This window comes from Populus alba, chromosome 15 (assembly GCF_005239225.2).
Source record: "Populus alba chromosome 15, ASM523922v2, whole genome shotgun sequence".
Lineage (NCBI taxonomy): Eukaryota > Viridiplantae > Streptophyta > Magnoliopsida > Malpighiales > Salicaceae > Populus > Populus alba.
Window position 1 is genome coordinate 3,847,038 of NC_133298.1, and position 64,435 is coordinate 3,911,472.

A 64,435-nucleotide genomic window follows, 5' to 3' on the forward strand; every position below is an offset into this window, starting at 1 on the left:
TTTTTTTTTTTTTTTAATTTGTGGAATCTTGAAATTTGAAACTTATCACCAAAAATTTAAGATATAGCTATTGAATTCCTACTCCAAAATCTGACAACCAATGGCATCTAAGAACTATTTAACTCTATAAGTAAAAAAATCCCCATAAATATCCTAATTCTAGTATGAATTAACATACTTTTGATTGGATTAGAAGAGTAGTTGCTCCATCAGAATGCTGCCTGCAAAACCAAAAATAATATAAAAGGAAAAACAGGGACTAAATTAACATCAAGATTAACAAAACAATATTGGAGAAAGAGCAAATATAGCCCCCAAACTAATTAACTCCTTATTCAAATTGAGTCCTTATTCAATCATATGTTACCTAATTAACTCCTTCCATCCGATTAATTGGGATCCTAAATTTAGTTTGGATTTCGGTAATTGGATAGCATCTAATTAACATAATTTGGATTTCGTGGAGCATGTTTGGTTTTGCTAGCTTTTTCTTCATTTTTTTAAAATATTTTTATATTTTTTTGATGTTAAAAATAAAATTTTAAAATTAAAAAATATTATTTTAATATATTTTCCAAACAAAAAAACTCTTTAAAAACAATAATGTTTACTCATCACAACCTTCGTCCCGTAACAATAGCTGCAGACACCTTCATGGATACTCTTTGATGCTTAATAATGTTAATTTTCCATAATTTAGAGCTCTTGAATGGCTGGCTATGAGCATGACCACCTGGCCAGCTACATTGCAGGAGGTCCAATTTTTGCTCCCTGAAAGCAAAACAAAGATGTAGATCCAAATCAAGCTGCTTCCTTCCCAAAACATAGATGACAAATTAATCAATCCCCATTTCTATTTTTTTTTCTTTTTTTTTTGTCTTTTGGTCTCTCTTGCATTGCAGTAAGATGTCCCCTTCTGTCCGATTCTCCATGGGAGATGCTGCAATTGTGTGCAGCTATGGTCTGGTCAACATGAACGTAGTCTTTGAATATTTTCCAAGCTATTATTCATCGATCTCTTGCCTCCATAAAATCAACAAGTGGAAAAAAAGAAGAAGAAGAATTAATTAGAGAACGTGGGGGTCAGAATTTGTTCAGAAATGGGGAGGATCGTAAATTATAATATATATATAAACAAGTAGTGGGTTGAAAGATTCTGATTAATTGGTAATAATGCATCCTTGTAGGGCTACATGGATGCATGGGTCGACGTTCATTGATTAATTTTTATTATATGTATGTTATTTTGTTTCGTTGCATTAACTTGCATTGCCTCTTCTTCTTTTTCCTTTTCAATTACATTGCTATTTATAATTTACAAAAAAATAAAAAAAAATACTGATACCTATATATTTTTGAGTTTATGTGTATGAACTCATTCACTTGCATGTGTGTATATGTATATATGTTAAGATATATGACGCATATGATTATGTTCTTTATTTTCTTGATTATATTATATTTTATTATTATTATTATTTTTATCATTGCTATTATTACTATATAGTTTGAATAAAGAGGAGCATGATTTTGGAATAATAACAGATTAAAAGTCTTGAAGTTGCTGGTTTCCTAAGCTTTTTTGGAGCATGTATCCATTTAGATACGTTGGCTAGAAGCTTTAGCACATGTTGGTGTCCTTTTGTACCCATTCTGTACTTCATTCAGCACATGCATGGTGGAGCAAGTATCTTCTTGTAATTCAAATTTAGGATTAGATCCTAAGTTTGATTATTATCTGTGGTTTTGATTAAGAATTTTCACGTTTAGGTGAATCTTTCATGAACAAAAGGATGCAATCGATTCTTAAACCAAATTGCATGTACTTTAATCAGTACATGAGTACGGGGCACAACATAATAATTTTAAAGTGTTTTTTTATTTTAAAATATATTTAAAATATATTTTTATTATTAATATATTAAAACAATCTAAAATATAATAAACTTAATTAATTATACCGCTCAACTAAACACCCTAGTAATTGTCAAACTCAATTTAAAAATTGAGCAAAAAAAAGGACTAGATTATTGAATTATAAGGTTAACACGAGGGTTATTACATATTACAATAATTCTCCAAGAATAAAATGGTGTTTCAAGATATAACATATTTCATTTGATTTTACTTAGAAGAAAGTTTGAAGTGTTGCTTTCTATGATTGAGACAAATTCCCCTTGTGTTCAGCCTCAGCGAACCCTTGAAATAGTAACCAAATATATCTTTTTCTAATTCTTTTCAATGTACTTATTCCATAACAATTTTAAGATTTAAAATGATTTAATGTAGAACTTGTGCATTAAGTGAAATAAATATTAAGACAATAATATATTGAATTGATTTAAATTAATCTAGATTAATTTGTCAAATCAACGACTCGGGTCATAAGATCATGATAACTCCATATAAAAATAAATTATAAATATCAATTCTAAATTAACATAATATTAAATGATGAAATTAAAAAGAATTTAATTAGAAAATATCTAAAAAATAACCCGAGCAAACCTACTAAACTCACGACTCAAGTCATGAGACCAAAATAACCTCATGAAAAGTAAATTAAAAAAAAATATGAAGCTTAGTTTCCAATCATTTGAATGTTGAATGATGAGATTGAAAAAAATCCAATTAAAAAATAACTTAAAAAAGAGCTCGAGTTAACTTAGGTTAACTTGTCAAAACCATGGTTAGGTTATGAGACCGAGATAACCTAATAGAAAATAAACAAAAAAATAACCCTAATCAACTCAGGTTAACTTATCAAACCTATTATCTGAATTATTAGACTAAAATGACTTTATAAAAAATAAATCAAAATAAATTATGAAACTCGATTTCTAATTAATCTAATATTAAAGGATAAAACTGGAAAAAAAATTTCAATCTAGAAGAAGAACATAATAAAATAACTTAAGTCTACTAGAGTTAATCCGCAATCCATGTTATGAGACTAAAATAATCTCATAGCAAGTAAACTGAAACAAATCATGAAGTGTAACTCTTAATCAACTCAATGTTGAGAAATTAAATTAAAAAAAACTAACAACTAAAAAAAACTGGAGTCAAATTATTTAACCTATCAAGCTCATAAAACAGATCATGAGACTAAGATAATCATATAAAAAAGATCAAAACAATGTCATATATTATAAATTATATTTAGTTTTTGTTAAAAAAACAAAACTATTGCAAGTGAGGTGGTGCTAAAGAATTTGTTAAATTTCTTTATTTGAATCTGAATAAATTATATTTAGTTCACAAACTTTTAGTATTTTATTTTTCAAATTTCATTGGTTGTGTTTATTATTGGAATGTGACGAATGGAGAGTGTGTTACAAATTAAAAGGGTAGTTAGAAACGATAGGCTATGATTATAGATAGACTCTGATTAAGAGATTGATATGTTTAGGAAAGTTTTACAATGCTCAAATTGTAATTACTAGACAAACTCTCTCTCTCTCTCCCTCTTGTTTTTTTTATTCTCTTTCTATCCCTTTTTCTCTAGTTTTTCTCCCCTTTCTGTGTCTTTTTTTCATGTTCCTCTCTCCTTTTTGTGTTGCTGTAAATATCTAATAATTATAGCATGAGCATCATAAGATTTCTTGTTTGTGAAGATAATGGAAGGACATGTTTTAGTTTGATAAACACGATGATGGTGAAGACAAGTGAAAAGTGTATATGGTGAAATAGAATGTCCGAAGCTTTTCTATACGCAAATTGTGATGGTAAAAAAGGTTTTCAAAGGATAGTTTTCTTTTCCATTAGCAAAAAGGGCAATTCGAGCATAAAAAATTCATAATACATGTTCAATGACAAAATTAAAATATAGGATTTCGTCCTATTTACATAAATCGTATTTTCTACCATGTTGCATTCAAATTCAAAGAAAATGTGCTTTGGAAGATGCCTGGTGAATGGGTTCACTACTGATCAATTTGAGCACTGGATGCCTCCATCAACCCATTGCGAATCTGGTCGCCGATGTCTCTTACATGACCAGGGCCATGAGGGATGAAAACAGTGGTGTTCTTCGATGAGTTGCCGAGGTCTTTGATGGTGTCAAAGTACTGTGTGATCATGATGAGATCCATCACCTCCTTAGCTGATGTGCCTGACACCTTGTGTGAGAACTCCAGTATGTTCTCTCTCAAACCATCTGTGATTGCCTGCCTCTGCCTGGCCACACCAACCCCGCCAAGGTACTTGGCTTCAGCTTCAGCTTCTGCCCTTTTGACTTGGAGCACCTTTTCAGCTTCACCTTTGTATACACTAGCAAGCTGAAGTCGTTGAGCTGAGATACAGAATTCATATGCAAAAGTTATTTGCAAATGAAGTTGAGGATCACAATTAAATGCCATCAATAGCAAGCAAGCAACTGATCACTATATGGGATACATAGAACTGGAAGCTTGTCTAAAATCAAGCATCAACAGATAATTTAGACTTCAAGGAAATTACCAAGAAAGAAAGTTTACAATTGTTGATGTTTAGTAAAATCATTACTTTGTATAATGACAAATTTCATGCATAGAGATAATGAGATCCCTAAAATGAAACAATAATCTGGATGCTGTTAGAAAGGTAGCAAGAATACACACCATCTAGTTAGGAAAAAAAAAAATCAATTCACAGTGAATAATGGCAGTGGAAAATTCTGTTAAAGTTGGTCTATTACATCTTGCAAACTATCAGAGCTAAAAGTAAAACTAAAATTGAGCGGGCAACTTATTTTAGTTCCCATGTCCTTCCAGATATCAGCGATGTCTTTCATATGATATCCAAAAAAATAAAACGAGAAGGTCTTTATGTGGTAAACCAAGTGAGAATGTGTAGAAGGTGATTAATACCTGCATTGATCTCGTTCATTGCCCTGCGTACAGTATCATCAGGTATAATGTCAACCATCAGAATGTGCTCTATGCAGTAGCCATAGGCTCCCATCACCTGATTCATTAAGTCAACATAAGATAAGAACAATAGCACTGACATGACTTTGGCAATACTAAGAAAATTCTTATCTAACACGCACACACAAAAAAAAGAATCATATATCAAGAAGAGTGCATTTGAATAATCCAAAGAACCACTGCTACAAATTTATAAAACCATGGGATTCAACAAAAGAAGCAGGTTCCAATTACCTTCTCCAATTCCTCCAAGACAGCTATGGCAACCTCACCCTTCTGCTCGAAAAGCTCATCCAATGCCATTCTTGGAACAATAGCTCGAACCACTTAAGAAACATGAGATACGTCACAATGAAATGAGGTGAAAACTCTCAAAATTAAAAAAAGGAAGAATAATATAGACACATTATTGGATAATAAAATTCCATATCCCATGCTACAGCTATGGATTACCATCAAATACATAAGCCTGAATCTGCTCCCTGGGATTTGCCAACTCATAGAATGCATCATCAGCATTTTCCTTGACTATTCGGTACTGAATCGAGCAAACCAATTGCACGAAGACATTATCCTGCATTGACATAAAACTATGTAAAGTCCTTAATTTTCTATAAGAGAGAAACAAGAATCTTAGCCCAAAACTAACCATTACAGGACAGCACAAAATCAGACGACAGAAAATACAGTGCAAATTTTATTTCATCACCTAACAATCACATCCATGATAGAAACAGCACAAAACCCTGAAAACTCAATTTCTAATCTCTTTTACTTCTACTGGCTTTTCTCAGCAACCAAACATGATCACAACAGAAACAGTGTCACATAATTAGCAATCTGATCACATGAAACATATCGGGGAACCGATCAGAGCCATTATAAACAAGGGATCGGTTACTTCAAAAGTCTCAAACCTTGAAAACCCATTAACAAATACTAAATACTAAAGCCTTTAGAACCCCTAAACTCTCCATCAAACGCAACAAAACACAAGATCCACATCCAGAAATCCAAGAAACACAAATCCAAACAAAACCCACAAATTCTACACTCCTTAATCACCAAAAAAGCCAATAAACACTAAGCCCAAAAACCCCCAAAAATCCTACAGAAAACACAACAAAACACACAACCCACACCCAAAAATCCAAGAAACACAAAACATGACAGAACCCACAAACCTTACATTCCTTAATCACCAAGAAACCAAACAAAATGAAACTTAATCGAGAATTAATAAGGAAAAAACCTTGGTTTTGGTTTCAATGCGGACATCAAGAGAGTGAATTCTGGTAGACAAAACACCGGCCAAACATTGACCAGCAAGGCAGTTAAAGAAGTGGAAACCTGGCGGAGCCAATCGCTCAAAACGACCCCACCTTTCAACAACACCAACGCTAGCTTGGTCTACGCATCCACATAAAAAACAGCATGTATTACCCATGATTTTGCTCCTCTTCGTATCTGATAGGAAAGATTAGATAGAGAGAGAGATGAAAGTCCGGGTTCTGTGTCATTTAGGAAACGGTGGGATGCCTTGACTTTCTCTTTGGTTTCGGTGGATTTTTTTTCTTCTAATTATGATTATTTTTTTTCACTAATTATTTTTAGTTATTTTGAAGTTTAATTTATCTGACAACTTAGTAAAATGTTTTTATAATTAAGTGTGTTTATAATGCAATCAGAATTTAATCGGATAATATTAATATAAAATTTAAATGATTGAATCTGAATAAAATAATAATAGGATTTATCAAATGCAAATTAAGAGTTTGAATTTTAAAATTATGAATTATCTAATTTGGGCATAGATAATCATCCTAAAAGTTAAACCAAATAAAAAAAATCTAAATTTAGTTTTCTTGCTACTTAGTAATTAGTCAATTCACTCTTTTATTAAATGGAATTTTGTAGGGTCTAGCACAAATGCGATGCATGACCTAACATTCATGGAAGACTTGGGATTTTTCTTTGTTAAGTTTTCAATGCAGTATATTAAGACATCGATTAGGACATGTTTAGTAATGTGGTGGATTAAAACATTATTTATTTATTTTATTCTTTTTTATGTTTTTGCTGGTAAAACAAGTGCAATGGCAGTATATCGCTTTGTCAAACTAGCAATAAATATTTTAGTTGGAGAGGAAAAAAAATGATGAGTTACTTTCAAATTATGTTTGGTCGATAAAAGTTACTTGACTTTGAACTTTGCAAATTTCAGATCATCTTCTTCCTCTTGGTCCCGTGCCATTGTTTAGTTTAACCTATTCAGTGTAACCCTACGATTCCCAGTCAACAGAGATTGTAATTACGTGGTTGATGATAAAACATGTCAAGAGCTTCATGTAAATTCTTTGAATCTTAGTGTTAGTTTACCCTTTTACGTCGGAAAATCTTACAATACTCTAAGCATTGTATCATGCAATCTCCTAGACTTGGTTTGTTGAAGCTTTTACTTGGTGACAATGCCCCGGCAAACTTTGAAGGGCTAGCTGCTTATTTGGTTTAGAGGGGCACATGTTGCAGAGAAGGAAGAAGACTGCTAGATTGCTTGTTTAGGAGCACTGAGGATGCTACTATGCAACACAGGGAAAGCTTATTGAGGTGGCAATTCTGCTAATGGTGGATCGAGAGAAGGTTGTCTTCGTCCCTCTTTCAAAAAGTGTACCTATCCTTCTTCCAAAGACGGCCGACTCTTCTATTTTTTCAACGAAGTCATTCGTGTTGAGATTAGATAATTTTCAGAAGCTAAACGATGAAACTTCATTCTTATTACTAGTCCCACCAGCGAGAGGCTTACTGTATTGCCTCTCACGGCAACTTCTTGACCAGATGAAAGGAATGGAGAGCGCGCCTGTGTGACCAACCAATGTCTCCACCAACTGAACCTCCAAGATCCCGACCTCATTCAGAAAGGTCAAACAATGAAAACCCCAGAAATCAAAATCACAAGTTCTCCTCTTTTTGAGTTTTCTCATACAGAACAAACCTACACTAAATAAAGATGGATATCCCTGCAGACCATGGTTCGCAGACTCCCATGAGTTGATAACATGATGATGCATGATTATTGCCTCTTGTGTAGGGATTAAGTGTGGCTTTTGAGTGTGAAACGTGCAGTGATTTATTTCATCTAAACAAATCTTTATATGAGGACAGGAGTCGATATATAAGTTGATTTTCATGGGAGATACCTAGAAGAGCCATATTGTTTCAGGCTCTATCTATCAAATATTAAATAGTACTATTGATGAGGCAGGTATGTTCCACAGCTGTGATGATACCTACTAACGCCAGCAACACCCTGCATGCAACAAAGATACTAGGTATTAACTTTTAGAAGCTGAAGATTATGCATGAGTACGCATGCATAGGTTTCAAAAGACATGCATTCATGGGCAATGCCGGGAGGTTTTTGCTTTCAATTCTGGCAAGGAAATTGAATGCTGATCAAAGAGAGTTGGATTCAATAAAAGCTATAATATCTTCCTACTCCAGAGTCACAACTTTATACAACCAATGTCAAATTAGAGATAAGCTAACTGGGAAAAGAGTTTTGAAACCACTCCCTGGGTTATCATGTCATGAAAACACTTCTTTGGGAAAATTTAGCTCAGAATTTTTTTTAAAAAAAAATCCTATGGAATGGCCATAGTTGATAAAACAGATAATGTGCGCTAATTTGTATAAATAACAGCCAAGTTGGTGGATGGAGATGTAACTTGGGCAAGAAAGGATACCTGATATACAGCGATGTTTGTGTAATATTGAGCATAGGAAGATGGAACACCTGATTCTGCAATAAGAACAAAACTATCATATTATTATATGGAAACGGTAGGGCAAATTCATCCTAGGGAGACCCTAATATGAGACCATTAAAAGTAAATAAAGTTCAGCTAGCCTAAAAGAGATCTATCAAGAGATATCAGAAATTTAGAACCACTAAGGAGAATCTAGAATAGTATCCATGAGGGTAATATGGTAAAACACTAAACCATGTATTGAGAGTTGAGACTAGATGGCAATATTCCAGATACAGAAAAACAGTTACTCATATTTGATTTGTAAGATTACACATGCAAAACACTACACTGCCACTATAAGCAAATAGTGTGGGTGCATGCTTGGGGAGAAGGGAAAATGGGTGAAAGAGCATATAGACAAAATTGCACCTGAAGTTCCACAACTTCAGAAGTGATATTTGCGTTATTGTTGTGCAGTCAAGTAAAACAATAATGTGAGAGAATCCAAGCAATTAAGTAAACAATTAGAACCTCTACTCACAGCAATAACGCTACTCACATTCAATTGGACAGATTACAGATTCAAAACATCAGAGGTAATAATACTTCCACAAGAGCAAATAGCGGATGTGAGCCTTGAGGAGAGAGGGGCAGGGGCTGAATTCTGGAAAATGAGAGGTGCACCAGAAGTTGTACAACTTCAGAGGTGAATATGTTGAACATGCACTCATCCATCTAGCTAAACCATGAAATTTAGTAGCAATATGCGAACTCTTACATAATCAGCCAAGAATTGCAATGGCTGGTTACATACATTACAATGATGCATTTATATTACATATAGAAGAATCTCGGTTCATAGAATTCCTACTTTTTTGGTCTTTTAGAAATGATATGAAGACTAATCCAAGCTCAACACCACTCCCAAGAAATAAATGTATAAACAAAAGTCCAAATGAATATTCAAACACAAAATCATATTCTCCCATTGGACTGAAAAAGCTTCAGCATTTAAATTTAATAAAGCAGGTTTGGGATGCACTAAAGATGCAAAAAGAAAATTCAGAGGACTTCAAAAGCTACCTCTCACATAAGCAGATCCCTGGTTGCCTTGACCACTGTACCCGCCAGCTCTGTGGACAAATAACAACCTTATAAGCATTTGAATCAAAGTAGAAGCTCGAAACACAAGGAAAGACTATCAGCATTAGAAAGAACCTTCTCAAACTATAATCATTAGCAACAAAGCCTTGCTTTTCTACAGCAGGCTCGATATATCCTGCATGAGGTAAGGCTTGTCTTCCAAGGCCAGGTTCGATGTATCTAACAGAAGGTTGGCTTTGATTCTGAAAGCTGTGTTGAAGGTAACTTAAATGAGATTGCCCTTGATGCCAATGAGCAGCCTCAGCATACCCTGCATAATGTTGAGCTGGTTTCCTTGTAGCGGGTTCTATATATCCAGCATGTGGTTCCTGGAAGAATCATTTCATATGATCAAACCCACAGCCCTAGATCAATGGGCAGGAAAATATAAGTTACCATATCCGATCGGTGCCTCTTGGATCCAGAAATTGAGCTGCTCCCTTCCTCGCGGTGAGTTTTTCTCACTGAATTTCTATTGATTTGCCTACCTTGAGCATTACCTGCAAAGTTTCGCCACGTAAGACTGTCTTGCAATAACAGCTGCAAGAAAACACAAAGATGTCAAACAGCAAAAAACTACCTCTAGATTTCTTTGATTGTATACTATTAAGATCATGGCCGATCTTTCTCTTCCCACGATCATTCCTTTTTTGAGGCAAATTCTTTATCTTATGAGCTGTTTTTACTGAGTTGGCATCCTGACCTTCACTGAAACTGGTTCGATGGTTGTTTGGTTTTCCTTCTTTAGTACTATTCAACAATGAAGGAGCTTGAATCTCTTCTTTAGCAATGCTCCTTCCTCCTTTTCTAGTTCCCTTGGACTTGTTACCATGAGCTTGTGCTTTTATTTCAGTCTCAACCTCTTCGTACTTTGCATGATGTTTACCCCATCTCCTTTTCTTCTGCGCTGCACCTCTAAATCTTGTCTTGGCAAGGTCAGCTTTAACCTGAGACATAAAGTGATATAAAAGATGTTGCTTTAAGGGATCCACACACACATACACATGTCACGGCATCCAGGTAATCACCTTAGTTTCTCCTCCAAGCTGGGTCTTATTGATCCCTTCCACACAAGCAAGTGCACTTTTATGAGAACTACAAGCAATAAATCCAAAATCCTTGTGTTTGGCACCAAAATTTCGAGGTAACCAAACATTTATGATCTCTCCATACTGTTTGCAGAGCTCTTTCAGCTTCTTTACATTCCAGGATTTCACTAGCCCTTTAACATGAACAGTTGTCACCTACAAGAAGAAAAGCCACAGTCTCTGTCATTTACAGGACCAACACCAGTAAAATGGAAAAGTGATTTAACAGTGATCTGAAAGCATCCACCAAAGCCTACGTATTTCCTGCTGTATATTAGATTTCTGTTAACTCTGTAAAAAACTGATGAACATATTCGCAACTTCAGAAGCCAATTAAATCAATGGACTGACAATTATTTAGGCATAATCTAATCAAATGCCTGATGACACGATTTTTCATTTTCAACAACTAATTCACCAATTACCTAACTGGGATAGCTACATTTACCAATAGGACAAGGTTCACTCTATTAGTCACGTCTCCATGAATGCAAACTATACGGGCATGTTTGTGTTTATTACCAATCTTTTCCCTACAGATGCATCTGTGTTTTAACTCAAAGAAAAAAAAAGGAAAAATGAAAAGAAAACGAGGGATAGGGAGAAAGCGAAAGAAGGGCAGCAAGGGTGACCAACATGGATTTCTAGTTGCCTTTGTTTCCCTGAGCTGGTTAGAGAAGGATCTTCAACCTCTTCGGTATCATCACTGTCCTCATTATCTTCCACATCATCTGCAATGTCCCCTTCTTCATCACAACCTTCTTGGACATCAGTACAGTCATCCAAATGTCCAAGTGATTCCATGAGTTTGTTGTCTTCACCATCTCCATCATCTTCCATATCATCTGCACTCCTCAGTTCTTCATCGCCGTCATCTTGATCTCCAATACATTCACCCGCAGGCCCTGGTGATTTCATGCTATTGTTAACTTCATTATCTTTTGCACAAGCTATGCTCTCCCTTTCACATGCGCTCTTTCCATCCTCATTACTTCCTTCTTGAACTCTAGAAAAGTCATCCAAATACCCAAGTGATTCCATGACTTTGTTATCTTCACCATCTCCATTATCTTCCATATCATCTGCACTCTTCATTTCCTCATCACCATCATCTTGGACTCCAATAAATTCATCTGCATGCCCTGGTGATTTCATGAAATTGTTAACTTTGTAGCCTTCGTTATCTTTAACACCATCTATGCTCTCCCTTTCACACGCGGACTTTCCTTCCTCAGCACCGCCTTCTTGAACTCCAGAGATATCATCCATATGTGCAGGTGATTTAATGACATAGTTATCTTCATCATCTTCCACATCATCCACTCTTTTCCCTTCCTCATCACCACCCTCTTGGACTCTAAGAAAGTCATCCAGATGCCCTGGTGATTTCATAACATTCTTACCTTTGCTGTGCTCTGCATTTTTTACATTATCTTTTCCCTCCCTTTCAGCTGCACTCTTTCCTTCCCCATCACCACCTTCTTGGACTCCGTAAAAGTCCTTCATGTGTCCAGGTGATTGGACGGCATTGTTATCTTCATTGTAGTCGTCATTTTTCACACCATTTGCACCCTTCCCTTCCTTATCACCACTTTCCTGAACTCTAGAACAATTATCCATGTGCACAGGTGATTTCAAGACATTGTCACTGTTTCCCTCATTATCACCACCTTCTTGCACTCTTGAAATGCCATCCATATGCTCGAGTGATTTTACAACTTCATCAGAAGCAGGAGTCTCTTTTTCAACAGAATTATGGTTTGCACCTACAACAAGTATGTAGTTAGAATCGGTAACCCCTCCATCGCCAATCAGCAGGGGCCAATTAGTTGAATTTGGTTTAAAAAAATGAAAAAAAGCATAATCACCATCAGATAAAAACAAGAAACAAGGAGAATGGCACGCAGAAAACTTAAGCACAAGCAGTTACATGCATAGGTTTAGCAAAGCATTACAAGGTGAAAGTCCAATTTCCAAATTTGAGTTTGTGCATGATGCAAATATAGAAAGATAAGAGCACTAGTAACTGGAACAGCCATTCTATATGGACCACACTATTAATATGTCTCTACATCAGAAAATATCAACAGAAGCTTCCACATTCATTTAGCATGGTTTCTTCATTCCGTAAGATGCTACAAGCAATAGCTCTCGCTTTAGTTTTGGGTTGTGATCTGTTCGAAAATAAGCATGTCATCCATCAACACCACTCTTTCTGATAGATGAAAAGTAAAAGCTAATATTAAAAGAATAACCTTCAAAAGCATTCAGTCCCAAACTTCAATATAATAGGAAATGCAAACATGAAACCCAAATAATCACTTCATGCAACAAACTATCAGCAATCAAACCAAGATATACACTTATTTCCAAACTGCCCTTCATCTGGGCATCAAAAAGTTTGCATTTTTATCACTTCCTAACTTCCATAAAACACGCAGCTACATGACTTTCCCCTAATCCCATCACATTAAATTTTCAATTTCCACAATGCCCTTCATCTCGGCAGCACAAGGTATCCATTTGAATTTATTTTTTCACTCTCTAACTTGCAAAAAACCACACAACCACACAGCTTTCCCCTAGTCGTACCACATAAAATTTCTGATTCCCGCAATTCCCTCATCTGGGCACTAAAAAATCTGCATCTTTATCAAACTTTTCTATCTCTTACTTGCACAAAACCAAAACTAGACTAAAAACCTCAAATTTTATACAAAAACTTACTACATTAATCAAACATCAAGAGATAACATACACTCAATTATATAATTCTCCAAAACCAAACCAAAAACACTAACACAACAAAATAATACAAACATAATAGCATCATTACCATTGAAGTTCAAATTCTCTTCTAAAACACCATCCATTTCCGGCTTCGTAAACGCAACAACCAATGATTTGTTGTCCAAAATATCATCGTTAACTCCTTTCAATTGGTCTGGGCTCCGCTCCAAATCATCAACAACATTGTCATTTTCATTTATCTCTTCTTGTTTAATCTTCACTTCTTCCACATCAATTTCTTCATTTATTTCTTCCTCTGTCGATTGAACTGCTTGCCGTTTTGAGATTCGAGTGGATTTCTTGCTTGTCGTTTTGGCTCTCCTTCTTGTTGATCGACGAGGAGGCATTGTCAAAGAGTGAATTTTCCCCTTGTCAGAGAGGATTGTTGACAGGGTGATGAAAAGTGAAAACAAGGAATGTAGAGTAAATGGGCTTACGCCACGTGTCATTTTTTTCAATTAATTTTTTTTATAGTTTTTTACTAGTTTTGAACGTTTTCAAATTAGTAGTTTTTTGCTCTTAAATCACTCTTTTTTAATTAAAATTTATCATCTTACTTGTTTCTCTTTTATTTCTTTCATTTTGCAAAAAATAAAAACAAAAACATATTACTCGAAAAGTAACCAGGAATTATTGAAATGACTAAGTTGTAAGAAAACTTTAAAACGTAAAGATTATATTATAGTTTGTGGAACCACGATGGGTAATTATTTAATTTCATTAAACGTTCTTAAGAAAATATTTTCATTGAATTAAAAGACTATATCAATCTTTTCTTCTAGTAGAATTAATTTTTTTAAAAAGTGAGCTATTACTGTTAATATGAGAACTTGCTACTTCATTCACATGAAATTGATTGTAAATTAATTCTATATTAGAAATGGTTTCAACTGATTGAATTAATTTGATTTTAATATTTTTGTATTAAAATGAGTTTTAAAATTATGAAATTAAATGTCTTTAAAAAACTTTATGAATTAACATGGATTAAGGGTGTGGTTCTTAGTGTATTAACCATATCTTTTAACATTTAATTTAAATTAGTAAAAATATAATATCTACACAATCAATTCTGGTCCATAAAAAAACTATTCCAAGTAGATTTGTGAGAGAGTAAAATAAAAAAGGGTTAAATTTCTATAAAAGTATTATTTTAAAATTTTTTAGATATTAAAATTGGATAAATAGTTTTGAAATGATTTCATTTTTACAATTTTGTTGGGATAAAGCTTATTGATGGGCTACGTTAGGGCCTTGGCTCTGTCAAATTTTTGAATGGACCCAGCTTGAATCTTGAGAATTTATTTGTGGGCCGTCTCCATTGGATCCCCTTCGTTGATCGAGGAAACATGGCCCAAAAACTCTCGACGGGCAATCCAAAGATCTTCCCTTTTTATTATTTCTTTTTATTCAAATTTTAGAATAGCTGGGAGAATTTAACCTTTTAAATTCATCTGGAGATCTTCACCATGAACAAAAGAGTGGCTGAAAATGTAGGGATGATATTTAGACCGCTGGTTTTATTTAATTCCATGGAAATAGATCGATTTGATTTAAATGGATAATTAATTTTTTGAATTCAAGAGATAATGAGAAGGGTATAAACATTGTTAAACTTACCCGAACATATATTTATATCTACAAATATATGTATTGAATGTTTATATTTTTTTTAATACAATATGATATATTCATATCTTAATATAATATAATATATTTATATCTACAAAGCATATTAAACTAAAGGGAAGACACCTTATCTTGCACCTCAAAACTTTTTTTTATTTTTATTTTTTTGTGTCATTGGCAGATTACAAATGACAAGAAAATTCATGTTAGGATATCCTTAATGACCTTCCACAGAGAAATAGCATTCAGGGAATTTGAAGTACCTAGGATCTCTCTCTCTAACTCATTGATATATCAAAAATTCTTTTATCATGAATTTTATATTTGTATGTGTTCAGTATTGTTGTGATGCACAAAGCTTTTTAAAAGAATTATTTTCAATTAGCAATTTCAAATCACACGCATGTTTGTTTTTGTTTTTCAAAAATATTTAAAAAAAAATTAGTCTTTTTTCTTCAAATTAATATTTTTGATGTTTTTAAATTATTTTCACATGTTGATATCAAAAATAAATTTTTAAAAAATAAAAAAATATATTATTTTAATATATTTTTAAGTAAAAAATACTTTAAAATGTGTTTGAGAGATACTAAAGAAAAAAATAATTAAAAAATAAAGAAAATAATCATTAGCACTCCTTACCAAGTGAAAATAATCTCCACTAAATCACCAAAAGTGATTCTAAAGATTTCAATTAACCATGAAACAGCAATAAGTCAAGATGTTAAATAAATAATTTTATTCGGACAGGTTTTCGTGGACCAATGAGAAAAACCTTCTGCTTTGATGTTCAATGGCATTATAATTTTAGGTGGCCTTCTTTTGAGCCAATATAAAAGGTAATGATGGATTTAGAAGATTGATGGGAGATTATAATTAGTTTTTTTTTTTTTGTAATGAGTATAAATCATGATAATTTAGGATTTGACGCACCTAGTTTTTTTTTTTAATAATTAGAGGCGTGTTTTAACTTTCCCTCCATTATTTTCTTTTACATTTTCAGATTAACGGTGAATTAACAAAATAAAGATGAAATTCAGAATCAAAACGAATTTATGTTTGCCAAAAATATTTTTTAATTTTATATATATATATATATATATTCTTCTTTAACAATTATAAAAACACGGTCTCTAAATAGCGTGGCGTGGTGGTAAGAGATTGGAGATCTACACAGTAGGTCTCGAGTTCAAGTCAAGGCATATATCTCTTGTAAAAGCCTGAAATAATCGGAATTTTATTCGTTGACCTGAACCTACAAAATATATTTTTTGAGAAATAAGGTTTTATTGAATCCAAATAAAAAATTATAAGAAGACGTCTTTTTTTCTCATCAAACGGATGTCTTCAAATGATAAATTCCAATGAACGCTAATCTCAAGATTTGAACTCAAAAAAAGAAGGAAAAAAAGAGAGAGAGAGATGAAAGCAAACTCCCAAGCGAAGCCTGAACATCATGGTCAAGTCTCTAAACCGATTCATGCTCCCTCTACCATTTATGCTAAATCCAGTTATAATACCACCAGGGCAAGCCTCTTAAATGGTGGCGGGCACATGTCTAAAGAAAATCACACCTCAGAGAAACAATAAAGCATCATCATTCATATCCAGACTTGAGCAGAATCATCATTGTTATACCAAATACTGATCAAAAGCAAGAATAAAGTTAAAAATCAAAGCCATAGCCAGTGGCCACAGGATGCAGACAAGGGCATAACGCACCATATGAAGCAACTGAATGCCAGACAGCAAAAAAGACACCACCCTTGAGGGCTTCACAGTGAATTGATAAATCTTACACCAATAAGAGTTAACCAGACCAGAGATAGTTACAGTTGAGATTGTTCATGGTAGCGACTTTATGTTATTTCTCATTTTTGTTGGTATTGATATCAGATACCGTAATCTCATTGTAGATTATGCTAGAATGTGACATATCATAAAGGAAAAAGATTCTCTTACCTCATTATAGCGAAGCTGCTGAAAAATACTATAAAGAATGAACAGTGAAGAAGGGCCACAGGTAATGAATTAAACCAATCTATTTCAACATCATCTCACATATCTTAGATGGGATTCCAATTCAAAACAATCAAGACTTGTATAAGTGGGAAGAAAAAGATGTATGACAAAAGAAAGTTAATCATGGAGGAGCATTGGAGAGTGAAGATTCTTGTAGAAAGAAAGTCCTGTCCAATACCACTCATTATACCTCCTTTCCTTTAGCAAGAAAATGGATGGATGAAAAATAAATCCATACCTTAAGAGTGAAAAATGCTCTCCTTCCTAGTTGTTGAGCAGTCAGACTTACCGACAGGACACTGTGTCTCCACCAAATTGACTAGCAATGACAAAACCGGAGGTTAAATTAGAAAATCATAGGTATTTCCCTCCTTTCAATGGAGGATAAATCTAAGTCTATGCATATGACAGAGAGGGGGTCCAAAGTTAAAACCATTTTATGGCATTGCAGATGATAAAAGAATATGATGGAATAATTTGAAGTCTGTTGCAATCTCTAGGTGTAACAGAACAGTTACCCGGCTACTAAAATGGAGCACTTCTTTACCCTACAAGATAATTTGTGTTTTCATCTCTCAGTTTTATTTTCCTGTGTACTGTTTCCAGATTAATTTCTCATGGATTTAACCATTCCATTTTCAGGAATTTCAACTAAAACCACAAGCAAAGGTTGAACCTGCCATTCCAGTTTTATAGTCTTCTGCATGTCATGTTATAAGTGAGATCAAATGCCAGAGTAAATCACTTCGGCAACATGAATATAGATTCCTAATAATTGGATCTTGTGGAAGAACATGGGACCTAGAAGGAGCAGGCCAGAGAGGGTTCATGTGTGCGCATGTGTAGTCCTGCATGGATGAGAGCTAAATTTTAGTTTCAACGAGCTGACATTTTCTAAGCAAAAAACAAAAGAATTCGATTCCACAGATGCCACCTGCTTGCTACGTTGTAGTCACCAATAATCACCGAAATGTATTGCCTGTAAGATCAGGTCATGTTCATTGCAACATCCCTTTCAACCATTCTATGTGCCTCTCCATTCCGACAGCCCTCCTTGCTTCAGCTTTCCTCAAGGCTTTTTAGCAGTCATACCAAATCCTAGGTCTGCAAGGCTTCGAGTATCAGCTGGGACATCAAAAGTTTCATAGAAGGACCCAGCTGAAGAGGAAGAGCATCGCAAAATTGGAATGTTTAAAATACAGGTTACCAAACACGTATAAACTTGGCAAAAATGATAAGAAAATAAATAAAACTGGAGAGAGAGATAGGTGATGGGAAAGAAGACCCCTTAGTCCTTACTTTTCCTCGACCATGACAACCCAAGCATTGAGATGGACATCCACTCTTCATGGTGGGCTCTGCATTTTCATAAACAGACAACACAGGTGATACGGACAAGTTATATCAGAGAGGAGAGCTTCTTTGAAAACAAAGATTAACTCTCGAATTCTTCCAAGGTTGACTCATGTGATCACCGAGCAGGTTCACACTCCCATCAGCTCAAGCCAAGCCTACCCTGCAGCAAAAAAAAAAAAAAAAAAAACTTTCCAAACTTTTAACCAGTCTTTTTTTTTTTTTTTTTTTTACTTTTGCAACTTTGCTTTTTTAAAGTAACTGAGAAATTTTACATTCCACCGAGTATATTATCTCTCTAGTCCATATAAACATTTTTCACTTGTTTCTATCATGGAACATGCAATGTGCAAATCGCAGTGAGATATTTCACTACATTCCAAATCGAGATATTCAAAAATCCTGCCTCAATTCAGTCAACGTTAACCAAACAAAAAAATGCTCCGGAATTATGATTATGGCATAGTTTGGGAGGACTTATCATTCTATGGAAACAAGAAAATTATTTGAAATGTCAATAATGCAGCACATTAAACTCAAAACTTTTCAGCAGCAAAGCCTTCTTAGGGAACTGAATGGATAATGTGGAGATGGCAATGCCACTCACGTACTCATTATCTTCAGCAGTGTCGCCTTCGTAATGGTTCCACACAAACAACATGTCTGTATGCCCACCAATAAACAAGACTCAGGAGCCAAAAGGTCAAATCATCAGACTTATACCACATAGCAACGTAAATTTGAACACTGGATATTAATCCATGGTTCTGGGAGGAGAATTGTTAAAAAAAATAGGCCCACAAATCGTAATTGGGGAAGTGTCAGCCTGGTTTTTGACAAATTCCTGAAGATCAATATTGCATTGAACTTCATGCATGGCTATCTGATGATGCATAAACCATATGGAGAAAGACAGGAAACAGCATTGGAAGAACTGAAGTTGGATTTTCTTTTTTTACAGGTAACAACATTTCAGAAGGCACCTTGATTTAAACGGTAGTTTTTAGTGGGCTCACATATTCTACATCATTGCTTTATATCATTACTTTCATCATTGTGTTTACACCTTTCCTTTTTAATTATTATTGTTCTGTAACAAAATTATTGTTTCTTCTAAATTAACAGTTTGCCATTTTGGCCATATAAGTAATCAATTCTTCACTACTTAAAATCACTGATGTAATAAATAAAGCTGGTTGTTACTGTATATGAATTCATTGCAAATGATTCATGTAACATTGTCTAATGATGAATAAATCCAGTCGACCCCATTTTTGCAACATTTACTCATCCATTGAGAAAAGCACTCCTGAGAAAGAATTTGTGTTAGTTCACCATATTGGACAAGAAAAACTTGTTTCAAAGTTACTTTGCCTGGACGACACCAGTACCAATGCCAACTTTCTTTGGTTGTTCTGGTAAAATGAAGAAGGTACTTGTTCAGTTCAAATTCTAAAACACCTACATAGGCAAAAGGTTTTCACAAAGTCAAAACCCACAAGCAGCATTTTTTCTGAGGAACTTATCCACTATAATTTCTAAAAAAATTGCTTTCTCTTGTCTGGCAGGACACTTGCAACAAAATGAGGTAAAGCATATTCTGGAAGAGAATTGTTTTATATTTCAAGTCAACATAGCAAAGACAGATAGTTCAAACGCGGAGAGAAGAACAAAAAGAAGCTAATAATTCGCGCAAGAGGCTCATAACAAACCAGTTATCAGTTTGTTCAGCTCAATTCTTAAAACTATTAGGGGCATTGCCTTCGAATTTAACACAAAACAAACAACATAATTTAGTTTGTATTCCTGGGCCATTTTTCTGTCTATAACCAAAAAGCCAAAATCATGTCCAGGGAAGATAAAGGATTCATTGAGATCATGCACCGAAACAATTTTAGTGATACATTGTTTTACCCTTCCCAATATATTCTACCCTAATCGTAGCACTCAAATCTTCAACTAGAAGTGACAATGAAAACAAATACAAGAGAAAAAGAATTCAATAAATCCTATACTTTCAGAAGCCTACAGGGGTTAAAAAAAGAAAAACATTACACTGATGGTGCCTCGACAAAGACTTCGTTGAGCATGTCATCTTCACATCCTGCCATGCGGAACAGCTCTCCATCCTTCTCTTCTTCATTTGAGAAATCACGTCTTTCAAGCTTTGCATGAGCTGCGATGAATATCATCTTCTGAGCCCTTTCAAGGCCCACCCTTGAGTTTCTATGGACACAAAACCATTTCATGCTAGACCAATTGCACTTAAACCCGCTTGAGGTCGCATGGAGGAAGATGAGCCTAACTGCGACCTTGCCCAATGTTTTATACTCACTCAGACAAGTTTCCCATACTAGTCTGCTGCCTTGAGGATTTGCAATTTTCATCTTTCCAGTCAAAGGGTCTCGCTGTTTAACCTGAACAGCCTGTGCATACAGCGGGTCTAACCCATCTGACCTCCATTTCATAAGCTCCATTAAGGCAACATGAGCTTCTTCCCTGGAAGCCAAACGGGTTATAAGCTTATCCACGTCCTTTTCCTGCTCAAGCGTCAAGCATTTGAAAGGTGGTAGGTATTTTCCACTTGTGTCCCGCATCAAATAACGAGGGTCGAGTATAAACGCAGCAGACCAAGCTGGGTGATAGTTCTTTCTGAATCTCTTTTCAACTATTTTCTCAACTTGGCCTTCAGCGATATTGAATCTTGCACACCATTCCTTCACTTTTGCTTTCAGTTCTTGCCAGAGAGGAAGGCAATGCCCTATCAATGGCCGCTCAGCCTCAATCTCTTGAGCCATCCCTCTGATGAGCTTCATTAGTGAATAAACAGCCTCCAACTCATTCCAAAAGACCTCACTTTGAATCATCCCAGAGACCTCTCTAGCGACAGGATCCTCAACACTCATCAACTTATATGACTCATCTAAGATAACCATTTGGAGCACACGGGCACAGCTCAATATATCCTCAAACATTGCATAAACAGGTACAAAGTCCTTTGCACCATCACATTTGCACCAAGGAACTCGAAGCAACCCAGTGTAATCAAGCTCTTGCATCCTGTACTTCTGGAAGCTATTCCTAACTTGAGATGTATTATTTACAAAATTAGCAAGCTTCAAGCAATTCTCAGTAACAGTCTTGAAAAGTTGATGCTCCTTGCCAAAATCCTTGATCAAACTAGTAAACCCCTGAACCTGGCAAGAGAGATTCACCATCCACTGATACTGGATCTCCAAGTTCCTCAATGCCTCAGCCTTGTACTCATCAGAAACTATCCCCACACATCTCTGCAAACCACTGCCACATATCCCCGTCACTGCCTCCCACATAATCTCCTCAGCATACTTAGACGACACTGATCCTCCTCCAGTTAACACTGCCTTGTGATACAAAATAGTTCCATTTGGAAGATTTACACTAAACTTAACCAAATTATCTTCCCCGCTACAACATTTATTACTCTTCCATCCATTACACGCAACTTGAAAGAACATGGCATCTCTAATTCTAGCTTCCACCTCAGATTTTGCCTCGTGAAACCTATTGTCAAGTCTAGCACCAGACAAGCCTCTCCTTGACAAACAAGGCAAACCAACTTGATTAAGAAAAGCCCTAAACTTCGGATGCTCAAGACTTGAATATGATACTGACCCGCAAACCTCATAAAACCAATCACTCAATAACTCAAGAGCAGAATCAACCTGTTCCTTGTTTAACAAAGGACCAGGTGAGGCTTTTGGACTTTTAAGCCTCTTTACACTATCTTCCAACATTGCTAATGCACCTAAATCCTCTTTTCCACCAGATAACACCAAATCGTGACCTTTTGGAGTAAACCCAGAATTAAAGTAACCAACTTGGTCGCAGTATTTATTTGACTCGACTAAAGCTAGAGACTTTATAGCAGTACCCATTTGAGAGCTTCTCTTTCTATGATTATTTGAAGGTGGGGAAGGCAAAGAAGATATAGGCAATGGAGAAATTGCTGAACTGGGCCTTGAAAGTGATACAAAATTAGAACAAGTTCCTTTTTTGAGATGTTCAGTGGCAGTTCTTGATGGGTTTGAAGCAGAAAAAACAGCTTCACACAAACAACACTTAAGTTTAACTGCTTTAGGGAGATTTGTATCAGGGTTTTTAATCAAAATTGGCTCTAAATGAGCCCAATACCATGCCCCTTTACCCTTTATTGCCTTTGTTTTAACAGTAATCAACCCTTCATATCTCTTGTTCACAGCTCTGATTGCTGTGTCTTCATGCAGAGAAATAGAAGGGTCACTTGGTGTTGAACTTGTTGAAGCCATTAGCTAAAACCGCTGTACCCTGCAGTTTACTTCACTTGGATGCTATGTGTGATCTTTCCATGGTTCATGATGTTTGCAAATGGTAAGGTTGGTGGTTGGAGGATGGTTTTAGTGTGAGTGGGAGGTGTTTGTGGAACTGTCTAGCTGAGGTTGAAGTTCGATGGAGGGAGAGAATTCAAGAGAGGATAGAAATGGTGTTTGGTATAGTGTTCATGTGAAGGGACGGAGGGTAGAGAGGAAATGCAAGGTCTTGTTACTTTTGTAGAAAAAAATATTTTCTACATCAGACCTTTAGTGGTTTGTTTTGTGATTGTTTGCCGTGCGAGGAGGGAGAACTTTTATCCTGAGACAAGCAAAAACAATTGCTTACCTCTGTAAATTGCAAGGGAATTAAAAGAATTTATTTAGTATAATTTATTTAAAAAATATAGATATAAAAAAATAACTTGTAAAATTTACAATCAATAAAAAAATAATAAAAATATTTTGATCTAAATTTCTTTATTCTAATTTATTTTTTTTTATTTTTTAAAAGTGAATCATAAAAAATAACTTAAATTGCATTATATATATAAAAACAGAATCTATTTTTGATGGTGTCTTGGACAGTCATTCACATCCATAACATTAATTTCTTGCATCCCTTCCTTAGACAGAACAACTTGCCGTTCAACCCAAAATCCAAAAGTATGTGTCTACCTGAATTGAACTATAGGACGATGTGAAGTTTCTGACAAATTTAAATTCTATGATTGCACTGAGAAGTTTCTGAGAAATTTAAGTTCTAGTGAGATGAAATCTCCCTAAGCATGATATCATATTTAGATTTATTTATTTTTATATTTTAAAAATTAGTTTTTATTTTATTTTTTATTTTAAATTAATATATTTTTTAATATTTTCATATTATATTGTTTTGATATACTTATATTAAAAATAATTTTTTAATATATTTTAAAATAACTATAATTATAGTCTCAAGTACATCTTTAAAAAATTATAAAAATATTATAATGAAGATATATAAATATAATACCAAGTGAAATCACAGGAATTATTACCAACTAAATTCCTTAGTTATATTATTTTATTTTATTTATATTTTTAATTTCAGCTTAATTAAACTTAAGAACTCATTTTACTTGAGTTATTTTTTTTTATTGAATCAAATAAGATAATGATTTTGATAAACTTATTTGACATCATCAGGTTTTTAATAATTCAATTAATCTAGTTAAATCTATTCCAAGCCTAATTATATCAATATTAAAAAATTAAAATAATATTATTTTAATAACTTGATTACTCAAGTTTTTTTTCAGGCCAGAGACTCACCAATTTATTCAGGCTTTTTGTTTTAATCAAAATTATTAATCTAAATTGATTTAATAACATAATAATTCAGGTTTTTTTCAGGTCGGTCCGAGTAAAAATACAATAATAGCATCTCAAAACCTAGGAACACTAATGGGTAGGGTTTTTGTTCCTATCAAGATTCAAGAGGGAAAGAACAAGTAAAAGAGTTCAGATTTTATTGATGGTTAAGGAAGAATTTTGTGCGACATGAGGAATATTATTTATTTTTCCCTCTACAAAAGAGTATTATTTTTTAAGGAACAAGTAAGAGAATATTATTGCCACAAAAGAGACAGAGACACACGGGGCAAAGAAAAGGGATGGGTTTTTTATTTATTTTTCCCTCTCCAAGTCCTTGACGAGGTCAAGTTTTGTGGTGTTGTCTGTCTTCAAGCATGTGTCGGAATCGAAGAACAACACTGGATGAACTCATATCTCTAAAGCAATATTTTGTATAATTATTCTGCATTAATTATGGCCATGAACGATGCAATTAAGCTAATTTACTTGCCATTAATCACCTGAAGATGATGGCAAAATCATGCTTCAATTTTATTTTCTTCCATGTCAAGAGATGAATCCAGCATCAAATAGTCAACTGACTCACCTAACTAAAATCGAAACTTACCATCTTGTCAATAAATAAATATCTCCAAACCATATATAACAAAAATTGTAGGAATTATAATTATTAAAATTTACTTAGTAGGTTGATTTGGTGATTCTCCTTTCTCGAGCTGGGCTTAGGTTGACTTTGTTTTAAAATTATTTTGGATATTAATTAGTTAAATTTGAGTAATTTAAAAAATTAACCCGAATGAAGTTTAATTTAGTTAATTATAATGATTTTTTTAAAAAAATTATCCAAATCAGATTGTTTTAGTTTTATTTTAATGTTTTTATCTAAAATAATGTTGTTTTATGATTTATATAGATTAACTCATGACTTAAATTTTCAATCACATTAGATTTCAAGTCAAGTCTAACAACAATGGAAGAATCAATCTTTGATATGAAGATAAATTGAATCTCATTTCTTTCACTTGACAAAGGTTGTGTTTAGAAACACAATTGAAATCATATTTCTCAAAAATTTAAATTTTTTTTTAATTTAAAACTAATTTTTTTATGTTTTTACATCGTTTTAATATATTAATTTCAAAAATAATTTTTTTAACAAAAAATAATAAAAAAATTATTTAAATATTTTTCTGAGTAAAAAAATACTTTAAAACACAATATTTATCGTACACCAAAACACCACTTAATTGTCTATGGATAACTCATGGGATCTATGTTATCAAAGCAGTTAACATTACCAGTAAATAAAGCAAACAAAAACACTAATAGCAATAGAATCTCCTAGTGTGTGATTTTTCTCATAGTGTAGATAAGCTTCATTGCATCAATTTGAGGCTTGTGCCTTTAATTATTCTAAACTTTAAGCGTAGGGTGCCTTTTAAAAAAGTATTTTTTTACTTTAAAACATATTACAATAATTTATTTTTTATTTTTGAATTAATATTTTAAGATAAACATTGTTTAAAAAAACTTTGAAATGCAGAATCCACGGAAATCTCAAACAAGACATCATGAAATACCAAGGCTTTTAGTTGTTAACCACACCTTTTTAATTATTTTAATTATGATTTACCCTAACAATGAAAACAAAGAATTCATGAAGCCTCATGGCATGCCATGATTGATACAATACAGCAAGGAATGTAAAGTCAAAAAGCATATTTTTTTTGTTGAGACCGTAAGACATGACATTCTAACCTAAAGCAAGATGTGTTGTCTAACCCTAAAGTTTAATAATACATAAGGCCCTACTTCCATTTATTAGGTAAATTTGGAATCTCAAGTTCACTTATGCTTTTTATCTTTGGATGCATGGATCCATCCATTGATTGGTGCCCACTTTTTCATACTCATTAACTCACAAATAAAACATTTATCTCCTTTCACTCACACAAATATATATATAAATATAAATGTTATTTTCATTTTATGTTATGAGTCTTTAAAATCTTTGTGATTTTTTTTAATCGTAGGGGTCATTAATTATATATAAAAAAAGTTTACACTTTTTAAAATACATCACTATACTTGAGGATTTTGTTTTGAAAAAAAAAAAAAAACAAGGAAGAATTCGGCTGGCGTAACTTTTTTATTATTTGTATTCCTTTTACTTTTGAAACATGAACACGCCCTTTTAATTCCGTCCATGTTTTCCGGCAAATAAAAAAATTTATTTATTTATTAAAACGGGGATGGAAGGCGGTAAAATTTTAGTTACATTGATTTTTTTTTTTATTATGACAAATAAACTTATATTTTCATACGAATAAAGAATTTTTTTAACCATGTTATCATATGATTGATGAAATTTTCGATCAGTGAATAAAAAATTAAGATTATTGGTATATTAAAAAACTCTCTCTCACAAATCATGATGACATCGATTGAGATATTGAGCCAGTGGTTAGCAGTAAAGTTCAAGAGGGAAAAAAAATCAATAAAGTCGACCACCAACTCTCCTTCTCTCTTTCTATAAATGCTTAGAGTGTGATTATTATTATTTTTTATATTAAAATATATTAAAATAATATTTTTTTATTTTTTAAAATTTATTTTTAAAATTAATGTATCAAAACGATTTAAAATATACAAAATAATATTTTTTAACAAAATACAATTAATTTTTTTTAAAAATACAGGTGCAACCGCGTTTCCAAACACTCACTAAAGTGATCTAAATAAAATAAAAGGGTTTTTGTTTTTAAATGTTTATTTATTTATTTTATTTAAAAAGATGTTTAATTAAAATTTTAATTATTTTTTTATAATTTTAACGTGTTAATATTATATATATATATAAAATAAAATATTATTTTAATATATTTTCAATTAAAAATATTATATTTCGCATTATTGAGAGAGAGCATACTATTTCGAGATGGAAAAAATTATTATATATTAACATACATGTGCATGTGTTTTAAATTTGAACTTTACATTAATAATTTTTTCCTGGGGGTATGATGGTGGAATCCAACTTTAAAATCAAATCTATATGATATAAATATAATACCTTTCAAAATCTATCTTCAATTCTACGTTATCAGAATAAACCTTGTGAACTTTCCTTGCCTTTCCTTTTCAATCAAAAGAAAAACATCTTCCAACGTTCTGAATTATGTTTGGTGATTCTGCTGCTGACCCATCAAGCTGCAAAAATTGAAATTTCAAACCTCCTTTTTGAAGGGTTTTTTTTTTTTTTTTTTCTTTTTTCTTGGTGTGCTCTAGGCTGCAACTCTATACCTACACTGGTTTGCAGTTTAAGAAACCCATTTGCAATTATTATTATTATTACTACTATTATTTATTGTCTAGCCTGTAGCCACCATCAAGAACTCAGCCTTGCAAGGGAAGGGGTTACTGTCTATTGGAACGGAAATTATTTGTATAATACATACAGAATATATATATTATTACAAAAAGTGGAAAGGTTATTACACTCCAATTATGCAAAGCAATTTTTTTATATATTTAATACATCTAAGCTTGGAAAACAATTCTAATCAGCACTCCTGGATGATGTAATTATGGTGTTATAACTTATAAACGGTACCAAAGTTATTTTAACTACGATTCTTGTGAAAATTTGGGTTTTTTTTTTCAATAAAAAAAAAGTTTGAACCCAGTAATTTTTTTAGAAAAAAATACAAATATAAATTACCTTGAATAATTGTAAAATCTGGATTGATTCGACAAGTCAACATGAAACCAAAAAAACTCAGTCGATTCGATTGAAACTTAACTTTTTCTTTTCATCAAAACAACAAAATTGTTTTGATTTAAATTTTTTTATTCTAATTTTCCAGGTTAGATTTTATAACCATGATGTTTTTGGGTTTAAGTGCAATAAAAAAAACAGCTAAACATTAATTTAATAGTCTTAATCTTACTTTAAATTATAAAACAAACACTTGATGGTGTCTTTGATAAACATTCACATCCGTAACATTAATTTCTTGTTTTTTTTTTTTTTTTTTTTTTTTCCTGTGATAGAACAACTTGCTATTTAACCCAAAATTCAAAAGTAAGTGTTTTGTCTGAATAGAATTGTAGAATGATGTGAAGTCTCCGACAAATTTAAATTCACTGTACATTTTTTTTTTTTTTTGATAAAGTTAAATTATAATGAGATGAGACTCCTCTAAGCATGACAGCATATGTACAAGTTGTGAAAATACTATTATACTGAATCGAATAATGCAAACTAGTGGGGTTTCTCAAGTATTTTCCTTTATTGCTTGTAGTTAATTCTTCAGTTATTTTTATCCAATTTTTTTTTTATGATTTAATAGATTTTTTACTTGTGGTTGACTTGAATACTCGAGAAATAAAAGTTGTAAAAATTACTACTATTTGAAGTCTTATAAATTTTAGAGTTACTGAAAATTTATATAATCATTAATTATAAAACATATAAGATTAGTTGAGGTGAACGTAAATTAATCTAAACACTTATATTAATAAAATTTTTTTATATAGATGAGATTTTTAATTGAATTCAATAAAATATTTTTTCACTGATTACCCGATCAAGTTTTTAATATCATGGTTAATCTAAAAAATTTAATATGATTTTATTATAAATATTGATTTTATGGGTAAGTCTCCGGGTCGGACAAATGTAATCAAAATGTGTTTCGTATCTGGGTCTATATGGGCCTCATTAAAATAGCACCAGCATCATCCACATACTCAATGGACCAATTTAATCACTGTTCAAAGCCCATTTTTTCCGAGGGTTTTCTTTTTTCCAATGGGCCAATCACCACAAATAGGAAAACAGGGAAAGGGCAAAAAGGAACACGTGTTATCATTCCAATGCGGTATCACGAACTTTCTGTGTTACCCTTGACACCAGCCTAAACTCTTAAAGCACGGAAGCTGAGGTTTTTAGAAGGAAGAGTAAAGGCACGTTTAGGGTTTTAGATAGAGAGCTGCTTCGAACCAGGAACAAAACGATGAGCTTTTGGGGTATGTATTTCAATCAATTTCTAGTTACTGAAACTAATGGTTGTCATCCTTTCATGCTTCACTCCATTTTCTTGACGTGTTTGGCTGCTTAGAAATCATGGGGCAATTGTCTTATCCGTAATCTGATTTTTCCCTCTTTCTTTGTTTGTCTTTTTGTTGTAAAATTTGGATTTTTTAAAGTTTATTAGAATCTAAAAGGTTGATATCAAAGTGGTTTTTTTTTTTTTTTTTTTTTTTTTAAATGTCCAATGTGAACATGGAAACATTTTTTTTAAAAAACTGTTTTTAGATTTTGAATGTTGGTTTTTGTTCTTAATTTCTGGACTTTTTAGCTTGTCGGAATTTAAAATGTTGATACTGAGATGAGGTTTTAATTGGTCTGGTCGTTAAATGTTGTTTTTGATGTTTTATGTGTTGATATGCTATTTAGGCATTGAAGTGAAACCAGGCAAGCCTTACCCTTATCACTCTGATGATGTGCAAGGAAAGCTTCGGGTAACACAGGCATGTATGACTAGGCCAATCCATTCTATTATTATTTCCGAGCTTTGAAAGTTAAAATGGCAAGGAGATAGTGAAATTGCATAAATTTTTATATTTTGAGGTTTAAATTTGTCTTGGCCTTCCACAATTGGTTTGTTGTGGAATGACTGTTGTTATATTGCTGGATCATCTCTCAATTACATTTCTGTTCATGAGTTGTTGATTTGCGCCGTGTTACAATTCAGGCAACTTTGGGCCTTGGCTCGTCAGAAGAAAGGTGCATACTCCAGTGTGCAGTTGCACACAAGAGTCCAATTTTCTTATGTTCATTGCTACCAGGGAAAGCTGAAAGTTGCTCTTTGAATCTTGAATTTTCTGATGAGTTGGTAGCGTTCTCTGTGATTGGACCACGAAGCATTCATCTTTGTGGTTATTTTGATTCTGAAAAAGGAGATCACCTCCGAGATGAATATGAATAGTATCCTTTTCACTAGTTTTTCTGGGCTTGTATTTTAGTTGTTATTGTTGTTTTTCCCCACCCACCTCAAGTAATTATAGTTATTTTGAAGGCAATGCAAAATTGCTTGGCTGAATTGAATTTTTTCACTACTTCTTAATTCTACAAATTTTAAGTGATTCGGGTGAGACTATTGCTGACACGGAATCAGACGAGTCCAGCGAATATGATTATGATGATGAATATGATGATGACTTCATTGATGATGACAATGATCTTCAAATTTACCCCCCTTCGCCTGTTCCCAGTGATGGAGGTAATTTGATAATTTAATTAAATATGTTTCATCTTTATATTCACAAGGTTTGTTTCCCCTTATTCTGTTTCTTTGAGATCTATATAGCTTCTAAATGAGTTTTAAAAGCTGTTACTATATACTTGTACGATGAAATACTTGATCTAGTTCCAATGTGGTCATTAAGTCTGGAGCTGGTGCCACAGAATGCATCCATATAATTGGAGTTCTGACCTCAAACTTGTCCACATAATGTCATAACATTTCTGCACTGTCACAATATATCATATTTACTTCACTAAGAGTTCATAATCTATTGTTCTCGTCTAGTGAAAAAGTGGTCTTCCAATGTTTGGTGGCTGTTTAAATTTATGTCAAATGTGCTTGCTGGCACACTTGGTATTTGAGTTTTATGATTACTGGCAGCAACTAACCAAAGATGTTTTCTTCCCTTAAATTTGCTCCTTATTTTAGTTGCAACCGAGGAGATAACTGAAGATGACAAACCTAAAAAAGAAAATGGCAAGTCTAAACGAATAAAGAAGAAGAAGAATAATCAATCAAGTGACCAGGAAGACCAAAACAATTCCCAACAACAAATTGTTGTTAAGAGGGATGCAGGTATTTCAGTTCTGGAAAGTGAAGATGAAGATGGTTTTCCAATTTCTTCCTCGGCAAAAAGAAAAGCTACTGTTCAGGATCCCCAAGCAGAAATAAATGGACAAAAAGATAAGGAAACAACCCAAGAAACAAAGAAGAAGATAGATAGAGAGGATAATGATGACACTACTGGAAAAAAGAGAAAGGTTAAAAGCATTGATGAAGACGGTCAACCAGAAAGGTGAGACCATCCATAAATGGGTGTTTTTTTCTTTAAAAAATATTCATTTTTTCTTAGGGGACAGCTTGGTTGTGTTATTAGGCTGCACTTTCCAAGAGCAGGGAGTTTGCTTTACATTTGACTTGTCAATCCTATCTTCTGAAGTGGCTCTTGACTTTTGATGGCAGCAAAACAAAGAAGAAGAAGAAGAAGAAGAAGAAGCAGAGAGAACAAGGTGCAGAGGAAAAGATTGATGAAATGGATGACAAGGAAGAGAACAACAATGCCTCTATAGATGAAATCAAGCCTGAGGAAGTGAAAAGGCAGGATTCTACCGATGGAAACAAACACGATCAGAGGTGAGAACCAAAGTCTATTATTTTGCAATTTGGAATGTTGTTACTGTTGCCTGTCAAAGATGCAAATATGTCCATTCTTATGATGTGTGTCCATGTGTCATTGAATGTGGAAATGTGCCTGGACCTAGTCTAATTTAATAAGTATGTGAACTCTCTGTTTTTAAACTTGGTGTTTCTCTCCAAATAATCTCACCACACGCATTGAAAGGTTCACAATAACGGGAAATGGCTTAGGATTTTTTCATCTCTCTCCCTGTCTCTCTCTAACATGAATGGATGCATGGATGCTGGTATTGGTGAATGGAGGCTTTTATGGTAGCCTGATTGCTAGTATTAGTTTTTAGCTTTTACTTAAATATGTTGCTACTGAACCCATTTGCAGGGGCCTTGACACTGATGCAGGTAGTATGCCTGGTGAAGATTCATCTGATAAAAAAAAGAAGAAAAAGAAGAAGAAGAAGACCCAGGATAGTGGAACAACAACTAAGGAACAAGCTGTTTCAGCTGTGGGAGGTGAAGCCAAATCTTTGTTGGATTCTGATGATAAGCAATCTACAACCAAGTCTTCACAAGCTAGAACCTTCTCAAATGGATTGGTTATTGAAGAATTATCAATGGGAAAACCAGATGGTAAACGTGCTTCTCCCGGGAGTCAGGTAGCTCTTTGCCTCGTATTTGACTATTGATCAACCAGCCTGCAAAGGCAAAGTCATAATTTTTTTCCAAGCACTTGCTTATTTATTTTGTTTCTATGCTCATTACACTCCAAATAGAGGAAATCAGTTCACTGTGGTAAAATTAAGCACACTGTTTTTGTAATTGGTGCTTGAATTAGTTTTGATTTATTACAATAGATTTGGTAAAATTCTTTTTATCAATGTAGTTTTTTTTCTTGTATCTTTGATTAATTTGTTGTTTTTTCTTATGAACCAATAAAATATCTATGTTTTGATACATAATAAATTTTCCACTATTTTTTACCGATAGACGGGTTGATTCGATAGTCAATATTCCCTTTTTCATCAATTTTGTAAGAGTTAAATCTTTCTGAATCATTAGAATATCTAGACTCAGTTCTGAAATGTTCAAATTTGTCACCTTATATGGCATGTTACTGAGTTGCCTCTGTCAGTTACTGGCTTGCTGTATTGTTGATGATTTCATACAAGCAAGATGCAAGTTCACCCATATTTACAGTAAACCTAATTGGCGTGTTTTTTTTCCAGAAGTTATTGGTTAACAGAATGCAAAAGGTTGTTCAATCGACTGAAACTATCTGTTTTTTTGAGTTTCAGGTCAGTGTGCACTACATCGGTAAGCTGAAGAAGAATGACAAGATATTTGACTCTAATGTCGGAAGAGCTCCCTTTAAATTCCGCCTAGGTACCACAATTTGGACTGTAGTCAATGGATAACAAATACTTGATTTTGTGATGATCAAATTACTTTCATGTGATAATGCAGGTGTCGGACAAGTCATAAAGGGATGGGATGTTGGAGTTAATGGTAGGCATATTAATGATTAAGAATTAACTTGTATGTTTAATTTATTATCCGAATATTTACATGTTTATATGTGTTAACCCTCAGGCATGCGGGTTGGTGACAAAAGGAGACTCACAATTCCACCATCGATGGGGTAAGCTATAGCTACCACATCAGTGATTCTTCACTCTGGCTAAGTTCATTTGATTTGATCTGCATGGTTACTTTTGGACAATACCTAATCCAATGCCTTATCTGTTGCTTCCCGCATGGCATGACACAAGTTCACTATCAAATTCTTTGCCTTCGGGGTCCATCCGTTAAACCCTTGAAGCAGGGTTTTTGAAATTTGTTGAAATCTTCTTTATTAAGCCTTCCTTCCCTGCCAAAGTATACTCACTGTAATATTTTATGCAGTTACGGAGAACGGGGTGCTGGTGGGAAAATACCGCCACACTCATGGCTTGTCTTTGATGTTGAGCTGGTGAACGTTCGGTGATCATCCTTCAATGCGCTCTTTTTCAACTTTTGAAGTCATTGGCTGCTTTAATCTCCAGTGGGTATAGAATCATGGTTTTTGATCGCTCAGTGTTTTAATTGCAGGCTTGTGTTACAAAACTGCAAGCTCACCCCCATCATATAATCTTTAGTGTCAAGAAGGGTGTTGTGAGCAAAAATTTTAGTAAAAACTAGCTGATTCTGTTTCAGCAGTGAATTATCTTTTGAACCTGTAATTTCACGGTAGTAACAAGAATTGTTTAATACATTGAGAAAGAACCCCCCACCGTTTTTCTTCTCTTGACCCGTTTGGGATTGTGTTTGAAAAGTTTTTTTTATAAAATTTGAAATTTTTTTTTCTCAGAATTAATATGTTTTTGATGTTTTCAAATTATTTTGATATGTTAATCTTAAAAATGATTTTAAAAAAATAAAATAACATTATTGGTATATTTTTCTGAATAAAAAACACTTTAAAAAGCAATTATAATTATATTTTTAATCATGTAGGATTCATATGCGGTTAGTAATGTTTCTTAATCAGTAGTATCCTTGCACACTTATTTCCCAACCCTTTTGATATATATACGTAAAGCCATATATAATTAAGAACAATTTTAAAGGGCACTTCAGGGCGACAGACCAACGGTGTCATGAGTGGGGTATCATTTTATTTACCACATGAGGAGTTTCAAATGATAAAAGTTTAGGGTCTCTATTACAATTTCTTATGTTCAAATGCTAGAATAAAATTCAAATTAACTGCTATCACAGTACACCTTTATTATTTACTATAGTTACGGACATATAGTTATTAAATATGATTTGAAGACCTAAGAAGCTAGGTTTCAGGTTATATGGATTGATCCTAGTTAATTTGATTCAATCTAGAAATTTTTTTAAAAATATTTGAAGTTTTAATTTTTCGTAAGAAAAAATTAAAAAATAATTCATATGAATATAAACTATATATATTGTAAAAAATAAAGTTTAAAAGATTTTTTATTTCACATTGAAAAGATACTATGTTATCATTTTAAGTTGAAATATTTAAATTAAATTTTTTTTATAATACATTGAAAAAAAAAATTCTTGCAAACATGGAGTATATATAATAAAAGACTTTAAATTTCATATTAAAAAAATAAAACATTCTTATAATATTTATATAATGAACTTTGAATATGGTTAATAACCAGCTTTTAAGATTATCTAATTAGAAAAAAAAATACATATGAAAAAAATAAATCTCTATCCAAATTTTGCAATCTAATAAGTTGACCAGATTTTACTAGGGATTTTTACTTAATTCAATTGTTACTTAATATGAATCAATCCATCGACCCACATGCACCACTATATAAAAATAGATAGTCAGTTTTTTTTTTTTATTATTATCTCATTATAAAATAATTAAAATTTAAAATTTTCTTCATTATTTTTTAAATTTTTTTTTTTTATTGTGTGACCTTTATGCATCAAGCATGTTTAAGAATATAATTGCTATTTTTTTTATTAAAATGCTTTTTACTTAAAAAAACATGTTAATAATACTTCTTTTATTTTTTAAAAAATTTATTTTTAAAATCAGCATATCAAAATTATTTGAAAACATAAAAAATATATTATTTTAAAATAAAAAAAATTTCAAAATTTTTTAAAATATTTTTCAGCAGCAATACCAAACACAATCTAAATCTTCATTTCTTTTTAAAATTGTTTTTTATTTATTTTCAGACCATGCACCAAAAACAATCAGTACCCCCCTTCAGAAAATTCTTGTTTATAAAAGCACTCTGCATATTCATAGGAGCTAACAAGGCAACTTTGAAACCATCCAGTCGCTAGTTCTGCAGATCATGGTTTTGTTAAGGTAGTCTTAAAAACTGATTTTTACGAGGTAAAGTGCAAGGCATGTCATGGAAAACATGTTGTTAGAACTTGAACATACTCAAAACTTCTGTGATAACTCACAGTTCAAGCATATTATTATTAATAACAATCAAAACAAAAACCAGCACTGGGAAACGTCCAGAACTCACGCCCTCAGGTAATGCAAGTAACTAGCCGCGATGGCAAAAACATCCTTCACTACCAAGCAAAAACTAATATGCTGCAAAGTACAAGCACAAAGCTCGAGAGCTTATTTAGAGGTACTGAATTACTCAGTAAGACTGGTGATGCTTTAGTAAGGTTCAACCGGTGCCCTGAATTTTGCTCCTGCATATACTGCTGCAGATCCCAGCTCTTCCTCTATCCTGAGAAGCTGCAGTTAGAAAAATACCAGGGGGGGGGGTCAATCACCATTAGTTCAGTTCGCAGAGTTGAGAGAAGGCAAGAGATGATAAAAACACTTCTTGATGGTCAAGAGTTGAAAGACATTTCCATCTACCTGGTTGTATTTTGCAAGGCGTTCTGATCTGCAAGGAGCTCCAGTCTTGATCTGTCCCTGTTGTGAAGAAGGAAGAAAAGAGGGTAAACATCAGATCAAGCCTCCAGCAACAGTCTAACAATACATCAACATATCCAACTCGCGCTCCAAAAATTTTGATTGGAGTCAAAATAACAAGAGCACATAATTTGGCAAGGTAAAAAACAAAAACAGCAAGAACTTGGGAAATGCCCTAGTACTTACAGTAGACAATCCAACTGAAAGGTCTGCAATGAAAGTATCCTCAGTTTCACCACTGCAAGGAACAAGGTGGACCATTTTAGAAATATTCATAGGTGGAAAAGTAAATAATCAAAGCCACAAAAAAACAAGGATGTACCTTCTGTGGCTTGCCATGACACCCCAGCCAGCATGTTTAGACATTTTCACAGCTTCAATACTTTCAGTTACAGAACCAATTTGATTCACCTGATAAATTGTGTAAGAAGGTAAAACTGTTCAGAGTTGGTAGCTCCAATATAATAGGATGCCTCGTCTAAAATAAATTTTTTTGTTGATACTACCTTCAATAGAAGGGCATTGCAGGACTTCTCCTTAATTGCTTTCTCCACACGCTGCAACAAAATCAAACATTTAATTATAAGCCCAATCAATATGAAAATGTGCTTACCTCATCATACATTATACAAAGCTGAGCATTAATGCCCCGAGGTTAATATTTTAAACTAGCTCCCAGAATCACCTTGGGGTTTGTGACAAGTAGATCATCACCAACAATTTGCACCTGTTCACCAACTTCACCAGTCATCTTAGCATAGTGTTCCCAATCATCTTGATCAAATGGATCCTCGATGGACACAATTGGATAATCAGCCACAAATGACTTGTATACATTCTTTAGACTGTCTCCAGATATCTTCTGTGATCCATCATTGTTCTGAGACAGATAGATAATAGGCTTAGAGTCACAAGTTTAAATCCAACCTTCTAAATAGAATGCAATCATTCTAAGCCAGGCACAAAGAAGCATTTGGTTGTCAAACATGTGATTACCTCTTCCTTGAAATTCAAATCATAGGTCTTGTCCTTGTCATTATAAAACTCTGACGCAGCAACATCCATCCCAATCACAACCTAGCATGAGACACAGAAAATTAATTTGATTACAAGAGAATGATAAAGCACGGTAACATCAGAAAGGACACCAACCTTTCCAGTATATCCAGCTTTGGCTATCGCTGTCTTGAGCAGTTCAAGACCCTCTTTGTTTTCCTACACACAAGACACGGTTCAAGTTTACCACTACTTGCCCAGTTTAATTCAAACCCAATTGATAACCAGCAAGACCTAGCAGTTCCAATGCAACAATTAGAACATGAACAGGTAGCTAGTAGCATTAACAAACCTGAATATTAGGAGCAAAGCCACCTTCATCACCAACATTGGTGGCATCTTGTCCATACTTCTTCTTAATCACAGACTGTATGTACATGCAAGAAGTTACAATATAAGCCAGTGGTAATTTGAATTGAACATAAAAGAGAATAAAGTTTTAAGAACCATAAAATTACCTTCAGGTGATGATACACTTCTACACCCATTTTCATGGCTTCCTTGAAAGATGATGCTCCAACAGGGAGAATCATGAATTCCTGTTGAAAGACAAATGTTAAAGGCAAGCACCAAAATAAAAAGGGAAAAGCCATTTAACCACGTGTGAGTTGTCATCAAAATTACCTGCATTGCCAGTTTATTTCCAGCATGGGAACCTCCATTGATGACATTGAATGCAGGTACTGGCAAAACCAAGGTCTTGTTTCCAGCAAGATTTGCAATGTGCTGCAAGATAAATGATATCACAACAATGAACCCATTAAGGATTACAATGAAACAATAGAACAGCAGACTATACTAGCACAGCATATATACCTGGTAAAGAGGGATCTTCTTAACCATTGCACCTGCTTTGCAGACAGCAAGTGACACTGCCAATATAGCATTTGCTCCGAGCTGGAATAATTAAAAAAAAGGGGGAGTCTCAATCAGAATATAAGTTACCAGCCATTAACAGATTAAACAAATGATTCTCAACGACCAAAATAGAATGTTGATGAGATGAGAAATTAAACAAACCTTCTGTTTGCACCAACCCCATTCATTAACAGTTCCATCCAGCTCTTGTACCATGAAATTATCGATTTGAACCTGCTCTGTTGGGTCCTGTAAGAAAACCCACATCAATCATCAATCACTGTTTGCGATTGAAGACATGTTTAATGAAAATAAAAAATTGAATTTCCATATACTACCTTGCCAATCAAGGCTGGTCCAATGATAGAATTGACATTCCCTACAGCCTGAAAATTATCACGACACAAAAAGAAAATTAAGAAACAATCTCAATAGCCAGTACGGCCAATATACTCGAGAACATAAGAACATGATCTGCATATACCTTAAGTACACCTTTCCCAAGATAATCTGATCCTCCATCTCTCAACTCTAAAGCTTCATATACACCTTTTTACACACATACACAAAATCAGATCTGGATCAAGTAAACAGTCATACATACATACCACATAAATCTTGAACAGAAACTTGTGAAATACACAAAAAGTAATAATCTTTACCAGTGGAAGCACCACTTGGAACGGCAGCTCTAGCATAGGTTCCATCAGAGAGCAAAATATCAGCCTGTTTATTATTTTAAAACCCACCACTTCATCAGCTAAAAAAACACACACAAGAAACCACCAACAAAACGAAAGCACGGACAACAAAAATCAAATCCCAGTTATGCTTTCCACTAAAGCTTCCTCTTTTATTCCCAAAAAAGCATCAAAACCAAACTTTCTCTCTGACCCAGTTTTTCTTAACATCCAAACCAAACATCAAACTTTAAAAAACAAGGATCAGAACAACAGAAACTGCCAGCAAAAAAACAGAAATCCCAAAACATCTCAATAACGCATTTGCATCAAAGCTTCCTCTTTTATTACCAAGAAAATATCAAAACTGAAGATTTTATCTGCCCAACTTTTTCTTAACATCCAAACATAACATTAAACATGAAAAACCGAGGTACAAAACAAAAGAACACATCGAAAGTGACAGAGAAAAATGACGGGTTATCATTGGATGACTAAAATTGAATCGAGAAAGACTTACTTCAACGGTGGGATTTCCACGACTGTCAAAAATTTGACGAGCTTTAACAGCCTTGATCGTTACCATTGTTGATCTGATGTTCCAACACTTCGATGATCCTGAGGTTTCTCTTTTCTGTTCTTTTTCCTGAGACAGTCACAGAGATGCTCAAACTAGGGCGTAAGTGGGTTTTATTGATTGGAGTCCTAACGTGGGGAAAAATCCACGGGACGTAAGATCAAAACCGTTGAAGGCGAGATCTGATGTGGATGGTTTGATTGGTTTCTCGATCACGTGAGACGTGGCTCTTTATGGTTGAGTGGGGCCCAATAGACGGCAGGGGTCTTGCATCCAATGGGAATATGCGGGGCATTTTTTGTTTGAAAATTCGTAAAGTAAGAAGTTGAAGATTTACTGTGGGCTGTCATGGGCGCGGCGCCCGCCCCTTGTTTTTTATCTGCCCACTTGGAAGGGAAGGCATCCCAGCCGACAAAAGTCCTGCAAAAGAAAGGGTGTTTATAGTTCTAATTTTTTTTTGGTAAAACGACGTAGTTTTTAAATAAATTTGGTGGAATAATATATCTCAGTAAGCGTGTTTGGAATTACGTTGCTTAATAATTTTTAAAGGTGATTTGACTTGGAAATAAATTAATTTTTTTTAATATATTAAAAATATTAAAAAAATATTAAAAAATATCAATTTAGTATTTTTTAAAATAAATATATTTTTAAAACACAACTAAATACAATTAATATAATTAAAAACATGTAACCTACTGCCGTTGCAAAATTAACATCCCCCATTAGCCATCCCATGAAAAAAAAAAAGCTTTAAATCAATAATTTAGGGGTTAAAAGTGCTTACTCAGCATTTCATTGCTAAATAAAAGCTTTATACCATAGAATTTATCATAAAAAATATTTTGGACTGAAAGATTATAATTAGAAAAAGGCCTGAAAATATCAAGATGGATCAAAATATTTATTTATTTTTTTAAAAAAATTAAAATAAACTAAATAAAAAATTTAATATCAGTTTGACTTTAAATTTATTAAAAAAAATAAATTTAATTTAAATTAAAGAGTGTTGTGTTGGGTTATTTTTTTTATTGAACTTTGATTTAATGAGTTTTTAGTTTATAATTAAAATTATCTAGAAAATTCAATAAACATTTTAGTTTTAATTAATTTCGAGTCGGTTATTATAAATATTATGGATAGTTTAATTAATTTAATCACCCTAATATCAACTACTTTCTAAAACAACACAACACTTCGTGACCAAAAATTTCAAGACCGCATGTAAGGCTCATCTTGGGCCCATTAAATCGTACATGGTTTGGGCTAAGGCCCAGGTCAGCCCTGTCAAATTAGGGTTTAGGGTTTTACTCAGGCTTCTTCTTGCTACCCTATTAGGTTGCAGTTTCTACAATATAATCTTCTTCTCAACGAATCTCAGCTTCCCTCACTCTCTAACAAGGTAAATTGTTTCTCCTTCTCTCTAAACCTAACCTGCTTAATTTCTTTCAAGCTACCTTTTATTTTTCCTATATCGAAACAGCTTGCTTTTGTTTATAATGGCTCCGTTTTCTGCATCTTCGATTTTTCGCTTTAAGTAGTGTTTTGGCTTCTTTATGCTGAAAGTTATAAACTTTATGCTAAAATAGCATCTGGGTTTGAAGAATTTTGAATTCAGTCATTAGAGTTTGTTGATTTTAGGCTCTGTCTGTATTTGTTTGATGGTCTTGTTATCAATTTAGTGTGAATTTTATTGCATAAATTAAGGGTTTTTCTTGGTGGTTAAGTATTTAAATTGGATTATCTAATCATGATTTGTTGAGCCAATCTGAGTTTTGTGTTTTTTGGTGGTTTGCTTTATCCGGGGTTGTATACCAGCTCCAATTTACTTTGTAGTAGTATCTGAATTCAATTTGATTGAGGAGAACTTGTCACTGTGTTATTCTTTGGTACCTTTTTTAGCTTAATTTTGAGTTTATGTATTGATATCCATGAGTAATATCTGCTATTTTCATGCTTGAGTAGATATTGGTGTGCTTTTTAATTGTAATTCGGTTTTGGATTGTGATAGGTTTGTATAATGGTGGTAAACAAAGAAGAATCTACCCTGTCTGACGAGAAGCTGATGACAGATGATGAATTGGATAATCTTGATGGAAAAATGTCTGGATCTGAGTCAGAATCGGAGGATGAAGATGTGAAGTTGCCTGAACCATCAAAAAATGCTATATTCAATAGAGATGGTCTTGCTGACAAACTTCAAGATATTAGTTGGCCAGAGAATGTTGGATGGATCCACAAACTTGTGATTGACTTCAATCAAGAGCAAGAGGTGGACGTGAATGATGACCTGACTAGAGAGCTTGCTTTTTACACACAAGCCTTAGAGGGAACAAGGCAGGCATACGCTAAGCTGGAGACGATGGGGATTCCTTTTCTTAGGCCTCCTGATTATTATGCTGAGATGTCGAAGTCGGATACTCATATGGAGAAAGTGAAGGGCCGGCTTTTGGCAGAGAAGAGAAGCATTGAGGAGGCTGAGGAGAGAAGGAAAGCTAGAGAGTCTAAGAAACTAGCTAAAGAGGTTCAGGCCCAGAAGCAGAAAGAGAGAAATGCACAGAAAAAGGCAGCGATAGAGACTGTTAAGAACTGGAGGAAACAGAGGAAACAAAGTGGGTTTGCTGGAGGCGACAAGGATGGTGAGTTGGATATGCCCTTTGAAGATGGAAAAGTGTTTGAAAGGTCGAACAAGAAGAGGCCAGGGGTTTCTCCAGGAGATCGGTCTGGAGGGAAGGGGAGACAACCTTGGAAGAAGGGGAAAAACGGACCAGAAAAGAAAAAATTCAAGAGGGAATCAAGGGATTCCAAATTTGGATTTGGAGGGAGGAAAGGTTTAAAGAAGCAGAACACTGCTGACACCACTGATGATTTTAGAGGCTCCAAGAAAGGCAGTGCTGCCGGAAATAAGAAAAGGAAGAGGTGATAAACTGTTTTTTGATTTTGCTTTGCTAAAGACTACTGCTACAACTCTTTGCAATTGTTTCTGGAAGGGCTTGTAATAGGGTTTTGAGCTTATCCCTTTTTTCCCTCTAATTAGTGTAATCTTTAAGCTTGTTTGATTGAAGTACTAATTTCCTTTACACTTTCTATGGTGATTCTGTCCAGATCCCGGTATGGAATCATGATTTTCTATTATCATTCTATCTCAATCGATATGTCATTACATTACATTCAAGCCCTTGAATTTCATCTAGTCTTACACGGTTCCTGCCTATCCTGCGTTGCAGCTTCATAAAATTCCTCTTTCATTATCCAGTTTGGGCATGCTATTGTCACTGAAATTTGCCGTCTGTTTCATGTAAAAACAATCAAGGCCTGCTTCCTTGGCAGTTAACCTTTTATCGTTTTCATCCCATCCATCACAATACATCTCACCTTGTTCCTTTTTTTTACCTGTATCCAATGAAAATCATCCGCAGTTGGTGAGCAATCTTGAATCAGATTTCAATAATTCTCTGTACCAGCGTCCTTGATTAATGCACATGCTCACAACGTGTTTTAACAAGTCAACCCTAAGAAATCCCAGGTCTCTTTAGCTTCATAATTATCAGCTGCTAGTGTTTTTCTCAGTTCTTGTGTTGCTACTGTTGTTGTCGGTGAGAAGTGTTAACAGTTAGATGAGTCTAGACTATGGGTGCGGTTGCTACGTGTATTAACTTTTCCTCCTTGAGCCTCATTTGTAGGCAGATTTTTCAAACAAATGAGCGAACATCTTTCCACCTAAAAATCACAGCTGTTTGATTTTGCGTCATCCAACAAGCTGAAGAGTGACTGGTAAAGTTTCTTTTCACTCTATTTATTAGTAGCATCATATCATGTCATCAAAAGTACTGCTCATTGTCCATGGCCAATAATTAATAGAATTAAATCCTCCACCTAAATGTGCATGGGCACCATTGTGAATTATCATCATCCATCAAAATAATTATTTTTTAGATTTTTAAAATTAGAACATCATGGGAAAGACATAAAAGGACATAAATTTAATGTTTTTTTAATGAAAAACAATTTGAAAAGAGAAACTGACAGACTCAAAAATGAAAAATAAAAGGAAAAACACAATTTAAGAGTCTGGTGATGTCAATAGGGTGACATTAGAGTGCATGAGAAGCTGATCAATGGTTCCATGTGCTGTTCTTGTTTGGTAAAGAGAAGGCCCACATACTCGTTGGCAAGAAGCTTCCCAGAATACACTGATACATTACTGATTAAATAAAAGCATATAATATTTCATTTCCCATTATATTTGTAGCCCTTAACTTTTGCTACAAAAAGCTTCCTCTGAACTCTTTTTAGCCTCTCAATACAGGGCTTTAAAAGGGCGTGGCTCTTTTCCTCCCGACAACACCTTCTCCCTCCAGGTTTTTGTCGACTCCATATCCTTTGATTTCTCCCTAGTTTTCAGAACCATGTTTGAGTCTACACTGGAATTGATCGCTCAGGCTGCTTCCAATTCTTTTGTGATCTTCTGCTTTTGCAATTTGATCATTGTCATGATCCTCATGGGCTCAAAACCTGTCTTCAACTTTGATCAAGAAAGGGAATTTCCCAGGTCAGTGGTCAACAACACACACACAAAGGTGAAAGACAATATCCTGGCTAAGCCTTCTTCACTTGATGGAAACGAGATATCAATAGATGACAGGAATGTGTCAATCACCCAGGAAGAACCCACCGGCGACGGTGACGAAGACGATGGAGAAGATGGATACGGAGATGAAGATGATGAGCTGAGGAGAAGATCTGAAGAATTTATCAACAAAATCAATCATGGATGGAGGACAGAATCATCAAGGCATCATGTTTAGCCTAAAAATAACCTGATAGGAGTTTCTGAATGGTTGGCCCATAACTTAGAAACGTGACACTGCTAGAGTTTGTTATGGTCATCATCTTTCCAGCTCTGTACATAATCGAATAACGATGACAAACTCACTGAGAAGATCTTGATTGTACTGTTTGAAAGCAATATTACAAAAACTCACTGTTCAGAAAATGAAAACTACTGTTCCATTGCAATTTCTTTACTGCCTTTCCTATGTTTTGGACAGTAGTTTAGTACATAAAGTTTTAGATTTCTTCTTTAGCATTTACGTGTGAGCCACTTATGAAAACAATCAGCAAACTCCAGTGATTTTCGTAGTTGTCAGAGTCGGTCCGAGCAGTTCAAGGCCCTGGCTAATGAGTCGTCCCGCCAACCCGCGGATAGCTGGTTCAACCCTTTAGAATTATCAAATAAACAACAGAAAGGTTGACTGCGATTCTCTTGAGCATGGATAAGGGCTAAACAGGCATTGAAAAGGTGGATTAAGCCATGGAAAGGGCACAATTCTTTGTTTTAAGCATGAAGACTTTGAATCATTTTTAACAATTGAAAGCCTGATTAATCATTTTTTTTTTTATTAACGTGGGTGTCCGGGCCGCGCACCTCGACTAATCCCACGGGTCCTGAAATTAATGATCATATAAGTTTCCAGTGGCCATCATATGCCTGATTAATCAATTTTATCCAAAGGGCACATGGATAAATAAAGTGTGGACAAAGGGTACAAAGAAAAGTAGCATTTGGGTTCTTTTTTATTCCTGTGGAAGAGATCATTCGTCTACTCAACTATCCATAGACAAAGGCAAGTGCATGGCTAGAGAACCTACCAAGAACTTCAAGCGATAATAAAACTTTAGATTATGCAACTCCAAATAAAGTTACATCACACCACACCACTAAGTGAAGAAGGCAAAGTCAATATAGTTTTCTTTGACAAGGATTTAAGACCTAACCCCCACTTTTTTTAAAATCTTGTTTTTATTTGGATCTGTATCGAGATTTTCTTTTGAAGAAGTCTCAATCAAGATTTGTGTCCGGTTCCCTTTACAATACTACAATTTCTGTGCTTATCTTGAAAATACTCCAATGGAACATGTCCGGTTCCCTTGACATCATGACTCCAATGATCATAGGTTGATAAATGCATCATCTAAACTGGTTTATAGACACATGATCACTGCTTTATACCTATGAGATGTCTATGAGATCATGCGGTTGAAACAAATAATACCTCCTGTGATTTGGACCGGGATTATTACATTGTATGTTTTGGATATAAACGATAATTTAATCTAAAATCGATGGATATCAATCTAACTCGAATATATATTTAATTTAAAATCGATGGATATATATATATATATATATAGACACACACACTATTGATAAACCAAGAATCATTTTAGATTCACTACACAAACACAACCAACCATGTATAAAAACATTATAAACATCAAAAAGCACACCATCAGTTATAACCAACTCAAATGATTTAACAAAATATCATGAATTCATGATTCCTAAATGTAACAGAAAAACATTAAAACAATATTCTAAAAAAACATAACAATTAACCGTAACTAAATCTAAACCTTCAAAGATTCAAAATTTATAACAACATTAATAACTAGAACTGATCTTTTTTGTTCTTTTAACCTGTGCTCTCATGTTCATAATTATGTTGTCTACCACGTTTCCATGCAGAATAGTCTTCGATAAGCAGAATAGAGGATGATATTGGCATTGGTGACAACTGACAATGCTGGTTCCATCAGAGGCATACTCAGATCTTCAATGGTGGGTTTTTTGTGTTAGTGAAAATTAACATCAAAGTTTAAAAAATCATAGATAAAAATTTGCAAAAAATAAAAATAAAAATTAGAGGTGATGCAAAATTTCTTCAATGGAAATTAAATTAGGGCTTTCCAGGAAAAGGGTGGGAAAATAAATAAAGTAGGGAAAATATATAAAAAAATAAAAAATAAAAGGGTATTTTAATATTGTTGACTTTTTCTATTTTACATTTGGCTCTTTTAATCATTTAAAGCTTAAATAAATAATTTTGAAGCTGTAAAGGTAAGGTTGGAGCCAGGCCATGCCAATTTTTCAACTACTGACATCTTCCTCTGTCTTTTCATTTAAAATTAAAACTTTGACTATACAAAATCCTAATTAATTGCCCCTTTATTTCTCATGATCTACTGTTAATGCCACTCTAAACCGGCATGCTTAAAAAGTATTGACTGCTTGTTTCCCCAGAAAAAAAAGCCATATTCATTTTCTGCATGTAGTATTGTTTTGGACCACTCTCAATTCCCATGTTAAATAATTCTGTCCTTCCATTATTCATGTTTCAAAACATCAGTCATACATGATTTCTTAGTTAATCTAATAAATAAACACGGCCAATCAAGCGGTTGACCTTCGTGTATACGAACAGACACTAAATATTATAATTTATTCAATACTTAATTGGAAAGAATTAATTTTGATACACAAATGAGTGTAAAAACACTTCACTCTTTCAAGCAAATATGCCATAAACAAGACCAATGTAGATGATGCATGCAAAATGTCTTGTATTTGAATTTATAATAGACTCAAACATAAGAACCTTCCCTCCTAGGACCCATCTCCTTACCCTGAGAATCTTCTCCTTGCACTGTAGAGGTTCAAAGAGAAGAAGAAAAAGGACAGGACATGCTCTATAACAGGGCAGCCTTGTGATTTTGCAACAGACATGACAAAAAGGCTAGTGGGAAAAGGAAAGAGTTTTCTTTGTTTTTGCAAATTAGCATAGTAAAAAATTTGAGAAATAACATCCTTGTATTTGTTGCCCTACTAAAAATAGCATAGAAAAGAACTGTATACTGTATTACCTAACAAATACCAGTATATCAAGTAACAATCCAGGGAAAGAAAATCATCACTGTCTTGACCCTTTCTCAATATAAAAGAGATGTCTGTAAAATCAAGAGAAGCTAACACTGATGATGAGGTAACAATTTTAACAACTTAGTCCACGTTTCAATGCTCGTAGACTATATACACTATCAAAAAGCCAATTACAATTGACTTTAACCAAGATCTTGTCCTGGAAAAAGATGAAACAAAATAGAGAAAGTAAAATCAATTAGATCAACAGGCAATGACCACAAAACATAAATTCAAGCTCACCCATGGTTTGAGAATATCAGACTTGTAGTTGTATGATTGATTTTATATGTGAGTTGGGAAGAATGAATCCTGCTCTTCTTTCCTCGAATGAGTACTCTATCTCTTCAGGAATTTCAACTGGATTAACTACAAATGGAACTGGCGGGGGAGCTGGGGTCATGGCTGTCTGCATGGGTACTGATACTGTTGAAGGTGTTGTAGGCACGGGAATTAGCATTGCCTTTGGGGTCCAATTCTCTTCATCTGCAACGGTATTTGTCTTTGAGGGAGTTTTAAAGGACAGATCATTTATTGGAAGTGTCTTCTTAGATGTGTCTTCGTGTGTCATTGCTTCTTCTAACATGTTGGATTTTGATGAAACAGTGGAAGAAATAGGTGAGAAAGGTTGCCGCAGCATTGGTGATTGAGGTTCACGACCATTTACAGCGCCAAATGAGTGTTTCTTCATGGGAAGACCAGCAATATCCAACCCTCTCCTCCCTGCAAAATAGTAAAAAGAAAATTAAAAAAAAAGAGAGATGGAAGAGAGACTCAAATTTGCCGAGTAAGCATAAACATTGGTTGCTTAAGCAATCGTACCGAACATTCAATCCTTACCACATCTGTCCTTTTCCTGGACCATTGGTGGTCCAGACACTTGTACCACAAAAAGAAAATGAATATATAAATAAAAACTCTGATAAGATTTGAGGTTGTGTTTAAAGGGAAAATAACAGGTGGAGTGGAGTATAAAGGCTGCTGGTGCTCTGTTGTGCAAGCATCATCTTAAAGAGTCAACAGAAATACTCTAAGACAGCACATACTTCATTGTCAACAGCATGAAATATTCTTCCCAGACCGAGGAAAAGTGGCGAGCTGTTATTGCTCGGTTTCAATTATATCATCTTCAACAGAAAACGGAAAAAGGGGAAATGAAAGGAAAAGATTTAGAATAGAGGTTATGGCTACAAACTCCTTGGCAATCTATAACCTTCATTTTAAAATAACTCACCAGCAGATAAACCAGCAAGGCCATCATCATGGTGGGGTTTTGAATGATCATTTTGATGCATTCTATCAACTTTATTGCCAGGACGTGAATGTGGTGTAGCTTTGCTATAGTGAGGTAAATCAGGTCTAGGAGTCTGAAGCACTGCTCCTCCAAGGGAAAGTCTTCTGTTGGTTGCACCTCCCGTTGATACTCTAGAAGCCTTTTTCACACTCTGGGGCTTTGAAGGGCTTGGCTTCGACCCATAAAGGGCCTCTTGCTCAGCTATCAGCTGTCCCTGCAGTTTCTTCTGATCCTATAATAGATTAACCACCACAAAATTATCAGAATAAACATATCTCCTGTGTGAAAGATGTCTAGAAAAAACCCATGATCCTGTGGAATCAAAGATTCATGAATGACTGAATAATGTAATGGCGTCTTTTTTACTAGACAGACTGAGAATTGACAAATCTATACCCGCTGCCTCCTTCTTTCTTCCTCTTTCTCCTGGCGTAATATGGTGTACTCTTCAAGCATAGAAAGAAGGCGGATCTGGACATGTGTAGTTAACAGCAAACAGTTAACCCTTAATAAAGACACAAAATTGAGTTACCTTAAGAAACAAATACTGGACTTACACCATCATATAAGAATTCAGTGCTTCTCTCACTTTCCCATGCCATGGTTTTGGAAGCCAAAGCCTCCACCATACCTGCCCCCAAATGGAAAAAGAAACTTATTATAAGATGAGAGGGAGTCTATTGAAATGTACAACAACAACAACAAACGCATAGTGCAGGATGGAGAAATGGTCTCTGAGTGATCAAACAAAATCAATCATCAGAATATAACGCTGGACTAGAAAAGGTTCAAATGAAGCAAAATAAAGTTGTCCAGGGTAAACAAATTATGATAATATATCATATGCAGCTATCTATATCATGCCCAATAAATAAAAGGCAAGCGATCTATGTTGTGCCATTCAATTCTGCACATATGCTCATTTTGCTGACCACAGAAAAAAGCCTGTACCTGGCATTTTATTAACCAAATTGCGAGCTTTCTCAGCACGCTTGAGAGTCAGATGAGCACCTCTCCCAGCATTGTATCGATTGTCATCCTGGACAGTCACAAAATGTAAGTAACAAACAAGAAAGAAAGTCAACAAATGATGAAGAATAATTACAAAGGGATGACATAGACACTTAACCCTGTTATACTCCTCAAGCCAACTCTCCTCTTCACATGCAGTCAACCATTTCTCAACCTTTTCAAGTATTTCTTTCCTGCTAAAAGATTCCTCCTTAACATTAGCAATTTGAACCTCAATCTGCTCAAGTATACTCTCAGGGTCCATGTTTCCTGCCACAGCATGGATCAAAAAAGCATTCAGTGAAATGGTAGAGGCACGAGTAGCATTTAATATACTCATCATAAAAAATTTACCAGATTCTATGGCTTCAACAGCATATTCTACTGCAGCATCTGTTTCTGGAATCACATGCATTTTTCTGCAGATCTCCTCCAGTTCCGACCTCTTTTTCAGAACAAGCTCCTTCATCTTGCTTGACTTCAACTCTTCCAAACGAGAAACTTCTGCCTCAACCTGTATATTATAATATCCTCTGAGAATCTTTACAAAACAACAAACCAATAGACTAGACAGAAAACTAAAACAAGCATCAAAACATGAAACATCTGTAACTCACATATTTTATAAACTCCACCGAAAGAGTGTTTGGTTCTGTTATTTCATGCTCTGAAGCAGCTATATTGCATGTAACATTTTGAAATTCTTGTTGTTCCTCGATAGGGGTATCCATCAAATTCCATAGCTCCAACATTGTAGTTGCAAGATCTTGGAGCTACAATGACACAAAGGCACTACATGGTCAATTTGAGATAACATGTTCAGGATCAATTATTGACTAAAATTTAAGCCAGTTGTCACCTTTTGCATTCTCTGTATTTTAACCTCGTGCAATTTATGAATTGTAGTAGCCAAATGCTGAATTGTCAGATTACTTATGTCCCTCAATCCTCCAGAATCACCAAAACTTGGATGAACCTCACTAACCGTGTGCTTGAAGTCCATACCAAGCACTAAGCAAAGTGCATTCAAAGTATCTAGATGCTGCTGGACCTGCTTCATGCGATCACTCTGCAAAGAGAAATGATGAATCAGTAAGTAAAGACTAAAGACAAGAAGTAAATGAAAGAAGTTGGATGATGGAGAGTGAAGAAAAATAATCAAACCTTTTCTTTCTCAAGTTCATGCAGCTGTCTGTGCAACTCTTCCAGCTTTTTCAAGGAGAGGTCAGCTTCATCAACAAACACATTATGATCAGCCGGTCCATAGATCTCACTTGAGATCTTCCGTATGCCCTCTAGAACCTCATGGAACTGCTTTCTTCGGTCCAATTTCCTTTTCCTCATCTCCTCAAGTTGCGGAATAATTTTTCGAAGCTCTTCCTTCAAGCTTCCAATATTTTGATCAGCCTGATCATAGAAACAAGGGAAAAGGTAAAATTTAAATCATATTTAGTTTATGCACCAGACTATGCCTTTGTGGTGCACAGTTTAAAAAACTGGTCAACAAGTTATTCTGAGAATTTCAACCTTTTCTAATTTATAAATGAAAGGGCAGGTTATAATAAAATGTTATTCGAACTTACTACATTACTAACTATCTAACTCACCTCCAACTTTGCTCATATTCTACAACAAAAAATTTGGTTACAGAACTGTCACCATTAGATAGATTATGGTGACAGTTCTGTAACAATGATGCAAATTGAATTTTCTAATGACTATTACATACGATCCCGACTCTGTTTTCCATTTTCATAATCCATCAGACAACTTATAGAAGTTTAAGCTAAATTAAATCAAGTTAGTCATAAAGAAACAGAAAAGAGAGGGTATTCTTAAACCTAACCTGCCGGATATGAACTGGTCGCTCCCCCATTGCAGAACAGATGGCAGCCAGTTCTGCTTCAGAGTCAGCTATAGCCTGTCGTAGTTGAGCTCTGCTCCGGTTCGCCTGATCCACCTTCCTTCTGTATACTTCAAGACACTCTTGTTCGAGCTCAAGCAACATTTTATCCCTATCAGTATCTGTTTCCCCTACTTCATTCCAAATTATCTTATTTTCATTTGGAACAGGAAAAACAATGGGTTCAGATTCTACAGCTAAGCCCACAAGAAAAAAACACCAGAAAATAAATGAAAGATGCAACCTCCTAGAAAGGAAGATTGTGAATAAAGTTTCTTTTTATCTTAAAGAAAAAATAAACCTGTAATTCATATAAAAGGGTTCCGCAAGTTGTTTCCACTTGCAGAAGTGGGTCGCTCTGGACAATAGACATATTAATTAACTTGTGCCTGTCAAAAAAAAAAAAAGTGAGAAAAAAAAATGTTTAGGCATAATAACATGAAGGGGGGGCAGATAGAGCAGAAATCATAGATCATCAGCATTTAACACCATAAATCAACATGTCAAGATACAGCATACATACTGAACTGCTCTTGATTTAAAATGCTAGAATTTTATTATACAATGCAGAGGATATTTGATAAGATAAAGAACAGGACAATGCTAAATATTATGGAAAAAAACTCAAAGAACACGCATGGGCCATTAGATTAGTGGGGCCCACAATTGGGTCCCACTTCAAAATCACGATCCTATAGTTCATGTGTATTCTTAATATGTTTAGCACTTTTGTTAGATAAAGGGAAGGAGACCATGTGGGATTCAAAATTTGAAACACAATCCATTCTTCCACCACTTCTTTAAATAGACAGTGAAAAATGTCATTCTTTCCTAATCCTCAAGATTTCTTAAAAGAGATCTCAATCTGCATGGTCATTAATTTTATCCACTTTTAATACCAAAAAAAAAAATATTATCCTCTTCAACACCAATCTAGAAACTTAAAAGTAGTTTACATACATGGCATGTAATTTAATTATCAGTGTAAATCAGCTAATTACCATACTAGCACTCAAAAACTTTGCATTTCTAACTTCAATCTCAAAATTTCCATGGATTCTCCTAAAGAGAAACCTAATCTCAAACTATAACTAATATTTGTTTTAAAAAGGAAAAAAACTAATCAAACCCATCATAATTTCTATAAAACAGCTTCAGTTACTTAAAAATCCTAATCAAAGCCCTAAACAGTGCATGATTAACACGTTAATTTTTTAAAATTGTCGATAAAATTAGTGATTTCCAAAGAAAATGCCATGAAACAACAGCTGGAAAAAATCCAAAACAAATAGTTTGTATGGTTTTGTACGGTTGCTTAAAAAATCCATCGAAATTTCAAACCCCTTTTAGATCAGATTTTCTCTGCTTAAAGTTGTAACAAACAACTGAACCTCGCCTCAAAATTTCATGATTTACATTTTCTCAGAAGCCAAACATAGATTTACTAATAAAAGTGAAAATACGAGAGAAATCTCAGTTACTCTATAACCTAAAAAGCTACAAGAAACGGTAATTACCACGCTGATTCTATTTTTTTTCCTGTTAAAAATAAATTGATTCCAGCTCGACCAAAAAAAAATGTAAGAAAAATACGAACATAACCGTCTTTTTGATTCCCGAGAAAATCCAGGAAAAGTAAAGAGAATCTCAAAGTTTCCAAAAATAAATCCAAAAGAAAAAAAATGAAATGTGATATAATATTTAGTTCAAATTCTCTCACAGCTCACTTCAAAACAAAATCCTGACAAACAAAAAAATCAGATTGACGAATCACATTTCCTTCATTTTCTCAGTAACCAAACAGAAAATCAACAAAACAAAAACCCAAAGTAGAGAAAGAGAGATCTGAGCACAAACCTGAACAACAAACCAGTGCTTTGTTTATAATGATTCGTACAAACAGAAAATCTTCTTCCGTCGTTTGATTTTCCCGAGAAAATGTGAGTGTTTGCTTGTTTTAGTTTTGATTTTCCTGAGAAAATTTCTAATGCTGTTTTTTTTTTAAAAAAAAAGGAGCGAGAAATATAAGGTTTTGAAATTCCAGGAGAGGGGGAGAGGGAGAGACAGAGCCGTTCAGGAGAAAAAAAGAACCGTTGAAGTAAAAGAGAGCGTTTTTTTTTTAAGGATTTTTTTTTGTGTGTGTTTTTGTTTTTAATGATTTCATCAGATCATTTTGAATTTCAAATTTGTTTGATGATCAACACTTTTACAGAATCTACACCGTTGGTTGTTTTTAATGGGAGGGAGACGGTTAGGATTGGAGAAAGAGGTGTGGAGTTTGGGGATGTACGGTAGGCTTAAAGCGTGGTGTTTATGTTCGCCAATAGGAAAGTAACATGTCAGCATGAGGTAGGACAGTGGGTCCAGTGATTTGAATTGGACACTAGCGATTTGTCGAGTGCATGGAGTTTCAATTATCAAAAATCCTTCCCATTCTATTATTACCTGTTTGAAATTGAGTTTCAACCTGGTTTTCAGTAAATTTTAATTTTTTTTTATTAAAATTAAGTACGGTTTATACTTTTTGAATCATTTTGATGCGTTGATATCAAAAATAATTTTTAAAAAATAAAAAAACATTATTGGCATGCTTTTCGGCACGAAAAGCTATTTGAAAAGCAACTGCTACCACACTCCCAAACACCCTCTAAAGTTGCGTTTGTTAGCTTTTTAGGACAAAAAAAATAAAAATAAAATAATAAATTTATTTTTAAAATAATTTTTTATCATTTAAATATAGAAAAGATAGGAAATATATATCTGTCTTATCAAATTTATTTTTAAAACAATTTTTAGTGATTTCAAACATATATCTTTTTTATTTCAACTATCTCATATTTGTTATTTTATTATAATAATCAAATAATACACACACAGATCCATAATTAGTAACCCAATTCCTTGATTAACAATTTTGGATTTTGAGAATTTGACAAGGGATAGCTGCAAGCATTAAAAAATTATTTTTGAAAGTTGTGTAAAGATATGTATAAATCACTATCCCCCAATTTTGCAAGTCCTGAGAGCAAGACTTCTGCTGCTACCTTGAAAATGCTGCAATATTCTTGGTTTCCCTCATCTACCTCTACTCTGCTTCAAATTCTTGAGTTCTGATGCTGTGATGGTGCTGCTTTTGTTCTCCATTTATTTGGAGTTTAACTAAGAAAATAATGCAGGCATGAACTCAGAGACTATGGAGGATTTCAAGTGTCTCCTACAGAGAACAGAACTATAATAGAACAAGAGACTAATTGCATGTTTGTCTAAGCTGTAATGTCTGTGTTTTAAACTGTGTTTCGCATTTAGCATAGTTTCTATATGTTTTTTAAAGCGAAACATAGTTTAAAATGTATAATCATAGCCTAACAATGCATTAACCGGAAAACAGGCTGAATTGTGTTTGGGAACCCGGTTGAAATCGTGTTCCCACAAAATTCAATTTTTTATTGTTAAAATTTAATACGGCTTGTATGTTTTGAATCGTTTTGATGTTTTGATGTCAAAAATAATTTTTTTTTTTTAAAAAAAAAAATCATTGATATGCATTTCAATACAAAAAATTATTTGAAAAACAACCGCTACTACACTGTCAAACATACTCTTAATAACACATCTTGAAGATTAACGTGTTAGAACAAGCGTTGAGCCTAAACATGATCAAGGATACACAGACAAACCCTGGTGGAAAATCCCGAGCAGAGGCAGCTATGAACAGGTCAGATCAGCAACATTCAAGCGGACAACAAAACATTCCAGGTGATATCATAGAGGACAGGACATGCTGGTTAGTCTTCCTGTTGAGTCCCTACTTAGATTCAAATGCATTTTCAAATCATGGCATTCCCTTGTCAACAAACCCTGTTTTTCTAGAGCAAACTTCCAATGCTGCGCCGCCGCCGCCGCTATTCGAATGTCGTTATTTATCCCAACCAAAATTGGCCTTTCCAGCCACCTGATTTCATATGGATTGTATGGGAGGTAATAGTTTGGTCTTACGGAACACAAGAGATTAACAGACCTCATCTCGATTACTGGAACTTGTTGGGCTAAAGAGAGATGTATTAGTAGCATTGATCTCGTATGCTAAGTAAACTTACTATAGGTAACCTCATCCCAAAAGGATACTTGCTAGATATTGCCTCGTAATTAACACCTAATCCAAATCCGAAAGGGACCATATTATGTAATAATTCAAATATCTTACCTCTCTCTCTCTCTCTCTCTCTCGACACACACACACACACGAAACACATTCAAAGGCCATATATCAAGAAATAAAATATCTCTGTATTCATCCTCAAGCTGTACGTGCGCATCATCTAATCATCAAGAAAGAATTGATGGATTCACAAGGACTAAATTATTATTTACTCAAAATCCTATAAACGGGCAAAATCCTTAAAAAATGAGACAATGAAGAAACCTGCTATTTAAGTCCTCTTTCGTGATTCATGCCACCGGGGCTAACTTATAAACTTGGCATTTGGATCTCCTTTTGTCCAATCCAAATGCACTGCATCTGCTCTCTATACAATGATATGGAAGGCTGACTAATGTTTATCATCCGCAGAAGGGGGGCTGGATTCAGTTCAAAATGCATTGCTTCTGCTTTTTATACTCAGGAGACAACTGTCTGCACAAAGATCACAGCTAAAAGTTTCAAATAGTTGCATCCATAAAGCTAACGATAGATTTGAACTGACACAGTATGAATGCAATGTCAATCAGCACTAAAGCAGTAAAAGGGCAAAGGAACTCAATGAAAGGTGAAGCATAACATTCAATAGGAAGATACAGATAGTGAAACAACTTGAACAGCGAATGGTGCAGACTTGAGAATAAAAAATTGGCTAATTTTATTTATCATGGTAATGTTAAACAAATAGCTATCAATGTCACTAAACATAGATTACCGTGATCTTGCTAAGTGTACAAAAGAATGGAGGCCTTACAATACATCAACTCCAACCAATCCTCCATCAGTAGTACTACTAGCAACAGGTAACACCGTGACCGTGACGAAACATTTTTAACCAAGGACTAGACTATCTTGACTCTAAAATAATAAATCAAGTTACCTTTTCAATTACTAAGTATAGGTGTGCAGGCTTCTCTACGGCCATTACACTAGGTGCATGTCTGTAGGCTGCTTGGAAATGGAAACATAACAACCTCATATTGAAGGGTCTTGGTTGGCTTCAAAATCTCTTCTAATGATTTCAAGCACAAGTTCATTCCAGGTATCAACTGGGCCAGGCATGCACCAGTGCAAGCAATCCTGTGGAGGTGGCTTTCCACCTGTACCGCGTTTTGTGAGTTTATTAGGGTCAAGGCTTCGGTATGGACCTGGATGTCCATCATGGCGATAGCCAAAGGATTCAGTGATATCCATCAGCTTCAACCTTGATTTATTGGTCGCCTTATTAATTGCTCGATCAAAACCTGTTATCTGTTTCTTATGCATTATTTCAGTAAAGCCATTTTCCACTAATTCACCTGGTGCAAGAGGCTTTTCCTTCCCAGTGCATGATCCACCAGTATTCCATGCCCCGCCCTCGTAATGGTCAGGTGAATATGTGCGGAGAATAGTTAGCCCAGTAAAATTTGGATGTGTGGCAATAGATGTGAGAATTGTCTCAACAGATATCCCAAATGCTTCAACATTGTTAATCTTCTTTGGACGAGATCTGTCTGGCCACCACAACTGTCCCCCTACAATTTCATTGTTGAGGACATAGACTGACTGCTTGGCAAACCAGTGCCCAGAAGAGAGAACAATCACATCAAAATTTGGGATGAATTCCATGAAATGCTCATCCGGGGCATCAAGGTGGAGTTTGACAACACCCTTTGGAGCGAAGTCAATGGATTCTGATGTTTGGTGAACAAGCCAAGAGGACCATATTCGGACAACCATGGTAGATGTTGACCTAAATAAATATCGTTGCATTTTTTTGTTCCCTCGGTTTTTAGGAGCTTCTACCTGAAAATATATCAGAAATTGTTTCTGTAAGAACATCTCCCAAAACAGTGAAACTAATAATCACAATTGTGACATAACCAAACATTTCATTTTTTGCGAGACCACAACATTTCAAGAAGGATGTCAATTTATCACAACAGTTAAGTAAATGAAAAGAGCTTGAGTGGTGAAACCCTTGGGAAAGCATGCCCCATGCTTGCCAGAATAACTTCAATGAATACTTCGATAGAAGCTATCAGTTGCAGAAATAAATTTCCCTAAATCAAGATATGATGGGCAGTCAAGAGAAAATTGCCAAGGCCCAGAATGGGGTCGCTGTATTCATAATGGAAAGCACATATACTTGCCTGCCAGAGAAGGCACAACATCGATTCCATCTGGTTTCGAGCAACAGAGTCACCAATGAAAGCTATTGTTTTCCCTCTCATCAATTCCAGAAACTTCTTGGCATCGAATCGTGGGAGGTCACACTGAGAAGGTTTCCACCGCCAATTCTCATATTCCTTGTCAGGCCTTCCATTTCCCTGGCAATTCTGCATCTGTGTCAGGACAGGGCATGTGTTGTTTGTGTATAATGGTCCCAGTGAATCGTAAAACCAACTTCCTTGGTACAAATCACAGCCTGCATGTTAGACAATGTAATGGAAATTATAATCTCAAAAACTGAAGAGATAGGGAGGAAACAAAAGAAATAATTCATAAATCAAACATTTCTAACTAACAAATTTCAGTAAACTCTTGATACAAGCATTCTTCTGTTGGGGAAAACAAAGCTATACCATTCCTTCTATTCAATCAAAGCCCTATAGTTCTTGCAAGCAAATACATCAAATGAACTTCATAGCGTGCTTATAATGTACCAGACTTGATAGTTTGCTTATAATGTAATGCAAACACTGAATTTACCCTGTTTTGTTCTTTACATATAACAAGACCAGACTACCAAAAGATTGTTGTCAAAAGAGAACCAATAGTTATAATCGTTCAAAACATATTTTGGTGGACTTTGAGAAGACACATCAGAGAGAGAAAAATGTGTCAAATCCATCTGCGAAGATCGCACAGAAATAACTTATTTTTATTCCTCAAAGAGGCTGGTACTGTACTTTCTGTATACAGGATTAATACCTACACAACAGAAATAGCTCTCACCCTCCCTTAATCTATTCCCCACATCCTGGGTTTGAAGCCAGGACTTGACCTATGGCGACCACCTTGCTTATCACAAAGAGCCCAACAAAATTAAGCCTCCAGGTCATGGCTTTAAACTGTAATTAATATGGAAAGATTGTGTTTCTTAATCTTCAAAGTAGCAAACGACACCTTTTTTTTTCTGAGGACAAGTACCATTTCTGAGGATTAGCAGAAAATACTAGCTAAGTATCTCAAAACATCAAACAATACAAATCGAAAAGAATTCATTTTCCGATTAAGCACCAACAAAGTGATGCAGTCAAATGCATTAATAACAAAAACTTGCACATTTCTCCCATCTACAAAAATTAAATATTTTTTATCCTTTATTTAATAAATAATGCAGGTGAGCTGGATTCTCAAGAATTTCGTTTTTCAGAAAAGTAAACCACTTTGACATTTGACAAAGTAACTCTATCACCAATGAATTAACAATTGGAAAATCAATAAATTAACAGTTATAGACTTCCTAGGGCAGTTAAATAATCCCAAATGCAAAAGCAAGTTACCATACAGAAACTCAAACATGTATGCGAAGAAAATCCACAAACCAAAACCACAACACAAATTTATAATAAACTCCAGAAAAAGAAAAGGATTAAATACCAAGACTGTAAGATACGCAATAAATCCATAAAAAAATTAACAGAAAAAAATACCTGAATCATCTGAACCAGTTTTGGATGCATTACTGGGCACAGCAGATTTATCTGACTTAGCCCCTGATTTAGAATCCGCAGAAGCAGCATCTGAGCTATTCTCTTCTGATCCTTTATCTGCATCAATTTCTTTGACACTTAAAGTAACTGAACCACCCTTAGGGTTGATCTTCCCTTCTTTTCTTGTACCAGTAGTGGATTCTTGTAAATTAAACTCAGATTGACTATCAATGACATTTACACTGTTATTATTAACACCACCTAAACTAATGGGCCCTTTGAAATCTAACCCGAGTGAAGAATCCTCATCAACCACATCTAAATTACTATCATGGTGCAAATCAGTCGAGCTCTGATTGCCTTCTAAAAGGAGTAAATCCGCTTGTCTGGAGCTATCTATCCCATAAAAGTATCCACGAATAGTGGAACCAATAGGGTAAGAAACCAAAAGCAAAGAAGCAATAACCAGGAATAATGCAAGGCCTCCCACTGAGGCTGCCATTGAAGAAAGCGACCGTGGAAACGCAGCCATAGCAGGATTAGTCCCTTTTGGTGAAGAAGCCAAGTTCATGGCTTTCCACATGAATCTACCTCTTTTCAGCAAATATGAATCATGTAGGTCATCAAACTCCAGGGGAACTAACTAAAATCTGGTTTCCATAACTGAAATCCACTCATAAAAATTGAACTGTAAAATGGAAACAATTTAGCATGTGAAATCTTAATCTAAAGCAACTAAAACTACCTAAAATTTGGACTTCTAAAGATGAAATATACTCTACAAAAATGACCCGCAAACCAAAACCTTCCAAAAATTGAATCTTGATTCCAAATTTAGACAAAAAACTGCTCTCTGCTTCAACCTTCAACAATTCAGCAACCTGCAAAACATGCAAAGCAAATACAGCATTTAATGAACCAACAAATAACATCTCACCATTCCATTTAATAAACAAACAATAAAACATTTAAAAAAGGCTTTCTTTTCTTGATAATTAACAAAAACAGAATCTGATTTCATATATAGAAATCAAAAACATTTAACAAGAACTCACAAATTCCAGATAAAGAAACAAAATCCTTCAAAATTCAACTTCTGGGTTCTTTAATTTATATCCAAAACAAGACCTTTCAAATCAAAACAACCTCCAAAATTTAATGTATCTTAGATGGATTTAAACCAGACCTGGAATTCAAGAACTCTCAGATTTTCTTGCCAAAGAATATGGATAGACTTTTACTCTGTATCTCTGTGTCTGTGTTTATTATTATAAAGAGAAATTGAATAGTTATTGGATCAGGAGAGAAATGCAGTTCTAATTATTGAAGGACTCTGATTTTAAGAAGGAAGGAAGGAAGGAATTTGCGGCGAATCCGGAAAAACAAATCCATCTTGTGTGGCAGCCTTGTTGTCTTATATATATATATATATATATATATGGCATCTACATTAGTCTAATATGAGACTTTAAAATTATCAATTATATAAATTTTTAATAATTCAAATATTTACATCACTCAACTAATAATTTTTAAAAACCAAACTCAAAATTTTATCAACTAAATTATATTCCTCGAAAGCTAATTTAATACAGTTATTATTTGTACATTAACTAAATGTAAAATATATAATTGTTATTATTGTTGTAAATGAAATCAAATTAGTATGAGTTATTCTAAATATTACGGGTATTAAAAGTTTATAGCAACATTTTTTTTATGCTAAGATATAAAATGATTTTTTTTAAAAAAAATTAAAAATAATATTTTCTATGTTTGTTTGATAGTATAATCTTTTTGAAAAGTGTTTTCATTTTAAATATATTAAAAAAAATTATTTTTTTACATTATCATATTAAAATTATAAAAATATATTAAAAAATAATAATTTGATTTGTTTTAATTTTTTTTTTCTTTAAGGGGCTCGGCCTGCCAGCTCCTTCAAACCTGACCCAATTTTCATGGTTTTTATGTGTAATAATTGAATTTGAATGATTTTTTATGTTTGTAAATGTGTTACCAATGCAAATTCAAGCAACTATCTCTAATTCATTTGAAAATGTATCTTCTCTTCTTTTTATGCTAAAGTAATAAATAAGCCCTAGATCCAGCCACTTTATTAGGTCGATGACACCTTTAATTTGACCTAGATTCAATTAATTAAGTAGTAGTATCAAAAGCTTCCATTCTCATGGCAATCTTTGTTCATTCTGTATTTACCTGAAGTCACAATTCCGCCTATTTTTTGACCTAATTAGGGTTCCTAAATTGAATTTACAGAACACTTTTCCTGACATCCCTGCCGTTAATCTACTGTTTATGCTCAACTCTTGGCAAAATATGCACTTTCTTCCCCTCCTGTGATGGCAAAATATTATATTATATTTCTAAATTATAATATATATATATCTAGACCAGTCTGGTATACAGGGGCTTTGGCATTGCGGTCCAAAAACATTTTTCAAAAAATTTGAATTTTTTTTTTATTTTAAAGTAATATATTTTTGATATTTTCAAATTATTTTGGTGTGCTGAACTCAAAAATATTTTTAAAAAATAAAATAACATTATTGGCATGCTTTTCTGAGTAAAAAACACTTTGAAAAGCAACCTCAACCACACTCCGAAACATATTAAGTCAAATATAGACATAAGTCCTAAGCTTGTCTGAATTAAAAATAAATAATAAAAATTAATTAATTTTATCTAGTTAAAATTTAGATTGACTTGAAAAACCTAACAAAAAAACCTATTATTATTTTAAATAGTTAAAATTATATTATTTTATAAAAATTATTAACCCTTTAATCCAACTTCAGAATTTGATTTTAAAACCATGAAAAAAAAAATCATAAAAATCCCCTAGGCATAAAGGAGACAGTAGACACAGGTAATCGTGCTTAACAATTATAGAAAATACAGGTAGCCAAACAGACATCAAGGTTTTACTGCGTGGTAAGAAGTTTAAAAAAGCGGAGACTTCGAAGAAAAAGATAAAAATTGAAAAAACATCCTTCATTGAGGTTGGTGTGGTGGCGCAAGCTGGCCCTAGGCGGCGGCGTGGTTTTTAAGAGTGGGACCCACACGGCAGCTAAACGACTATTCAATCTCAGACACCAAGGATGGAGAGCGAGTGAGACTATTTTTTTGAATTCAACTTGGGCCAATAAACTTCAACGGCCTATCATTGGCAACTTAAGGCCTAATAACAGCAACAATCTAGAAAAATTAATCCTTTTTTTTTTTTTTTTTTTCCTTCCTGTATTTTATTGTTACAATAAGTTACTAAAGTAGCTATTTGACCGTATTTTACTGCAAATTGAATATTTTTTTCTTAAAAAATATTATATATATACAATTTTTCACAATTTATTTTTATACATTAAGAAATCTTAAAGGAAATTTAAAAAATTTATGTATACTTTTAATTAATAAATTAATAATTTTTATGCAATAAACAAATTATAAAGCTCGATTTTTACCTAGCAGAATTTAATCAAATCAAATATATAATCTGAATCATGAATTTAATTGAATTTAATATATTTTTTTATAATTCTCAATCATATATTGATAAAAAAAAAAACATAAAAACCTTATAAGACATATTTATAGTCTCTAACAACTCAAGAATTGACTCTAAAATTCATAATTAACCCAAAATCAAAATTATTTTTTATGTTTAGATTTGTTATGTTAAGCAAATTTAAGGAAAAAAAAACATTTTATATAAAAAACCCACTAACACCAAAATCATATTAGTTAAACCTTCTCTCAATATATAATATAGTTTTAAATTAAATTTTTAAAATTTTGTTGATGTTTATGAATTTATAACCCAAGTTGATCTAATTAAAAAACTAAAAATTAATTATTAATGTTTAGGTGATTTTCTTTTATAATTGTATTTGGAAAAAATATAAAAAAAAATTAAAATGATATTATTTTAATAAAAAAAAATAATGAGTTGCATTAACAGTCAACTGAATTTCTGGTCAGATCAGCTAATGCTTTGGATCAGCAAGGTTCAACCTCCCATCGTTATGTGTTTTACAACTATGCCCCAAAGAAGTCACTGCATGATTCATCCCTGCCTCCAACGACTCGTCAAACCTTCCCTCATAAACCCAACCACAACATCATTTGACACGTCGTCTATCATCGGCTTCTTACAACGTTAGCACCTCGTTGGAACATTTTTGGAAGCAGACATAAATAAAGCCAAACCATAAAACCCTCTCTTTCTCATCAAAACCCACAGTTGGGTTGTCTTCAATGGCCACTAACACTCTCTCATTTCTCCCAATTTCAATTTCCACTCCTCAATTTTGCAATGAAAAACCCAACAACTCTTCACTATTATCACTCCCTTTAAGCTCCTTTTGTGGCAACAAGCTATTGATTTCATACTCAAAGTTGAGAAATTTAGCTCTTAAGTGCAATAACCCCTCAACAATTTTCACAGTTTTATCTACTCTACCCACCAAGTAAGCTTTTTCTTCTTCTGGGTCCTTTTATTCTTTGATTTTGAAAAACGGGTCTTGATTAGTTTTTGTTGGTTCTTGCAGGAAATATACATCTCAGAAGATGCAAAAGTTAGTCACTTTTCCTTAATTTTGATAAGAAACAGTGAGATATATAGAATCTTGATTTCTTTTTATATGAAACTTAAGTGGTGGCGGCTTTTGATTATGGGAATGTTTGTTTTTGTGAGTGATTTTAGATGGTCAGCAAGAGCAATAAGGTCATTTGGGTTAGGAGAATTGGAGGCGAGGAAGCTGAAGTATCCCAATACAGGAACTGAAGCACTTTTAATGGGGATTTTGATCGAGGGTCAGTGAATTTTTATGCATTTTTCGAGTGTTGTTTTGTTTTGGGTGGTTTATTGAAGTTTTATGTTTGGTTGTAGGGACGAGTCCAGCTGCAAAGTTTTTGAGGGCTAATGGGATTACTTTTTTCAAAGTCAGAGAAGAAACTGTGGAATTACTTGGGAAATCTGAAATGTATTTTTTTAGCCCTGAGCATCCTCCATTGACTGAACAGGCTCAAAGAGCACTTGATTGGGCTATTGAGGAGAAACTAAAGTCAGGTGATTTTTAACATCTATAACATCTGACACTTGGCATATCTTATTCTATTTTGTGTATGTGTTTGCAAGTTAATTTGATTAATTCATTAGGTTTCTTGTATAAAATTTGTTTGTGTTTGATCTACCA

General features: G+C 34.0%; 9 protein-coding genes across 13 annotated transcripts in view; 3 read left to right on the forward strand and 6 right to left on the reverse strand.

The window, feature by feature from the left end:
- Window positions 1-3,738: 3,738 nt before the first annotated feature.
- Window positions 3,739-6,468, reverse strand: LOC118056350 (hypersensitive-induced response protein 4). The gene is made up of 5 exons (XM_035068530.2): window positions 6,163-6,468; window positions 5,364-5,484; window positions 5,145-5,236; window positions 4,851-4,947; window positions 3,739-4,294 (listed from the first exon to the last, which is right to left on the reverse strand). The coding sequence occupies exons 1-5, from the start codon at window positions 6,355-6,357 to the stop codon at window positions 3,927-3,929; spliced, it is 873 nt and encodes a 290-aa protein (XP_034924421.1). The 5' UTR covers window positions 6,358-6,468; the 3' UTR covers window positions 3,739-3,926.
- Window positions 6,469-7,849: 1,381 nt separating this feature from the next.
- LOC118056352 (uncharacterized) lies at window positions 7,850-14,089 on the reverse strand. The gene is made up of 9 exons (XM_035068531.2): window positions 13,727-14,089; window positions 11,527-12,656; window positions 10,831-11,046; window positions 10,383-10,749; window positions 10,199-10,302; window positions 9,878-10,131; window positions 9,743-9,792; window positions 8,654-8,709; window positions 7,850-8,217 (listed from the first exon to the last, which is right to left on the reverse strand). Exons 1-9 carry the CDS (start codon window positions 14,025-14,027, stop codon window positions 8,158-8,160), a joined length of 2,538 nt encoding a protein of 845 aa, XP_034924422.1. The 5' UTR covers window positions 14,028-14,089; the 3' UTR covers window positions 7,850-8,157.
- A 5,775-nt stretch (window positions 14,090-19,864) lies between these two features.
- On the reverse strand, window positions 19,865-23,321 carry LOC118056354 (uncharacterized). 3 transcript variants are annotated; one of them, XM_035068532.2, is made up of 2 exons: window positions 20,740-23,321; window positions 19,865-20,099 (listed from the first exon to the last, which is right to left on the reverse strand). In XM_035068532.2, exons 1-2 carry the CDS (start codon window positions 22,989-22,991, stop codon window positions 19,913-19,915), a joined length of 2,439 nt encoding a protein of 812 aa, XP_034924423.1. In that variant the 5' UTR covers window positions 22,992-23,321; the 3' UTR covers window positions 19,865-19,912. The 3 variants fall into 3 exon arrangements, with proteins under 3 accessions (XP_034924423.1, XP_034924424.1, XP_034924426.1); XM_035068533.2 differs by having other exon boundaries at window positions 20,007-20,145; window positions 20,740-23,319; XM_035068535.2 differs by lacking the exon at window positions 19,865-20,099 and having other exon boundaries at window positions 20,531-23,319.
- A 5,942-nt stretch (window positions 23,322-29,263) lies between these two features.
- LOC118056355 (peptidyl-prolyl cis-trans isomerase FKBP53) lies at window positions 29,264-34,097 on the forward strand. The gene is made up of 11 exons (XM_035068536.2): window positions 29,264-29,399; window positions 29,830-29,903; window positions 30,128-30,360; window positions 30,516-30,655; window positions 31,109-31,475; window positions 31,643-31,813; window positions 32,196-32,469; window positions 33,109-33,196; window positions 33,278-33,319; window positions 33,404-33,452; window positions 33,716-34,097. Exons 1-11 carry the CDS (start codon window positions 29,387-29,389, stop codon window positions 33,795-33,797), a joined length of 1,533 nt encoding a protein of 510 aa, XP_034924427.1. The 5' UTR covers window positions 29,264-29,386; the 3' UTR covers window positions 33,798-34,097.
- Window positions 34,098-35,744: 1,647 nt separating this feature from the next.
- LOC118056356 (enolase) lies at window positions 35,745-39,522 on the reverse strand. Its single transcript, XM_035068537.2, has 17 exons — window positions 39,360-39,522; window positions 38,822-38,885; window positions 38,644-38,708; window positions 38,498-38,545; window positions 38,322-38,408; window positions 38,118-38,198; window positions 37,926-38,027; window positions 37,760-37,840; window positions 37,594-37,668; window positions 37,398-37,460; window positions 37,242-37,322; window positions 36,931-37,125; window positions 36,752-36,802; window positions 36,568-36,656; window positions 36,432-36,483; window positions 36,189-36,245; window positions 35,745-36,062 (listed from the first exon to the last, which is right to left on the reverse strand). The coding sequence occupies exons 1-17, from the start codon at window positions 39,423-39,425 to the stop codon at window positions 35,982-35,984; spliced, it is 1,338 nt and encodes a 445-aa protein (XP_034924428.1). The 5' UTR covers window positions 39,426-39,522; the 3' UTR covers window positions 35,745-35,981.
- Window positions 39,523-40,749: 1,227 nt separating this feature from the next.
- On the forward strand, window positions 40,750-42,496 carry LOC118056357 (probable rRNA-processing protein EBP2 homolog). The gene is made up of 2 exons (XM_035068538.2): window positions 40,750-40,818; window positions 41,428-42,496. The coding sequence occupies exon 2, from the start codon at window positions 41,437-41,439 to the stop codon at window positions 42,337-42,339; it is 903 nt and encodes a 300-aa protein (XP_034924429.1). The 5' UTR covers window positions 40,750-40,818; window positions 41,428-41,436; the 3' UTR covers window positions 42,340-42,496.
- A 4,671-nt stretch (window positions 42,497-47,167) lies between these two features.
- Window positions 47,168-53,527, reverse strand: LOC118056358 (65-kDa microtubule-associated protein 3). The gene is made up of 13 exons (XM_035068539.2): window positions 53,241-53,527; window positions 51,685-51,772; window positions 51,327-51,533; window positions 50,645-50,887; window positions 50,340-50,549; window positions 50,098-50,253; window positions 49,835-49,994; window positions 49,599-49,750; window positions 49,421-49,508; window positions 49,027-49,100; window positions 48,866-48,940; window positions 48,410-48,701; window positions 47,168-47,898 (listed from the first exon to the last, which is right to left on the reverse strand). Exons 2-13 carry the CDS (start codon window positions 51,754-51,756, stop codon window positions 47,435-47,437), a joined length of 2,193 nt encoding a protein of 730 aa, XP_034924430.1. The 5' UTR covers window positions 51,757-51,772; window positions 53,241-53,527; the 3' UTR covers window positions 47,168-47,434.
- Window positions 53,528-55,648: 2,121 nt separating this feature from the next.
- On the reverse strand, window positions 55,649-60,622 carry LOC118056359 (protein YLS7). Of its 3 annotated transcripts, none has more exons than XR_004688796.2 (5): window positions 60,406-60,622; window positions 59,220-60,100; window positions 57,714-57,988; window positions 56,462-57,366; window positions 55,649-56,016 (listed from the first exon to the last, which is right to left on the reverse strand). XR_004688796.2 is itself a non-coding variant. In XM_073405011.1 (5 exons), the coding sequence occupies exons 2-4, from the start codon at window positions 59,800-59,802 to the stop codon at window positions 56,557-56,559; spliced, it is 1,668 nt and encodes a 555-aa protein (XP_073261112.1). In that variant the 5' UTR covers window positions 59,803-60,100; window positions 60,406-60,622; the 3' UTR covers window positions 55,649-56,016; window position 56,556. The 3 variants fall into 3 exon arrangements, 2 of the variants coding, with proteins under 2 accessions (XP_073261112.1, XP_034924431.1); XM_073405011.1 differs by having other exon boundaries at window positions 56,556-57,366; XM_035068540.2 differs by lacking the exon at window positions 55,649-56,016 and having other exon boundaries at window positions 56,216-57,366.
- A 2,791-nt stretch (window positions 60,623-63,413) lies between these two features.
- Window positions 63,414-64,435, forward strand: part of LOC118056361 (ATP-dependent Clp protease ATP-binding subunit CLPT1, chloroplastic) — a 2,646-nt gene continuing 1,624 nt past the window's right edge. The window contains exons 1-4 of the mRNA XM_035068541.2: window positions 63,414-63,706; window positions 63,788-63,814; window positions 63,943-64,052; window positions 64,129-64,308. Of these exons, the coding sequence (XP_034924432.1) occupies window positions 63,495-63,706; window positions 63,788-63,814; window positions 63,943-64,052; window positions 64,129-64,308 (529 nt within the window). The 5' untranslated portion in view covers window positions 63,414-63,494. The remainder of the gene's footprint in view (window positions 63,707-63,787; window positions 63,815-63,942; window positions 64,053-64,128; window positions 64,309-64,435) is intronic.

What these genes read in the sequence shown, in the direction of transcription:
- LOC118056350 (XM_035068530.2), bottom strand. Translation starts at nt 6,357, where the DNA reads ATGGGTAATACATGCTGTTTTTTATGTGGATGCGTAGACCAAGCTAGC. An exon ending in TCAGGCTTATGTATTTGATG is followed by an intron (nt 5,237 to 5,363) that starts GTAATCCATAGC and finishes ATGTTTCTTAAG; the next exon opens with TGGTTCGAGCTATTGTTCCA. An exon ending in TCTTGGAGGAATTGGAGAAG is followed by an intron (nt 4,948 to 5,144) that starts GTAATTGGAACC and finishes TTAATGAATCAG; the next exon opens with GTGATGGGAGCCTATGGCTA.
- LOC118056352 (XM_035068531.2), bottom strand. Translation starts at nt 14,027, where the DNA reads ATGCCTCCTCGTCGATCAACAAGAAGGAGAGCCAAAACGACAAGCAAG. An exon ending in GGGATCTGCTTATGTGAGAG is followed by an intron (nt 8,710 to 9,742) that starts GTAGCTTTTGAA and finishes TTCTTATTGCAG; the next exon opens with AATCAGGTGTTCCATCTTCC. An exon ending in CAAACATCGCTGTATATCAG is followed by an intron (nt 8,218 to 8,653) that starts GTATCCTTTCTT and finishes TGTTGCATGCAG; the next exon opens with GGTGTTGCTGGCGTTAGTAG.
- LOC118056354 (XM_035068532.2), bottom strand. Translation starts at nt 22,991, where the DNA reads ATGGCTTCAACAAGTTCAACACCAAGTGACCCTTCTATTTCTCTGCAT. An exon ending in TTTGTCGAGGCACCATCAGT is followed by an intron (nt 20,100 to 20,739) that starts GTAATGTTTTTC and finishes TCATTTTACCAG; the next exon opens with AACAACCAAAGAAAGTTGGC.
- LOC118056355 (XM_035068536.2), top strand. An exon ending in GCCTGTTCCCAGTGATGGAG is followed by an intron (nt 30,656 to 31,108) that starts GTAATTTGATAA and finishes TCCTTATTTTAG; the next exon opens with TTGCAACCGAGGAGATAACT. An exon ending in GGAAACAAACACGATCAGAG is followed by an intron (nt 31,814 to 32,195) that starts GTGAGAACCAAA and finishes ACCCATTTGCAG; the next exon opens with GGGCCTTGACACTGATGCAG.
- LOC118056356 (XM_035068537.2), bottom strand. Translation starts at nt 39,425, where the DNA reads ATGGTAACGATCAAGGCTGTTAAAGCTCGTCAAATTTTTGACAGTCGT. An exon ending in GACCAGCCTTGATTGGCAAG is followed by an intron (nt 38,409 to 38,497) that starts GTAGTATATGGA and finishes GTTTTCTTACAG; the next exon opens with GACCCAACAGAGCAGGTTCA. An exon ending in AAGTGTATCATCACCTGAAG is followed by an intron (nt 37,669 to 37,759) that starts GTAATTTTATGG and finishes ATGTACATACAG; the next exon opens with TCTGTGATTAAGAAGAAGTA.
- LOC118056357 (XM_035068538.2), top strand. Translation starts at nt 41,437, where the DNA reads ATGGTGGTAAACAAAGAAGAATCTACCCTGTCTGACGAGAAGCTGATG.
- LOC118056358 (XM_035068539.2), bottom strand. Translation starts at nt 51,756, where the DNA reads ATGTCTATTGTCCAGAGCGACCCACTTCTGCAAGTGGAAACAACTTGC. An exon ending in ATGAACTTGAGAAAGAAAAG is followed by an intron (nt 50,550 to 50,644) that starts GTTTGATTATTT and finishes TTCTCTTTGCAG; the next exon opens with AGTGATCGCATGAAGCAGGT. An exon ending in AAGAAAGAAGGAGGCAGCGG is followed by an intron (nt 48,702 to 48,865) that starts GTATAGATTTGT and finishes AATCTATTATAG; the next exon opens with GATCAGAAGAAACTGCAGGG.
- LOC118056359 (XM_073405011.1), bottom strand. Translation starts at nt 59,802, where the DNA reads ATGTGGAAAGCCATGAACTTGGCTTCTTCACCAAAAGGGACTAATCCT. An exon ending in AACTGGTTCAGATGATTCAG is followed by an intron (nt 57,989 to 59,219) that starts GTATTTTTTTCT and finishes TCTAACATGCAG; the next exon opens with GCTGTGATTTGTACCAAGGA. An exon ending in TGTTGTGCCTTCTCTGGCAG is followed by an intron (nt 57,367 to 57,713) that starts GCAAGTATATGT and finishes ATATATTTTCAG; the next exon opens with GTAGAAGCTCCTAAAAACCG.